The following is a 72,089-nucleotide window of genomic DNA, read 5'->3' on the forward strand; positions in this document are numbered from 1 at the left end:
TATCCGATCACCTGGATGAAAATGACTTACAAGTTCGAGGCGCCAACCATCTGTAATGCTGCAATCCAACATGGTGCTGCCCCCTCCCACCTTCTCCCATAGGCCTTGATGTCAGCTTCCACACTGGCAGGCATACGTTTACTCAGGTATTGGAAGCTTTCTTGGGGAATGGCACCCCATTCTACTCGGCGTGCAGCAGTGAGGAGAGGTATCGATGTCGGTCAGTGATACCTGGCGTTCCAATACATCCCAAAGGTGTTCTGTAGGTTTCAGTAGTTTGTGCAGGCCAGTCCATTACAGCGATGTTATTGTCTTGTAACCACTCCGCTATAGGTCGTGCATTATGAACAGGTACTCGATCGTGTTGAAAGATGCAATCGCCATCCCCTAATTGCTCTTCAACAGTGGGAGGCAAGAAGGTGCTTAAAACATCAATGTAGTCCTGGGCTGTGATAAAGCTGCGCAAAACAACGAGGGGGTGCAAGCGACCTCCATGAAAAACACGACCACACCATAACACCACCTCCGAATTTTACTGTTGGCACTACACACGCTTCCAGATGAGGTTTCCCGGGCATTCGCCATACCCACACCCTTCCACCCGATCGCCACATTGTGTACCGTGATTCGTCACTCCACATAACGTTTTTCCACGTTGAATCGTGCAATGTTTACGCGCCTCACACCGCGTGAGGCATCGTTTGGCATCTACCGGCGTGATGTGTGGCTTTGGAGCAGCTGCTCGACCATGAAATCCAAGTTTTCTCACCTCCCGCCTAACTGTCATACTATTTGAATGGATCCTCACGCAGTTTGAATTCCTGTGTGATGGTCTGGATAGATATCTGCCTATTACACATTAGGACCCTCTTCAACTGTCAGCGGTCTCTGGCAGTCAACAGACGAGGTCGACCTGTATGTTTTGTGCTGTACATGTCCCTTCACGTTTCCACTTCACTATCATATCGGAAACAGCGGACCTAGGGGTGTTTAGGAGTGTGGAAATGTCGCGTACAGACGTAAAACACAAGTGACATCCAAACACCTGATCACGTTCGAAGTCTGTGAGTTCTGCAGAGTGGCCCATACTGCTCTCTGACGATGTGTAATGGCTACTGTGGTTGTTGATATGGAGTACCTGGCAGTAGGTGGTAGCACAATGCATTTAATATGAAAAACGTATGTGTTTGGGGGTGTCGGGATACTTTTGATCACGTAGTGTATCTAATGCTGTCTGTAGTAATTTTACACACTCTAGACTGCAAATAACAAATTTAATGACAAGGCTTTTAAAATGTTTTTGAATCCAAAAACTGTACACATACATTGCTTACTTAATTAAACAATCGAAAATCCAGGATGGAATGTAATGGTACCAGAGAAGGAAAGTTGCTACTCACCATATAGCGCAGATGCTGAGTCACGATAGGCACAATAAAATGATTCATGCAATTAAAGCTTTCGGCCATTAAGGCCTTTGTCAGCAGTACACACACACACACACACACACACACACACACACACACACACACTCACACACAGACACACACACACACACACACACACACACACACACACACACACACACTCAGAGACACACACACACACACACACACACACACACACACACACACACAAACGCAACTTGCACACACATCTGCAGTCTCAGAGAGCTGAGACCACACTGCAAACAGCAGCACCAGTGCATGATGGGAATGGCGACTGGGTGAGGGTGAGGAGGAGGGAGGGAGGGGGAGGGATAGGATGGTGGGAGTGGCAGAGAGTGAAGTATTGAAGTATTGCAGTTTGCAGTTTAGAAGGAGGGCAGGAGGGGACGTGCAGAGGGGGGAGGGGGTAAGTAGTGGAAAGGAGAGAAATAAAGAAATTAAAAGACTGGGTGTGGCGCTGAAATGACGACTGTGTAGTGCTGGAATGGGAACAGGGAGGGGGCTGGATGGGTGAGGACAGTGACTAAATGAAGGTTGAGGCCAGGAGGGTTACGGGAATGTAGGATGTATTGTAGGGAAAGTTCCCTCCTGCGCAATTCAGAAAAGATGGTGTTGGTGGGAAGGACCCATATGGCGCAGATTGTGAAGCAGTCATTAAGATAAGGGATATCATGTTTGGCAGTGTGTCCAGCAACAGGGTGGTCCGCTTGTTTCTTGGCTACAGTTTGTCGGTGGCTTTTCATGCGGACAGACAGCTTGGTCGTCATGCCTACATAGAATGCAGCACAGAGGTTGCAGCTAAGCTTGTAAATCACATGAGTGGTTTCACAGGTAGCCCTGCCTTTGATGGGATAGGTGATGTTAGTGGCCAGACTGGAGTAGGTGGTGGTAGTAGGATGTATGGGACAGGTCTTGCATCTAGGTCTATTACAGGGGTATGAGCAATGAGGTAAAGGATTGGGGGTTACAAAATTGTTAAGACTTTCGTGGCCACTTGTTGACAAACTGCTTATTTGCTTCTGTCTCGGGTTCTTCGGCCGACGTTCGTGTGATGATTTTGCTGACGTTTCGCCAGCACGAGTGGCTGGCATTGTCAAAGCTTCACCCTCCATTGCCGGAGGTGAACTGGAGCCGGGCTCGCGGCCGCAGACTATATGTACCTTGCGCGCCAACGTCCGAGGGCTTCTCCGCGGTCATTTCCGCGGTCATTTCCGGTGCGTTTCTCCTCTTGCTACCTGCTACGGTCGTTCTCTGCAGTACGGGAAGCCAGGAGCCGTTTACCTTAAGGCTTTCTTCTTTCTTGTTGAAGCTGTTCCCGTGTTTGTGTATTTCTACAGCTTCTCTGTACAAGCGGGTGTGATAGTGCTTCTCTACAGCCAGAACTTCCGTGTCGGTGAATTTTATTACATGTACCTGGTCGGTCTCACTCAGTGCGTGTTCTGCCACGGCCCATTTTTCCACCTGTCCCAACCTGCAATGTCGCTTATGTTCTTTGATCCTGGTGTTGATTGATCTTCCAGTCATTCCGACATAAACTTTCCCGCATGTGCATGGTAAGCGGTATATTCCTGACATTGCAAGTGGGTCCCTTTTATCCTTTGCCGATCTAAGACATTCTTTGATCTTTCTTGTCGGTTTGAAAATTGTCTTTACGCCGTGCTTGTGTAATATACGGCCGATTCTGTCCGTCACTCTGGGAATGTATGGCAGAAAGGCCGTACCCGACATTTCTTTTTCTGGTTTCTTACTTCGCCGGTGGTTTGGCTCTGTTACACTTCTAATATCATTTGTGGAGTACCCATTGCTCCTCAGAACACTTTCCAGGTGTTGCATTTCGCGTTTAAGGTGCTGCGGCTCACATATTCGTGCTGCTCGCGTTACGAGCGTCTGAATCATGCCTCTTTTCTGGCTCGGGTGGTGGTTTGACAGTTTGTGCAGATATCGGTCCGTGTGCGTCGGTTTTCGGTACACGCTATGTCCCAGGTTTTGGCCATCCCTTGTGACCAGCACATCTAGAAATGGTAGCTTTTTGTCCTTTTCCACTTCCATGGTAAATTTTATGTTGGCGTGGAGGTTGTTCAAGTGTCTTAGGAAGTCACCGAGCTGTTCTTCACCATGGCTCCACACGACGAAAGTATCATCGACGTACCTGTACCACACCTTAGGTTTACAAGTCGCCGAGTCCAGTGCCTGTGCTTCGAAATGTTCCATGAAGAAGTTGGCCACCACTGGACTAAGAGGACTACCCATGGCAACGCCTTCCAGCTGTTCGTAGAAATTGCCATTCCACGTGAAATAGCTCGTGGTGAGACAGGCATGGAAGAGCTTCATGATGTCTTGCGGGAAAATGGAACCGATGTGCTCCAGAGCGTCACTGAGTGGCACTTTCGTAAACAAAGAAACAATATCAAAGCTGACCAGGATGTCGTTTGGTGCAAGTTTTAGTTTCTTCAGCTTCTCGATGAAATGTCCTGAGTCCTTTACGTACGTGTCGGTCTTCCCCACGTGCGGCTGGAGCAGAGAGGCCAAGTGTTTTGCCAGTTTATATGTCGGTGAGCCAGGAGCGCTAACAATCGGTCTTAATGGAACGTTGTTCTTATGGATCTTAGGTAATCCATACAGGCGAGGTGGTAGGGCTTCTGTGTTGCGCAGGTATCTCTGTATGTCCTCCGGAACAGAAGATGCCTTGATTAACCGATTCGTATTCCGTGTGATACGCTGCGTCGGATCTGCGCTTAGTTTTCGGTACGTCGTCGGATCTAATAGGTCTCGGATCTTTTGTTCATAATCTTCGGTCTTCATTACGACGGTCGCATTCCCCTTATCGGCAGGCAGTACCAATATACTCTTGTCAGCGTTAAGATTCTTAATAGCTTGTACTTCTTCTTTCTTCAGATTGCATGCTGGTGGTTTAGCTCGGCGCAGTATCCTGGCTGTTTCACTGCGTATTTCCTCTGCCCTTTCACAAGGAACACGCACTGAGTGAGACCGACCAGGTACATGTAATAAAATTCACCGACACGGAAGTTCTGGCTGTAGAGAAGCACTATCACACCCGCTTGTACAGAGAAGCTGTAGAAATACACAAACACGGGAACAGCTTCAACAAGAAAGAAGAAAGCCTTAAGGTAAACGGCTCCTGGCTTCCCGTACTGCAGAGAACGACCGTAGCAGGTAGCAAGAGGAGAAACGCACCGGAAATGACCGCGGAAATGACCGCGGAGAAGCCCTCGGACGTTGGCGCGCAAGGTACATATAGTCTGCGGCCGCGAGCCCGGCTCCAGTTCACCTCCGGCAATGGAGGGTGAAGCTTTGACAATGCCAGCCACTCGTGCTGGCGAAACGTCAGCAAAATCATCACACGAACGTCGGCCGAAGAACCCGAGACAGAAGCAAATAAGCAGTTTGTCAACAAGTGGCCACGAAAGTCTTAACAATTTTGTATTGCGCCTCTACGGGGAGGAAATTTGCAGATTGTACCGACGCCTTGACCAACAACGGAAGAAGAAAGCGCGATTGATGTCCTCTCTCGCCTTCCTTTCGCGGTGCAGAGATGAAGATGCTACACCGAAGTTCTTGAAATGTAAGCGCCTATTCACCACCGCCCAAGCTCATCGTATCTACAACAGAATGGAACGAGCTTTTCTTCGTGAGCGAATTCACACAATACGGAGAAACTTGGCAAAAACGGATCAGGAACTTTTGGACATGTTCTACCAACTAAGTAGCAGAATGCATCGAGACGACTGGGACAAGATCGACAGCATCACTTACAGGAGCATGCAGAATGAACTCGAGCGCTGCACAGAGCGACAGAAGAAAAAGTTTGAAGGATTCCGGAAGAAGACTGACAAGGCGATTCCCGACATGTCACGCACTGTGGTCAACCTCACTGAACGACAATTGACCGAAGAGGAAGTATCCGTTCTTCAAAAAGGAGGGAATTTCGCTGTCATCCCAAGAACTATACCTGTGGAGGACATCATTGCTAACACCGAAGCGGCCATTCGGACCCTTCCTTGTGAAAGGGCAGAGGAAATACGCACTGAAACAGCCAGGATACTGCGCCGAGCTAAACCACCAGCATGCAATCTGAAGAAAGAAGAAGTACAAGCTATTAAGAATCTTAACGCTGACAAGAGTATATTGGTACTGCCTGCCAATAAGGGGAATGCGACCGTCGTAATGAAGACCGAAGATTATGAACAAAAGATCCGAGACCTATTAGATCCGACGACGTACCGAAAACTAAGCGCAGATCCGACGCAGCGTATCACACGGAATACGAATCGGTTAATCAAGGCATCTTCTGTTCCGGAGGACATACAGAGATACCTGCGCAACACAGAAGCCCTACCACCTCGCCTGTATGGATTACCTAAGATCCATAAGAACAACGTTCCATTAAGACCGATTGTTAGCGCTCCTGGCTCACCGACATATAAACTGGCAAAACACTTGGCCTCTCTGCTCCAGCCGCACGTGGGGAAGACCGACACGTACGTAAAGGACTCAGGACATTTCATCGAGAAGCTGAAGAAACTAAAACTTGCACCAAACGACATCCTGGTCAGCTTTGATATTGTTTCTTTGTTTACGAAAGTGCCACTCAGTGACGCTCTGGAGCACATCGGTTCCATTTTCCCGCAAGACATCATGAAGCTCTTCCATGCCTGTCTCACCACGAGCTATTTCACGTGGAATGGCAATTTCTACGAACAGCTGGAAGGCGTTGCCATGGGTAGTCCTCTTAGTCCAGTGGTGGCCAACTTCTTCATGGAACATTTCGAAGCACAGGCACTGGACTCGGCGACTTGTAAACCTAAGGTGTGGTACAGGTACGTCGATGATACTTTCGTCGTGTGGAGCCATGGTGAAGAACAGCTCGGTGACTTCCTAAGACACTTGAACAACCTCCACGCCAACATAAAATTTACCATGGAAGTGGAAAAGGACAAAAAGCTACCATTTCTAGATGTGCTGGTCACAAGGGATGGCCAAAACCTGGGACATAGCGTGTACCGAAAACCGACGCACACGGACCGATATCTGCACAAACTGTCAAACCACCACCCGAGCCAGAAAAGAGGCATGATTCAGACGCTCGTAACGCGAGCAGCACGAATATGTGAGCCGCAGCACCTTAAACGCGAAATGCAACACCTGGAAAGTGTTCTGAGGAGCAATGGGTACTCCACAAATGATATTAGAAGTGTAACAGAGCCAAACCACCGGCGAAGTAAGAAACCAGAAAAAGAAATGTCGGGTACGGCCTTTCTGCCATACATTCCCAGAGTGACGGACAGAATCGGCCGTATATTACACAAGCACGGCGTAAAGACAATTTTCAAACCGACAAGAAAGATCAAAGAATGTCTTAGATCGGCAAAGGATAAAAGGGACCCACTTGCAATGTCAGGAATATACCGCTTACCATGCACATGCGGGAAAGTTTATGTCGGAATGACTGGAAGATCAATCAACACCAGGATCAAAGAACATAAGCGACATTGCAGGTTGGGACAGGTGGAAAAATCGGCCGTGGCAGAACACGCACTGAGTGAGACCGACCAGGTACATGTAATAAAATTCACCGACACGGAAGTTCTGGCTGTAGAGAAGCACTATCACACCCGCTTGTACAGAGAAGCTGTAGAAATACACAAACACGGGAACAGCTTCAACAAGAAAGAAGAAAGCCTTAAGGTAAACGGCTCCTGGCTTCCCGTACTGCAGAGAACGACCGTAGCAGGTAGCAAGAGGAGAAACGCACCGGAAATGACCGCGGAAATGACCGCGGAGAAGCCCTCGGACGTTGGCGCGCAAGGTACATATAGTCTGCGGCCGCGAGCCCGGCTCCAGTTCACCTCCGGCAATGGAGGGTGAAGCTTTGACAATGCCAGCCACTCGTGCTGGCGAAACGTCAGCAAAATCATCACACGAACGTCGGCCGAAGAACCCGAGACAGAAGCAAATAAGCAGTTTGTCAACAAGTGGCCACGAAAGTCTTAACAATTTTGTATTGCGCCTCTACGGGGAGGAAATTTGCAGATTGTACCGACGCCTTGACCAACAACGGAAGAAGAAAGCGCGATTGATGTCCTCTCTCGCCTTCCTTTCGCGGTGCAGAGATGAAGATGCTACACCGAAGTTCTTGAAATGTAAGCGCCTATTCACCACCGCCCAAGCTCATCGTATCTACAACAGAATGGAACGAGCTTTTCTTCGTGAGCGAATTCACACAATACGGAGAAACTTGGCAAAAACGGATCAGGAACTTTTGGACATGTTCTACCAACTAAGTAGCAGAATGCATCGAGACGACTGGGACAAGATCGACAGCATCACTTACAGGAGCATGCAGAATGAACTCGAGCGCTGCACAGAGCGACAGAAGAAAAAGTTTGAAGGATTCCGGAAGAAGACTGACAAGGCGATTCCCGACATGTCACGCACTGTGGTCAACCTCACTGAACGACAATTGACCGAAGAGGAAGTATCCGTTCTTCAAAAAGGAGGGAATTTCGCTGTCATCCCAAGAACTATACCTGTGGAGGACATCATTGCTAACACCGAAGCGGCCATTCGGACCCTTCCTTGTGAAAGGGCAGAGGAAATACGCACTGAAACAGCCAGGATACTGCGCCGAGCTAAACCACCAGCATGCAATCTGAAGAAAGAAGAAGTACAAGCTATTAAGAATCTTAACGCTGACAAGAGTATATTGGTACTGCCTGCCGATAAGGGGAATGCGACCGTCGTAATGAAGACCGAAGATTATGAACAAAAGATCCGAGACCTATTAGATCCGACGACGTACCGAAAACTAAGCGCAGATCCGACGCAGCGTATCACACGGAATACGAATCGGTTAATCAAGGCATCTTCTGTTCCGGAGGACATACAGAGATACCTGCGCAACACAGAAGCCCTACCACCTCGCCTGTATGGATTACCTAAGATCCATAAGAACAACGTTCCATTAAGACCGATTGTTAGCGCTCCTGGCTCACCGACATATAAACTGGCAAAACACTTGGCCTCTCTGCTCCAGCCGCACGTGGGGAAGACCGACACGTACGTAAAGGACTCAGGACATTTCATCGAGAAGCTGAAGAAACTAAAACTTGCACCAAACGACATCCTGGTCAGCTTTGATATTGTTTCTTTGTTTACGAAAGTGCCACTCAGTGACGCTCTGGAGCACATCGGTTCCATTTTCCCGCAAGACATCATGAAGCTCTTCCATGCCTGTCTCACCACGAGCTATTTCACGTGGAATGGCAATTTCTACGAACAGCTGGAAGGCGTTGCCATGGGTAGTCCTCTTAGTCCAGTGGTGGCCAACTTCTTCATGGAACATTTCGAAGCACAGGCACTGGACTCGGCGACTTGTAAACCTAAGGTGTGGTACAGGTACGTCGATGATACTTTCGTCGTGTGGAGCCATGGTGAAGAACAGCTCGGTGACTTCCTAAGACACTTGAACAACCTCCACGCCAACATAAAATTTACCATGGAAGTGGAAAAGGACAAAAAGCTACCATTTCTAGATGTGCTGGTCACAAGGGATGGCCAAAACCTGGGACATAGCGTGTACCGAAAACCGACGCACACGGACCGATATCTGCACAAACTGTCAAACCACCACCCGAGCCAGAAAAGAGGCATGATTCAGACGCTCGTAACGCGAGCAGCACGAATATGTGAGCCGCAGCACCTTAAACGCGAAATGCAACACCTGGAAAGTGTTCTGAGGAGCAATGGGTACTCCACAAATGATATTAGAAGTGTAACAGAGCCAAACCACCGGCGAAGTAAGAAACCAGAAAAAGAAATGTCGGGTACGGCCTTTCTGCCATACATTCCCAGAGTGACGGACAGAATCGGCCGTATATTACACAAGCACGGCGTAAAGACAATTTTCAAACCGACAAGAAAGATCAAAGAATGTCTTAGATCGGCAAAGGATAAAAGGGACCCACTTGCAATGTCAGGAATATACCGCTTACCATGCACATGCGGGAAAGTTTATGTCGGAATGACTGGAAGATCAATCAACACCAGGATCAAAGAACATAAGCGACATTGCAGGTTGGGACAGGTGGAAAAATCGGCCGTGGCAGAACACGCACTGAGTGAGACCGACCAGGTACATGTAATAAAATTCACCGACACGGAAGTTCTGGCTGTAGAGAAGCACTATCACACCCGCTTGTACAGAGAAGCTGTAGAAATACACAAACACGGGAACAGCTTCAACAAGAAAGAAGAAAGCCTTAAGGTAAACGGCTCCTGGCTTCCCGTACTGCAGAGAACGACCGTAGCAGGTAGCAAGAGGAGAAACGCACCGGAAATGACCGCGGAAATGACCGCGGAGAAGCCCTCGGACGTTGGCGCGCAAGGTACATATAGTCTGCGGCCGCGAGCCCGGCTCCAGTTCACCTCCGGCAATGGAGGGTGAAGCTTTGACAATGCCAGCCACTCGTGCTGGCGAAACGTCAGCAAAATCATCACACGAACGTCGGCCGAAGAACCCGAGACAGAAGCAAATAAGCAGTTTGTCAACAAGTGGCCACGAAAGTCTTAACAATTTTGTATTGCGCCTCTACGGGGAGGAAATTTGCAGATTGTACCGACGCCTTGACCAACAACGGAAGAAGAAAGCGCGATTGATGTCCTCTCTCGCCTTCCTTTCGCGGTGCAGAGATGAAGATGCTACACCGAAGTTCTTGAAATGTAAGCGCCTATTCACCACCGCCCAAGCTCATCGTATCTACAACAGAATGGAACGAGCTTTTCTTCGTGAGCGAATTCACACAATACGGAGAAACTTGGCAAAAACGGATCAGGAACTTTTGGACATGTTCTACCAACTAAGTAGCAGAATGCATCGAGACGACTGGGACAAGATCGACAGCATCACTTACAGGAGCATGCAGAATGAACTCGAGCGCTGCACAGAGCGACAGAAGAAAAAGTTTGAAGGATTCCGGAAGAAGACTGACAAGGCGATTCCCGACATGTCACGCACTGTGGTCAACCTCACTGAACGACAATTGACCGAAGAGGAAGTATCCGTTCTTCAAAAAGGAGGGAATTTCGCTGTCATCCCAAGAACTATACCTGTGGAGGACATCATTGCTAACACCGAAGCGGCCATTCGGACCCTTCCTTGTGAAAGGGCAGAGGAAATACGCACTGAAACAGCCAGGATACTGCGCCGAGCTAAACCACCAGCATGCAATCTGAAGAAAGAAGAAGTACAAGCTATTAAGAATCTTAACGCTGACAAGAGTATATTGGTACTGCCTGCCGATAAGGGGAATGCGACCGTCGTAATGAAGACCGAAGATTATGAACAAAAGATCCGAGACCTATTAGATCCGACGACGTACCGAAAACTAAGCGCAGATCCGACGCAGCGTATCACACGGAATACGAATCGGTTAATCAAGGCATCTTCTGTTCCGGAGGACATACAGAGATACCTGCGCAACACAGAAGCCCTACCACCTCGCCTGTATGGATTACCTAAGATCCATAAGAACAACGTTCCATTAAGACCGATTGTTAGCGCTCCTGGCTCACCGACATATAAACTGGCAAAACACTTGGCCTCTCTGCTCCAGCCGCACGTGGGGAAGACCGACACGTACGTAAAGGACTCAGGACATTTCATCGAGAAGCTGAAGAAACTAAAACTTGCACCAAACGACATCCTGGTCAGCTTTGATATTGTTTCTTTGTTTACGAAAGTGCCACTCAGTGACGCTCTGGAGCACATCGGTTCCATTTTCCCGCAAGACATCATGAAGCTCTTCCATGCCTGTCTCACCACGAGCTATTTCACGTGGAATGGCAATTTCTACGAACAGCTGGAAGGCGTTGCCATGGGTAGTCCTCTTAGTCCAGTGGTGGCCAACTTCTTCATGGAACATTTCGAAGCACAGGCACTGGACTCGGCGACTTGTAAACCTAAGGTGTGGTACAGGTACGTCGATGATACTTTCGTCGTGTGGAGCCATGGTGAAGAACAGCTCGGTGACTTCCTAAGACACTTGAACAACCTCCACGCCAACATAAAATTTACCATGGAAGTGGAAAAGGACAAAAAACTACCATTTCTAGATGTGCTGGTCACAAGGGATGGCCAAAACCTGGGACATAGCGTGTACCGAAAACCGACGCACACGGACCGATATCTGCACAAACTGTCAAACCACCACCCGAGCCAGAAAAGAGGCATGATTCAGACGCTCGTAACGCGAGCAGCACGAATATGTGAGTCGCAGCACCTTAAACGCGAAATGCAACACCTGGAAAGTGTTCTGAGGAGCAATGGGTACTTCACAAATGATATTAGAAGTGTAACAGAGCCAAACCACCGGCGAAGTAAGAAACCAGAAAAAGAAATGTCGGGTACGGCCTTTCTGCCATACATTCCCAGAGTGACGGACAGAATCGGCCGTATATTACACAAGCACGGCGTAAAGACAATTTTCAAACCGACAAGAAAGATCAAAGAATGTCTTAGATCGGCAAAGGATAAAAGGGACCCACTTGCAATGTCAGGAATATACCGCTTACCATGCACATGCGGGAAAGTTTATGTCGGAATGACTGGAAGATCAATCAACACCAGGATCAAAGAACATAAGCGACATTGCAGGTTGGGACAGGTGGAAAAATCGGCCGTGGCAGAACACGCACTGAGTGAGACCGACCAGGTACATGTAATAAAATTCACCGACACGGAAGTTCTGGCTGTAGAGAAGCACTATCACACCCGCTTGTACAGAGAAGCTGTAGAAATACACAAACACGGGAACAGCTTCAACAAGAAAGAAGAAAGCCTTAAGGTAAACGGCTCCTGGCTTCCCGTACTGCAGAGAACGACCGTAGCAGGTAGCAAGAGGAGAAACGCACCGGAAATGACCGCGGAAATGACCGCGGAGAAGCCCTCGGACGTTGGCGCGCAAGGTACATATAGTCTGCGGCCGCGAGCCCGGCTCCAGTTCACCTCCGGCAATGGAGGGTGAAGCTTTGACAATGCCAGCCACTCGTGCTGGCGAAACGTCAGCAAAATCATCACACGAACGTCGGCCGAAGAACCCGAGACAGAAGCAAATAAGCAGTTTGTCAACAAGTGGCCACGAAAGTCTTAACAATTTTGTATTGCGCCTCTACGGGGAGGAAATTTGCAGATTGTACCGACGCCTTGACCAACAACGGAAGAAGAAAGCGCGATTGATGTCCTCTCTCGCCTTCCTTTCGCGGTGCAGAGATGAAGATGCTACACCGAAGTTCTTGAAATGTAAGCGCCTATTCACCACCGCCCAAGCTCATCGTATCTACAACAGAATGGAACGAGCTTTTCTTCGTGAGCGAATTCACACAATACGGAGAAACTTGGCAAAAACGGATCAGGAACTTTTGGACATGTTCTACCAACTAAGTAGCAGAATGCATCGAGACGACTGGGACAAGATCGACAGCATCACTTACAGGAGCATGCAGAATGAACTCGAGCGCTGCACAGAGCGACAGAAGAAAAAGTTTGAAGGATTCCGGAAGAAGACTGACAAGGCGATTCCCGACATGTCACGCACTGTGGTCAACCTCACTGAACGACAATTGACCGAAGAGGAAGTATCCGTTCTTCAAAAAGGAGGGAATTTCGCTGTCATCCCAAGAACTATATCTGTGGAGGACATCATTGCTAACACCGAAGCGGCCATTCGGACCCTTCCTTGTGAAAGGGCAGAGGAAATACGCACTGAAACAGCCAGGATACTGCGCCGAGCTAAACCACCAGCATGCAATCTGAAGAAAGAAGAAGTACAAGCTATTAAGAATCTTAACGCTGACAAGAGTATATTGGTACTGCCTGCCGATAAGGGGAATGCGACCGTCGTAATGAAGACCGAAGATTATGAACAAAAGATCCGAGACCTATTAGATCCGACGACGTACCGAAAACTAAGCGCAGATCCGACGCAGCGTATCACACGGAATACGAATCGGTTAATCAAGGCATCTTCTGTTCCGGAGGACATACAGAGATACCTGCGCAACACAGAAGCCCTACCACCTCGCCTGTATGGATTACCTAAGATCCATAAGAACAACGTTCCATTAAGACCGATTGTTAGCGCTCCTGGCTCACCGACATATAAACTAGCAAAACACTTGGCCTCTCTGCTCCAGCCGCACGTGGGGAAGACCGACACGTACGTAAAGGACTCAGGACATTTCATCGAGAAGCTGAAGAAACTAAAACTTGCACCAAACGACATCCTGGTCAGCTTTGATATTGTTTCTTTGTTTACGAAAGTGCCACTCAGTGACGCTCTGGAGCACATCGGTTCCATTTTCCCGCAAGACATCATGAAGCTCTTCCATGCCTGTCTCACCACGAGCTATTTCACGTGGAATGGCAATTTCTACGAACAGCTGGAAGGCGTTGCCATGGGTAGTCCTCTTAGTCCAGTGGTGGCCAACTTCTTCATGGAACATTTCGAAGCACAGGCACTGGACTCGGCGACTTGTAAACCTAAGGTGTGGTACAGGTACGTCGATGATACTTTCGTCGTGTGGAGCCATGGTGAAGAACAGCTCGGTGACTTCCTAAGACACTTGAACAACCTCCACGCCAACATAAAATTTACCATGGAAGTGGAAAAGGACAAAAAACTACCATTTCTAGATGTGCTGGTCACAAGGGATGGCCAAAACCTGGGACATAGCGTGTACCGAAAACCGACGCACACGGACCGATATCTGCACAAACTGTCAAACCACCACCCGAGCCAGAAAAGAGGCATGATTCAGACGCTCGTAACGCGAGCAGCACGAATATGTGAGCCGCAGCACCTTAAACGCGAAATGCAACACCTGGAAAGTGTTCTGAGGAGCAATGGGTACTCCACAAATGATATTAGAAGTGTAACAGAGCCAAACCACCGGCGAAGTAAGAAACCAGAAAAAGAAATGTCGGGTACGGCCTTTCTGCCATACATTCCCAGAGTGACGGACAGAATCGGCCGTATATTACACAAGCACGGCGTAAAGACAATTTTCAAACCGACAAGAAAGATCAAAGAATGTCTTAGATCGGCAAAGGATAAAAGGGACCCACTTGCAATGTCAGGAATATACCGCTTACCATGCACATGCGGGAAAGTTTATGTCGGAATGACTGGAAGATCAATCAACACCAGGATCAAAGAACATAAGCGACATTGCAGGTTGGGACAGGTGGAAAAATCGGCCGTGGCAGAACACGCACTGAGTGAGACCGACCAGGTACATGTAATAAAATTCACCGACACGGAAGTTCTGGCTGTAGAGAAGCACTATCACACCCGCTTGTACAGAGAAGCTGTAGAAATACACAAACACGGGAACAGCTTCAACAAGAAAGAAGAAAGCCTTAAGGTAAACGGCTCCTGGCTTCCCGTACTGCAGAGAACGACCGTAGCAGGTAGCAAGAGGAGAAACGCACCGGAAATGACCGCGGAAATGACCGCGGAGAAGCCCTCGGACGTTGGCGCGCAAGGTACATATAGTCTGCGGCCGCGAGCCCGGCTCCAGTTCACCTCCGGCAATGGAGGGTGAAGCTTTGACAATGCCAGCCACTCGTGCTGGCGAAACGTCAGCAAAATCATCACACGAACGTCGGCCGAAGAACCCGAGACAGAAGCAAATAAGCAGTTTGTCAACAAGTGGCCACGAAAGTCTTAACAATTTTGTATTGCGCCTCTACGGGGAGGAAATTTGCAGATTGTACCGACGCCTTGACCAACAACGGAAGAAGAAAGCGCGATTGATGTCCTCTCTCGCCTTCCTTTCGCGGTGCAGAGATGAAGATGCTACACCGAAGTTCTTGAAATGTAAGCGCCTATTCACCACCGCCCAAGCTCATCGTATCTACAACAGAATGGAACGAGCTTTTCTTCGTGAGCGAATTCACACAATACGGAGAAACTTGGCAAAAACGGATCAGGAACTTTTGGACATGTTCTACCAACTAAGTAGCAGAATGCATCGAGACGACTGGGACAAGATCGACAGCATCACTTACAGGAGCATGCAGAATGAACTCGAGCGCTGCACAGAGCGACAGAAGAAAAAGTTTGAAGGATTCCGGAAGAAGACTGACAAGGCGATTCCCGACATGTCACGCACTGTGGTCAACCTCACTGAACGACAATTGACCGAAGAGGAAGTATCCGTTCTTCAAAAAGGAGGGAATTTCGCTGTCATCCCAAGAACTATACCTGTGGAGGACATCATTGCTAACACCGAAGCGGCCATTCGGACCCTTCCTTGTGAAAGGGCAGAGGAAATACGCACTGAAACAGCCAGGATACTGCGCCGAGCTAAACCACCAGCATGAAATCTGAAGAAAGAAGAAGTACAAGCTATTAAGAATCTTAACGCTGACAAGAGTATATTGGTACTGCCTGCCGATAAGGGGAATGCGACCGTCGTAATGAAGACCGAAGATTATGAACAAAAGATCCGAGACCTATTAGATCCGACGACGTACCGAAAACTAAGCGCAGATCCGACGCAGCGTATCACACGGAATACGAATCGGTTAATCAAGGCATCTTCTGTTCCGGAGGACATACAGAGATACCTGCGCAACACAGAAGCCCTACCACCTCGCCTGTATGGATTACCTAAGATCCATAAGAACAACGTTCCATTAAGACCGATTGTTAGCGCTCCTGGCTCACCGACATATAAACTGGCAAAACACTTGGCCTCTCTGCTCCAGCCGCACGTGGGGAAGACCGACACGTACGTAAAGGACTCAGGACATTTCATCGAGAAGCTGAAGAAACTAAAACTTGCACCAAACGACATCCTGGTCAGCTTTGATATTGTTTCTTTGTTTACGAAAGTGCCACTCAGTGACGCTCTGGAGCACATCGGTTCCATTTTCCCGCAAGACATCATGAAGCTCTTCCATGCCTGTCTCACCACGAGCTATTTCACGTGGAATGGCAATTTCTACGAACAGCTGGAAGGCGTTGCCATGGGTAGTCCTCTTAGTCCAGTGGTGGCCAACTTCTTCATGGAACATTTCGAAGCACAGGCACTGGACTCGGCGACTTGTAAACCTAAGGTGTGGTACAGGTACGTCGATGATACTTTCGTCGTGTGGAGCCATGGTGAAGAACAGCTCGGTGACTTCCTAAGACACTTGAACAACCTCCACGCCAACATAAAATTTACCATGGAAGTGGAAAAGGACAAAAAGCTACCATTTCTAGATGTGCTGGTCACAAGGGATGGCCAAAACCTGGGACATAGCGTGTACCGAAAACCGACGCACACGGACCGATATCTGCACAAACTGTCAAACCACCACCCGAGCCAGAAAAGAGGCATGATTCAGACGCTCGTAACGCGAGCAGCACGAATATGTGAGCCGCAGCACCTTAAACGCGAAATGCAACACCTGGAAAGTGTTCTGAGGAGCAATGGGTACTCCACAAATGATATTAGAAGTGTAACAGAGCCAAACCACCGGCGAAGTAAGAAACCAGAAAAAGAAATGTCGGGTACGGCCTTTCTGCCATACATTCCCAGAGTGACGGACAGAATCGGCCGTATATTACACAAGCACGGCGTAAAGACAATTTTCAAACCGACAAGAAAGATCAAAGAATGTCTTAGATCGGCAAAGGATAAAAGGGACCCACTTGCAATGTCAGGAATATACCGCTTACCATGCACATGCGGGAAAGTTTATGTCGGAATGACTGGAAGATCAATCAACACCAGGATCAAAGAACATAAGCGACATTGCAGGTTGGGACAGGTGGAAAAATCGGCCGTGGCAGAACACGCACTGAGTGAGACCGACCAGGTACATGTAATAAAATTCACCGACACGGAAGTTCTGGCTGTAGAGAAGCACTATCACACCCGCTTGTACAGAGAAGCTGTAGAAATACACAAACACGGGAACAGCTTCAACAAGAAAGAAGAAAGCCTTAAGGTAAACGGCTCCTGGCTTCCCGTACTGCAGAGAACGACCGTAGCAGGTAGCAAGAGGAGAAACGCACCGGAAATGACCGCGGAAATGACCGCGGAGAAGCCCTCGGACGTTGGCGCGCAAGGTACATATAGTCTGCGGCCGCGAGCCCGGCTCCAGTTCACCTCCGGCAATGGAGGGTGAAGCTTTGACAATGCCAGCCACTCGTGCTGGCGAAACGTCAGCAAAATCATCACACGAACGTCGGCCGAAGAACCCGAGACAGAAGCAAATAAGCAGTTTGTCAACAAGTGGCCACGAAAGTCTTAACAATTTTGTATTGCGCCTCTACGGGGAGGAAATTTGCAGATTGTACCGACGCCTTGACCAACAACGGAAGAAGAAAGCGCGATTGATGTCCTCTCTCGCCTTCCTTTCGCGGTGCAGAGATGAAGATGCTACACCGAAGTTCTTGAAATGTAAGCGCCTATTCACCACCGCCCAAGCTCATCGTATCTACAACAGAATGGAACGAGCTTTTCTTCCTGAGCGAATTCACACAATACGGAGAAACTTGGCAAAAACGGATCAGGAACTTTTGGACATGTTCTACCAACTAAGTAGCAGAATGCATCGAGACGACTGGGACAAGATCGACAGCATCACTTACAGGAGCATGCAGAATGAACTCGAGCGCTGCACAGAGCGACAGAAGAAAAAGTTTGAAGGATTCCGGAAGAAGACTGACAAGGCGATTCCCGACATGTCACGCACTGTGGTCAACCTCACTGAACGACAATTGACCGAAGAGGAAGTATCCGTTCTTCAAAAAGGAGGGAATTTCGCTGTCATCCCAAGAACTATACCTGTGGAGGACATCATTGCTAACACCGAAGCGGCCATTCGGACCCTTCCTTGTGAAAGGGCAGAGGAAATACGCACTGAAACAGCCAGGATACTGCGCCGAGCTAAACCACCAGCATGCAATCTGAAGAAAGAAGAAGTACAAGCTATTAAGAATCTTAACGCTGACAAGAGTATATTGGTACTGCCTGCCGATAAGGGGAATGCGACCGTCGTAATGAAGACCGAAGATTATGAACAAAAGATCCGAGACCTATTAGATCCGACGACGTACCGAAAACTAAGCGCAGATCCGACGCAGCGTATCACACGGAATACGAATCGGTTAATCAAGGCATCTTCTGTTCCGGAGGACATACAGAGATACCTGCGCAACACAGAAGCCCTACCACCTCGCCTGTATGGATTACCTAAGATCCATAAGAACAACGTTCCATTAAGACCGATTGTTAGCGCTCCTGGCTCACCGACATATAAACTGGCAAAACACTTGGCCTCTCTGCTCCAGCCGCACGTGGGGAAGACCGACACGTACGTAAAGGACTCAGGACATTTCATCGAGAAGCTGAAGAAACTAAAACTTGCACCAAACGACATCCTGGTCAGCTTTGATATTGTTTCTTTGTTTACGAAAGTGCCACTCAGTGACGCTCTGGAGCACATCGGTTCCATTTTCCCGCAAGACATCATGAAGCTCTTCCATGCCTGTCTCACCACGAGCTATTTCACGTGGAATGGCAATTTCTACGAACAGCTGGAAGGCGTTGCCATGGGTAGTCCTCTTAGTCCAGTGGTGGCCAACTTCTTCATGGAACATTTCGAAGCACAGGCACTGGACTCGGCGACTTGTAAACCTAAGGTGTGGTACAGGTACGTCGATGATACTTTCGTCGTGTGGAGCCATGGTGAAGAACAGCTCGGTGACTTCCTAAGACACTTGAACAACCTCCACGCCAACATAAAATTTACCATGGAAGTGGAAAAGGACAAAAAACTACCATTTCTAGATGTGCTGGTCACAAGGGATGGCCAAAACCTGGGACATAGCGTGTACCGAAAACCGACGCACACGGACCGATATCTGCACAAACTGTCAAACCACCACCCGAGCCAGAAAAGAGGCATGATTCAGACGCTCGTAACGCGAGCAGCACGAATATGTGAGTCGCAGCACCTTAAACGCGAAATGCAACACCTGGAAAGTGTTCTGAGGAGCAATGGGTACTTCACAAATGATATTAGAAGTGTAACAGAGCCAAACCACCGGCGAAGTAAGAAACCAGAAAAAGAAATGTCGGGTACGGCCTTTCTGCCATACATTCCCAGAGTGACGGACAGAATCGGCCGTATATTACACAAGCACGGCGTAAAGACAATTTTCAAACCGACAAGAAAGATCAAAGAATGTCTTAGATCGGCAAAGGATAAAAGGGACCCACTTGCAATGTCAGGAATATACCGCTTACCATGCACATGCGGGAAAGTTTATGTCGGAATGACTGGAAGATCAATCAACACCAGGATCAAAGAACATAAGCGACATTGCAGGTTGGGACAGGTGGAAAAATCGGCCGTGGCAGAACACGCACTGAGTGAGACCGACCAGGTACATGTAATAAAATTCACCGACACGGAAGTTCTGGCTGTAGAGAAGCACTATCACACCCGCTTGTACAGAGAAGCTGTAGAAATACACAAACACGGGAACAGCTTCAACAAGAAAGAAGAAAGCCTTAAGGTAAACGGCTCCTGGCTTCCCGTACTGCAGAGAACGACCGTAGCAGGTAGCAAGAGGAGAAACGCACCGGAAATGACCGCGGAAATGACCGCGGAGAAGCCCTCGGACGTTGGCGCGCAAGGTACATATAGTCTGCGGCCGCGAGCCCGGCTCCAGTTCACCTCCGGCAATGGAGGGTGAAGCTTTGACAATGCCAGCCACTCGTGCTGGCGAAACGTCAGCAAAATCATCACACGAACGTCGGCCGAAGAACCCGAGACAGATTGGGGGTTGTGTAAGGATCGACGAGTATATTGTGTAGGTTCGGTGGATGACGGAATACCACAGTACGAGAGGTGGGAAGGATAGTGGGCAGGACATTTCTCATTTTAGGGCACGGCGAGAAGTAACTGAAACCCTGGCGGAGAATGTAATTCAGTTGCTCCAGTTCCAGATGGTACTAAGTTACGAGGGGAATGTTCCTTTGTGCCCGGACTGTGGGACTTTGGGAGGTGGTGGGAGACTGGAAGGATAAGGCATGCAAGATTTGTTATTGTACAATGTTGGGAGGATAATTATGGTCAGTGAAGGCATCAGTGAGACATTTCGACAGGGACAGCTCATCACTGCAGATGCGACGACCATGTGGGGCTAGGCTGTACGGAAGGGACTTCTTGGTATCGAATGGGTGGCAGCTGTCGAAGTGGAGGTATTGCTGGTGGTTAGTAGGTTTGATGTGGACGGAAGTACTGATGTAACCATCTTTGAGGTGGAGGTAAAGATCTAGGAACGTAGCTTGTTGAGTTGAGTAGGACCAGATGAAGCAAATGGTCGAGGAGTAGTTGAGGTTCTGGAAGAATGTGGATAGGGTGTCCTCATCTTCGATCCAAATAGCAAAGTTGTGATCAATGAATCTGAATCAGGGAGAGGTTTAGGATTCTCAATTTTTAGGAAGGGTTCCTTTATACGGCCCATGAATAGGTTGGCATTAGATAGTGCTATAAGGGTGCCTATAGCCATAGTCCAGATTTGTTTGTAGGTAATGCCTTCAAAGGAGAAGTAATTGTGGGTAAGGATAAAGTTGGTCATGGCGACTAGGAAAAAGGTTGTTTGTTTGTAATCTGTCGATTTTTGGGAAAGGCAGTGTTCAGTAGCAGTAAGGCCATGATGGGCTTTAGGAACGTTAGTGCACAGGGAGGTAGCATCAATAGTGATGAGAAGGGCACTTTGTGGTAAAGGGTTCAGGAACTGTGGAGTGTTGGTGGAGGAAATGGTTGGTATCTTTTATATAGGAAGGTAGGTAAGGGTAATAGATTGAAGGTCTATAAGAGCAGCGATTCTCTCACTAACCGGCCACAATGGGGGGAGGGTGAGTGATTAGGTTTATGGACTTAAGGAATCATGTAGAAGGTAGGAGTTAATGGAGTGGGAGAGGTGAGCAAAGGGATGGACTCCAGGGTAAGGTACTGAGGTGGGCCTAAGGATTTTAGTAGTGAGTGGAGAGCTTGCTGGATTACTGGAATGGGGTCACTGTGGCAAGGTTTGTAGGTAGAAGTATCTGACAGCTGGTAGAGTCCTACTGTCAGGTTATCCTTGCGGTTAAAACAACTGTGGTGGAGCCTTCATCCACAGGTAGGATTATAAGGTCAGGATCAGTCCTTAGGTGGTGGACTGCAGCTCTTTCTGGAGATGTAAGGTTAGGATGCATGTTGATGGATTTGGGGAATGATGGTGAGACAACTCTTTATGCCATGCTCTGGCAGTTTCCGGTGATTAAGGATGTCAGAGTGTTACTGGTGTGCAAGACACACTACCTCTTGGCTATCGAACCTACTTGGAGTTGCTTCGACGATCTTCTTTCCAGGATAGCCGGCTGTGATGTCCTGCACAACTTCTTCTCCGAAGATAAGATGCTACTTCGGAGGAATTTTTTTATACTTTTAAAATAACTCCGCACACTCGATAATATTTTTAACTCAATCTCGCTGTATTTTTATCACACATAACAGTTTTCACACAACTAAAATATTTTTTGTAAGGTCGAAACCTTCCGGTCCGTCACGAACCAACACATTCATTTTTCCATGAATACAGTCTGCAAATCTCTCAAAGCTTAACAAGATAACCGTCTAGACCTTACGAAAGTAAGAGAAAAAATGAATAAGTAATTGTCCCTTCTCTTCTTTCAACAACATTCAAATGTTCAAACAGTGATGTCTGACGTCGCACGGAGTACGGCGCGTTTATTACTTGAACTGGACGTGTAACTCCTTAGGCGGGATCGGGGACTACCTGCCCGCGCAGATCATCCGTCCCATACACGTCCGTCCTGCACACACATAACTGTGGTGCAGTAGACACAGTTCTGCTTTACCACACTCATCTCTAAAATAACGCGTGTTCAAGACGGTGGAAATACGTAGGTCTCTAGAATTTACCCCGAAATTCTCGAGGCACTACAATGCCTTCCAGAATGCTGGAAGTTAGCAAAGTATAATTATTAAATTGTCATTACTTCAACACCCCCATCAATTTAATAATTTCCTTAAGTACCCGTTGTGGTGTCACCGCCAGACACTACACTTGCTAGGTGGTAGCCTTTAAATCGGCCGCGGTGCGTTAGTATACGTCGGACCCGCGTGTCGCCACTATCAGTGATTGCAGACCGAGCACCGCCACACGGAAGGTCTAGAGAGACTCCCTAGCACTCCCCCCCCCCCCCCCCCCCCCCCCAGTTGTACAGCCGACTTTGCTAGCGATGGTTCTACAGACGCTCTCAATTGCAGAGATGACAGTTTAGCATAGCCTTCAGCTACGTCATTTGCTACGACCTATCAAGGCGCCATATTCAGTTACTATAAGAATGTATTCTGAACCGATAATATTGTGAACCATGTACCGTCAAGAGCGACGTTCATCATTAATGGATTAAAGTTAAGTATCAAACTAATTACGTCCGCTTTCTGAATTCAAATTCCTTGTCATGTTCCAGACCTGATGTCAGTATAGTTCTTCCCTCCTCACCCCAGCCTGCGTGAGCTAAAACGCGTGCATATCGGCCTCCACTAGTAACTCGGTGTTGGCTCTTCTGCCAACACAACACCCGTAAAATTCACTATTCCCAGCTTTTGACATAGTCTATTGAAATGTGCACTCCTAGCTGCTTTTGGTAAAATATCTGCCATTTGTTCCTCGGAACTAATGTATTGAACATTCAGATGACCTCACCCTGTATGAAGAACAACAGCCGTCCTATCACACTTCGTGGTCTCTGATGAACACTCACCGTCGAGGACAACATACTGGGTTCTATTATTCAAGAAGTTGTGGAGCCATTCACATATCTGTGAACTTATTCGATATGCTCGTAGTTTCTTTAACAGTCTACACTGGGGCACGTTGTCAAATTATTTCCGGAAATCTAGAAATATGGAACCTGCCTGTTGCCCTTCATACATAGTCCTCAGTATGTCACGTGAGGAATGGGAAAGCTGAGTTTCGCACTAACGATGCTTCCTAAAGCCATGTTGATTCGTCGATATAAGCTGCTTAGCCTCAAGTAAGTCTATTATAATCGAACTGAGAATATGTTCAGGAGTCTGCAGCAAACAGAAGTTTGGGGAATACTGGTCTGTAATTTTGCGGGTCCTTTCTTTACCTTTCTATATACTGGAGTCGTCTGCGCCTTTTTCCAGTCGCTTGGAACTTTGAGCTGGGCGAGGGATTAACGACAAATGCAGGTAAGGGGCCAATGACGTAGAACACTCTTTGTAAAATCCAAAACCTATAACAATATTAATACACAGAAGAAACACGCTGCGATCTTATGCACCATCCTAATACTTTGCGATCTCAGAATTTGGGGCATGAGGCACCGTCACACGACGCGAGGGCCAGGGAAGACCACCTTCCCTTCGGAAAAGCACTCGCATTATCGTGCCTGTAGACTAGACTTGCAGTCATTACGACACTCGCTTTCTACGCGGCGCTCACATTCCGCCAGTAGCAGGGTTATCGCCTGCTAGTTAGACAGCCAGCTACTCACGGCAGCTCCTATCTAGCTCCGCGCCACCTGTCTGTCAAAGCAGTGCGCATACAGCCGCACCCGCCTCTCATCGTCTCCGCGAGAAAACTCACCATTTCTTCTTTTGAAATATGTAAAATTAAATCAATACGTTTTTTAGTTTACTGCGAATATTACTTTTTGAAGCACTGTAAACATTTTCTTTGTTTAGTTACAAAGAGTGGGAATAATATGGAACATGTTCTTAAACATAATTTTGAACGTCGAATGCGGAGTATATATACGAGATTTGGAAGGCTTCCTAATACCAAACGCTGATTGGAAGTATCTTGCATGATGAGGGGCCCTGTAGTCTGCAGGTTGACAGAAACTGTTCCGTCAGTGAAGGCGCGCCTATTTGGTAAAACATCCACACCCCGTCTCCGTACGACTTATCGCCAGCCACGGGTGGGTCTTGAACCTGTCCTGGAGAGTGGTGGCGTGTTTCAGCCCGAATTAATGGAGCGCTCTGTTAGTTCACAGACAGGTCTCCGTGCCGGCGCTGACGTACGGCGTGGTAGGAGGTCCACAAAACCTCAGGCGGGGTGGGGATGTTTTGGACTGTGCGACGACAATAAGGAATCAACTTTTACACTAGTGTGGCCAGTGTAGCCGGCTGTGTGTGGCCTTCTTATCTTGAAAAGCTGCACCTCTATTGGAATTGTCGTAAGAATCCTTTGATACTTCTGCAGAACTGATATTTTCGTGTTCATTAGTGAATGACTGCGCTGCTGTTATTACGCATCATCAACGAAAAAATAAACATACATTATATGAGCTAAATCACTGTTTAATTAATCACTAATAAAGTACCCCGTATCATTCTGGAAATTTCCCCCAGGCTGTGGCTAAGCCATGTCTCTACAATATCCTTTCTTCGAGGAGTGCCAGTTCTGTAAGGCTCGCAGAAGAGCTTCGGTGAAGTTTGGAAGGTAGGAGACGAGGTACTGACACAATTGAAGCTGTGAGGACGGGTAGTGAGTCGTGCTTGGGTAGCTGAGATAGTAGAGCACGCCGTGAGGCGAAGATCCCGAGTTCGAGTCTCGGTCCGGCACACAGTTTTAATCTGCCAGGAAGTGCCAGTAATAAAGTAAACTTTCATTACATCAGATTGTTGTTGCATACAAGTGTTACTCCATAACAATCGCCCATTCGAAGAAATAAACACCGCAGCTGCAACAGATCTCAGACACCAGCTTATTCGATTGCTAATTATATAATGAAAACTGCCTCATTGTGGGATTGTGCTTCTGTCTCGGAACCTGGGTCATTTTCTTGCACGTATCGCAAATTTTTCTCATCCAGTTCGTTGCCCGGGTCAGAATGTATGGCATGGGACCAGCCATGATTAGCGTTCTAGGTATGAGATACACACAGACATATATCTCATTAAGGATATTATGGCCGCTTCAATCTAGAACCGCACGACCGCTGCGGTCGCAGGTTCGAATCCTGCTTCGGACATGGATGTGTGTGATGTCCTTAGGTTAGTTAGGTTTAAGTAGTTCTACGTTCTAGGGGACTGATGAACTCAGATGTTAAGTCCCATAGTGCTCAGAGACATTTGAAACAAGGATATTATGAGTGCAGTTATCTTGTTAGTTTGACCGCGGTACCTGGTAGTGGCTGAGTGAAACAGGCAAAATCCGCGAAATGTGGACTAATAAATACTCTTAGGTAATACTAAATAATATGCACCGAATCGCCAAAGAGACTGCGTATTCAAATACAGGCAGAATACGGCACTGCGGTCGGCAACGACTATATAAGAAAACAGGTGTCACGCTTAGTTGTTAGATCGGCGACTGCTGCTACAATGACAGGTTATCAAGATTTAAGTGAGTTTGAACGTGGTGTTATAGTAAGCGCACGAGCTATGGGACATAGCAACTCCGAAGTAGCGACGAAGCAAGGATGTATCTGTACGACCATTTCACGAGTGTACCGTGAATATCAGGAATCCGGTAAAATATCAGTTCTACGACATCGCTGCGTCCGAACCATTTAACGAAACAGCATCGAAATGGGCTTTCGGAGCTGAAAGCCCTCTCGTGTATCGTTGATGACTGCACGATACAAAGCTTTACGCCTCGCCTGGGCCCATCAACACCGATATTGGACTATTGGTGACTGGAAACATGTTGTCTGGTCGGACGAGTCTCGTCCGAAAGAACAGACACCATTGCTGACCTGAGGCCGTCTAGAACGAAATTACGATTGTATTAATTCCTTGAGCTGTTGACGGGCGTTTATGTATGGCAACTGGGACTGATGAAAATGTGTGCCCCGACCGGGATAGAGAGTCCTCCATGCAAGCAGGAGATCCCGGGTTCGAGTCCCGGTCGGCGCACACATTTTCACCTGTATCCGTTGATATATATCAACGCCCGTCAGTAGCTGAAGGTATTAATATAATTCTAATTTCGTTCTAGATGGCTGCACGTCATCAATGGTGTCTGCTCTTTCGGACAACATCAACGCCCGTCAGCAGCTGAATTTATTGATATAATTCTAACTTCAGACATTAGTCGAGCCATGTCACGTCAAGTTGCGGTACTTCCGCTTACTCGTGGGAGCTTTACACGACGTTAGGGAGGTGTACCAGTTTCTTTGGCTCTTCAGTGTATATGACTTACAAACATTACCATATATATAAAAATGTTTGAATTGTATCACTTATGATACAATTTAGTGGTGATAGTCTTCAACGTGTTTCATCAGTACTGTGGTAGATCGAGGTGAGTGATTGTGGTTGGCAGATACCTCAGTGTGCTTCGGGATGTAGAACACTTAGTTCTCTTGGAAAAGGCTATATTCTCTATGACCTTTGAACTTTACCGTATTACTTAATATACTCGCTTATACAATTCTCTCCCTGTTCCACCCATACTAGCATTAACGTTGCGTTTCGCGACATATTTAACCGCATTAATACTCTTAACGTAATGCTATTTAAATTAAGATCGACATTCGCGGAAGTTGCTTTATTTCACTAGGCAAGTACTTTTCACTTCATATACGTAATATATTATTTTCACAATACTTGCTTACAGACCATATTTGCAGTTACTGACGAAAACGCGCTAAATCGTGAAAAGGATTATACGTACGAAGAATAAGCGAAATGCTTATGCGAAATCACTGTAGAGAACCATTCGGTTACTCATTTGTTAGTTACGAGTGGTTTTTCCTTGTAGTCTATCTGGATTTTTTTCCCTTTGTGACTCTGTTGATTGTCGGCAAAGTGTGACTAACGAAACGCACTGGGACATATGGTTCAAATGACTCTGAGAACTATGGGACTTAACATCTGAGGTCATCAGTCCCCTAGAACTCAGAACTACTTAAACCTATCTAACCACTGGACGGTGTGGCCAAGCGGTTCTAGGCGCTGCAGTTTGCGAACAATGGAGGCACTGGCGTCAGCTGCGACAGGGCGGCAGCGTCAGGGGCAGTAGCTGAGGCACATCGACTCTGCCTCTCAGTAAGGAGGTACGTAGGAGTGAGTATATATCTGAGTAGGACACAGGGATGCGAAATAACAGCAACAAGGGTTTTTATGTTGCATTCACTCCAACTCCAATAGGTAAGGAAACATACATAGGAGTTCCTTCAGTAAACTCAGGCTCTAGAAATGTGATATGATACAAACTTATACAATCGGTACAGGGGGAATATAGGCATTGTTACACTGTTCTAATTGGCACACAGTTTTACTATTTTTGCTCAAATAGTCAACAGATTCACGGTATGCTGCTCTAACACATTCACAACACTCTAATGTTTGAAATACATATGTTTGTCCCACTAATTTAATTCTAGGATTGCCTAGCAGCTTGCTGTACATATCAGCTGTGACGTTTTATGGCTCTGCCTATGACCGACTATAGGAGTAGGGCATACATCATACTCAGCTCTCATCTTATTCTTTATATACCACATTGTACTGCACAGATATTCCCACACATACCATAAACATTAAACTTTGGTACCAACGTTTTGCACATTTTCGATTTCAGTCACCACCCCAAACTAATAGTCCACTGATAGCCGCACTTTCATGCGTTTAGATCCACTTTAAGTCTCGTTATAAGTGCTGGTGAACAGCAAATGGTGTTGTGGGATGTGCCTGCAACTCAGTGAACTGCGGTAGTGGTGATAGCTGTTGCTGCTGCTGTGCTACACTCGAAGGACACTAGGCCCATTCGGGAAGACCACCTGTGGGCTGCTTCTGTTGTTGCTTTAGTAGTGTGGGAAACAGTTTATGAGCATCCTTGTCCTGTTGTTCTCCTACATCTGCATCAGGAACATGCTGTGCTCCTGGAAAGATAACAAAACGTTAAGTACAACGTAAAATAATTATTACATGAATGCGGATGTGTGTTCTTTCAGGCATGTCCAAAAGAACAGAGACCATGCATTCACATAATTGATGCGCCTCGATGGGTAATGGATCCACCACATTCAGTGCAGATGCACTATTACATCCAGCCTCCCTCAACATGGAAGCTAACCTTACATTTGCAGAAAGAAACCCAATCCACCATCTAAAAACTGATCCTGACCTGCAGACAAAGACTCCACCGCTGTGATTTTGAACCACAGGGATTCCCTGTCAGAATAACTCCACCAGATGTTAGATTCATCCACCTAAAAACCCTGCAAGTAACTTGATTCCAGAAATAAAACAGGATCTCCAGCCTCTCGTCAAATCTATAGGCCCATCCTAGAACATTTTCCCTGAATCTATCTCTCTCCTTACCCCTACTCACCCCCATACATCTACCTCCTACATGTTTCCTAAAGTCCATAAACTCAGCCACAGGTCAGTTACACTGCTCCCACTGAGACAATCTCTGCTCTTATGGACCACCACCTTCATCCTGTTACCGACAACCTGCCCTCCTATACTAAGACAGAAACCATTTCCTCTGTTGACTCTCCACAGTTCCTTTTTCTTTACCACACAGCACTCTGATGGTCACTATTGATGCTGCCTCCATCTGTACTAATGTACCTAACACCAATGGCCTTGTCACTATTGAACACTACCTCTCCCAACACCTGACTGGTTAGACACCTGCACCCTCCTTCCTGGTCACCATGACCAACTATGTTCTCATCCACAATTGCTTCACATTTGAAGGTATCACCTGCAAGCAAATCCATGATACAGTAATGGTCACCTGATTTGGACCATTATATGTCACCCTATTCAAGGACCATATAGAGCTATCTTTCCTAGTCACCCAGAACCCTGAATCCCTATGTGGTAAAGATTTATTAATGATATCTGCATGATGTGGACTGAGGGTTAGGACACCCTGTACACATTGTTCTAGAACCTCAACCTTCTCCTTCATTCACTCCACCTGGACCTCTTCAATACAACAATCCACCTTCCTTGATGTTGCACCTCATCTTAAATATGGCAGAGTTTCGAATACCCTGAAATGAGGAATGTACTACCTGCTATTATTTCCATCCCTCCCAGAGCGGCACTTCTTCTCCTCCATACCTACACAGTGTTCTTGTCCATCCTACTCCAACCCTGGTCCCAACCCTCGCCTCATGGTTCATATCCCTGTAATACACCTTCATTAATGACCTGTCCCATATATCCTCCCACCACCACCTACTCAAGTGCAGTCGCAAGCATCACCTATTCGACAAAGGAGGGTCTGCCTGTGAAAGCAATAATGTGATCTACAAACTAAGATGCAACGGCTGTGCTGCGTTCGATGTGGGCATGAAAACCAACAAACTGTCTTTCTCCATGAATGGCCACTGACAAACTGCGTCCAATAGACAGCTGGATCACCCAGTTGCTGAAAATGCTGCCCAACACAATGTGCTTCATGTTAATGACTTCTTCATAGCCTGCATCATTTAAAAAGTTCCTAGCAACGTGAGTGTTTCTGAATTGTGCAAGTGGGAACTCTCCATGTAATATATCCTATGTTCTGGTAGCCCCCTGGCCTCAAACATCACTACTACATGTCCTTCATCTATATATCTGCTTCTCTGCTCTTCTCTCTCTCTCTCTCTCTCTCTTTCTCTCTCTGTCTTCTACTTCTTTTTCCCCTCTCGCTCTCTTCTTTTCCACTGCCTTACCCTCTTCCTACCCCAAACCTCCCAAATGCATCTTGCAGCCCTACCCTGTTCTTAACACTAACATATTCCTGAATGCTCCCACAAGCAGCATTGCATCCTCCCCAACCGCACCCTGCTATCCCTCCCCTTCCCTGCCCCAGTTTCCTCCCTTAACCCCCCACCCCCCACCCCATTCGGACTGCTTCTCCCATCAGGCGCAGTTGCTCGCAGTCTGGCCTAAGTGGGCGTAGACAATGGGGATGTGTATGTCAGTTTTGTTCGTGGGAATTTGTGTAATTTTTCCACTTTGGAAGAAAGTCCTTTAGCAGAAAGTTGAAGGGTTTATCAGTCTTTTTGTTTTGCCTGTCCGCAGCTCAACATCTCTATATGGTGATTAACAATCTATCCTTTTCGTAATGTTGTCTTTTCGGTTTATTGCTAGCCTGTATTTTCTATACTGTCTACATCACCCACCGTCAGGTATTTTATTGGCCAAGGAACAAAACTCAATCATTTTTGTTAGTGTTTAATTTCCTAATCTTATGGCCTGAAAGTAGTCGTATTTAACCCAACTAGATCCCTTCAGCTTGTTATTCGTTCCATACAGCTGCCCTTCCAAGTCCTTACTGTATCAGACCAAATTACAATGTCGTCCATAGCAGTTCCTACCCCTTCCTCGCTGATTAATTACTTAAATGAGAGAAGTTCCTTCCATGACACATCCGTCATACAGACAAACCGAGTAATTTGTTCCTTCCAAATCGTTATATGTGGAGAGCTACATTGGCCAACTCTTAAAGCAAAAGACTAGCACACCTGTAAGTTCCTAATTGACCATTAAGAAGTTAGATTGCCTCGTAAAGCATTCGCGATATTCCAATTGGTTTTCTTCTAATTAAAACTCATGGCGCCACCGAAGCATATGAATGTGAATGATGGAATTGTTAAGAGGGAAAATCGCTACGCTACTTTAATTGAAGTCTCGAAATATTTTTACAGCACCTTGTGTTTTTAATCGGAGAATCAACACAAATGCAGTTTGACCGTAATATTTCATTCTAAGTTCATGGTTTATAGTCATCGCACATCGTTCACCATCAGAAGAAATTCCTTAAATTATCTCCACGTGAAATTAATAACAGTTGGAAGTCGCTTACTCGTGAATTCTTATATAAACGTTCTACAAGCCACTTTTAATCAGTAAATCACTTTTGAATGCGTAATACCAGAAAGTGTAGAGCAGATATACTTTGTCTATGAAAGCTGGTTACGAATGGCCCAGTAAACGTTGATTGAGACCGATTAATACTTTAAGTAGAACAATACAAAATATTCATTCGCAGTGAGTACATTTTACTGCTCGAAGACTCCGTCGATGTTTCGCACCTCCCTGCCCAGGGTGTGATTCTGGCTGCTTCGTTTAATCAGCGAATGATTGACGTTACTAAATTAAATTCTAATTAAAACGTGAACTTGATTTTGGAGTTAGTTAAGAAAGTGCCAGTGTGAGTAATGTAGACCGTCCATTTAGAGTCGTATATAAACACTTCAGCCGTTAATATCAGTGAATAAGACGAGCCTTGTGGTGTGAACGGCCGAGTCCTGTGGCGAAGCTTCCTGCACCGACTGTCGCTGTGTGTGATGGACACTGCTGGCGTGCAGCCGCGTCACTCTTACCACACTGTATGATGAGATCTGGTGAATTGTGGCTCGCCATGGGCCATAAACGTCGCACGTCGACAAACGTTTGTTTTTTATGCTGCTACCTGAATTAGAATCTCTTTTCAAATATCTTATTGATTTCCTCGACAGTTTGTTCATTGAATAGGCTGGATAAGGTTGGGAAAAGTCCTCAATTCCATCTCAACTACTGCTCCCCTTTGACGTCCTTCGGCTGTTATAACTGTAATCTGGTTTTTACACAAGTTGTGAACAAGCTTTCTCTTCCTGAATATTATCACTGTCACCTTAAGAATTGCCAAGTATGTGTTCCAGTCAAAATTGTCAAAAGCTTTCTGTAAGTGTGCAGATGTTATAAATATCAGTTTGTTCTTCTTTAACCTATCTCATAAGATAAATCGTAAGGTCATAACTGCCTCGCGTGTTTCTGCATTTCTCTAAAACCGGCTGTATCGGAAATTTTCTTCGCTCGGAGACTGGGGGTTGTGTTTTCCTAATCATTATCATTTCATCATCATCGACGCGCAAGTCGCCGAAGTGGCGTCAAGTCGAAAGACTTGCACCCGACGAATTGTCTACCTGACGGGAGGCCCTAGAAACACGACATTAATTTATTATAAAGGGGCAATGAGCTGGAACCCAAATGAAAATTATGAGAACAGGAAAAATCTTATAGGAGCAAGAAAACATGGATCGAAAGGTCTAAGCAGAACTAGGAACATTTATAAAACACGCAAAAATAGTTTAAAACAGGGCACACCACCAAGTCTACAGATTATAGAACCAAAACCACAAAAGGCTGCATATAATAACATTGATAAATGTACAATCCTTGTTGACTACTTCAGGTAGCTACACAATTGTGATGCAGCAAATGAAGAACTTAATTTTGATAATGTAATCCAAATATAACCAGACTTAAACCCACCAACAAAAGATGAAATTAGGGAAATCATACAACAACTTAAAAATAACAAAGCATCAGGAGAAGAAAATATAGCTGCTGAATTGCGGAAACACTGTAGTGGCAACATTATTCTATGTCTAACAGAAATTATTAATGAAATTTTGGCAACAAACAGCTTACCATCAGAATCGAAGTCAACATTAAAACAACCATTACATAAAAAAGAAAAGAAAACTGAGCCTAACAATTATAGAGGGGTCTCCGTCATACCGGTAACATATAAGATCTTGTCCATGACCATTTTACGAAGAGATGAAGGAATATCGACCTACAGTTAGAAGAGTATCGAACAGGTTTTAGGAAGGGAAGATCTTGTGTAGAGCAAATGCTAAATCTAAAGAACCTAACAGGAATGAGGAAAATGAGAAACTTGAAATACATGAAAACGTTTGCAGGTTTTAAAAAGGCATATGACTCAACGTAGAAATTCACTAATCAGCCATATAAAGGAATTTGGATTTAACAATGAAACAACAGGAATGACTAAAGGAACTTTAACAAACACAACATTAAAAGTAAATTTTAGTGGGGAACTGTCCAAACCTTTTGAAATAAAATCAGGATACTTTCTAACGGAGCGTTACAGAAGGTAGCGGGAGAATGGAAAAATTCACTAATATCAAGGGTATTCATCCAGGAAGAAACCCAAATGAATTCACCATATATTGTCTAGCTTTTGCAGATGACATGGCAGTATATACTGACTTGTTTGATGGTGTAAAAGGACAAAGCACAGAATTATAGAAACAAGCAGACAAAAGAGGACTAAAATATCATTTGAAAAAACATTTCACGACGTAACAACAGTGTATGAAACAAACTGTTTTAAATACCTATGAGTACGGGTAACAAGAAACAGAAAAAAAGATAGCCGCAGAAAATAGAGCACATAAAATGGAAAGGACATTCCAAATGACAAAAAATCTTTGTCCTGGAACACAAAACTAACACACTATCAAACAGTGGTAAGGCCTGAAACACTGGCTGCAGAAGAAAAACTTTAACTAACAAGATTATGTGACCTTCAAAAACTGCAAAAAACTGAAAGGAGAATTCTAAGGAATATCCTGGGACCTAAAAGTAATAGCAGTGTTGAATACAAATTAAGATCAAACACAGAACATGGAAAAAGTGAAATGTTGTAAAGACGAAAAGAAGATTATAATTTTATGGACACATAAACTTACTAAACAGCTACAAATCCAAACCCACATGGTGCACCGAAACTGAGAAAGATATGATGAACATTGGAATTAGAGTGGATATAATAGATAACAGAATACTTTTTAGAGAAGCAACACAAATGGTAGGGAAGAAAAAGTTCTGCAAACTGAAGGAAATATACCCAGGTAGAAAAAGAACGACACTGTCAAAGAATAATGGAAGTTTGGAAGTGACGAAATTAGACACTAAGGAGCCGAACCAAAGCTGATTTATCGTACACACCATTTGCGTTATTCGAATACGTAAATAAATTAAATCTTAAAAAGTAGATGTTCAATTAACAGGAAATGTTCCACTCATTTCATCGCTGCAGTCATAATTCAGTTATCTATAACTTATTGGGAAGTGTATGTTACATTCACAGGAAATGTTTTGCTGATTTCACTGCTGCAATCATAATTCTGGTATCTCTAACAATATTTAACTTATGAGGAAACAACGCAAAATACTGAATCAGTTGAAATTGGCAGTTAAACATAAAGTTCTTATAATCTATGTATTGGAAGTGAAACATGTATATGCTTGTCGACATATACTGCTATGATGATCGTGTTTTGGTTTATTAATCAAGGTGTCTTAAATTAACTGTCTAGTTAAACTGCCTCTCACTGGTTAATTATGTATGAAATCGTCAAATATGCATAAGTTCAGTCGATACATATCGATGAGCGCAAATAACTGATGGGTTGATCTCTTTCTGGATATAAAATTATAATTCTTTGTTAATTATTTACTGAAAATTCATTAAACAAACATACTCGGCTCTGTATCTAATCATACACATCACAATCATAGTATATTGACATCAATACTGCATAATACGTTAAATGTTCTTAATGTTATTTAGTAACTGTAACTCGTTCAATCTGAGTATGCCTGGTTAGGTGTAAGAGAGGACCTGAAGGCCCTAATCTTGCCAGGTAAAATAAATGCATAAATAAATAAATAAATATATCTGTCCACTGTAGTGATAGTTGGCAATTGTGCTACTGCATGTGTAAACCAAATGAGACGACAAAAATCTGTCACCTCTCCTCTCTTTACAGTATGTTGTGTCCGCGGTGGTACGACCTTAACAGTGCGGGAGAACCTCTTAAGCTAGCTAGCAGTGCACACCTCAGGTGACACATCAGCTCTTCATTACATTAAAGTTTCACCACAAAAAGATCGTATGTCGCATACTCCATAAGATTTTTTTCAGGTACTTGTGGGCTTTAGCAAGCTTGATGTGTGCATAAATCTGTAATGTATCAGTTAAATTTGATTCTTCCTCCAAACCAATGCAGAAATCAGTTGCAACCGGGTTAGTTGAGTTTTCACATTGCTGTATCGACCGAGCGATATCGGTTTACTGTTGTGTTCTTTACGATCAATCGGTTCTGATAGTTGCAATGTCTTTGTTTTCCTGTTAGACATTATCTCTTCAAAGTCGATAGTTCTTCACAAATAGGACAGGTAATAGGTCTCTAGCCTTCCTTGTGCAATTCCACGCGTTTACACCTTTTATTCATATTTGACGTAATTCGTTTTCGCCAGACATCACCCGTATTTCTGCGAAGCTGAAGGGTATAGACTCTGGTACGGAATAACGTTCTTTCAAATAAAATGCAAATCTAATTAAACTCCAGCAATAACTTCTCTGGACTGGGTCTTTCAATATTAATGAACATTTCAAAGCTTTTTTTACTATCACAGAATATATTAACGTAGCCTGTTTGCTAAATGCGCAATTTTTTTGAATCAATCTTTTGTCTCTTCGTTGGCGTCAGTGTGAACTTCCGCTTTAATTATGAAGTTTTACAAACGTGAAGATATTTTTTGTGTACATATTGTTCACAAAATTATGTTCCGCATACTTTCACAGAAAGTCTGAATCTTCCAATTAATTTCGACAACTTCGCTCCAGTTTTTATTTGCGCCCAGAGTCGTGAAGGGCTGAAACAAGGTCAGAATAAAAGTCGCGTTTTTCAAGATAATAAAATCGACTGACAAATTTTACAACACAAATTATATCTTTCCTTCTATTATATTCTTGCAACAAATAGGCGCAGCAAGAACTTGGACCTCTCGGTATCTTGGGTGTACCAATGACCGCATATTTGATGACAAAAAATTTTCCAGTGCATTAATACTTTCTCGGATGTTAATAATTGCTGTAGAATCCAACTTCTTGCTAGGCGCCCAGGAACCAAAATAAAAAGCAAATATTGTGGTTAATGTGAATAATCCAAAATATATAAAATAAGAATTAAGTCTTTCTGTCACAAAAACGTAAATATGACTTCCTATACATCGTCACCGCTGGAAAGACCTCTAATGGTACTTGTATTGCTGCACGTGTCACACTGTGAGGTGTCACCAAGATTTGAAGAGTTATTCCTCGGCATTTTTTGTACTGAAGTACGTTGAGAGTCTCGTCACGCGCCATGTAAAAAGGAGATTTAAGCGACAGGAGTGACAATTGTCTCGAGAAAGAATGCTGTTTACAATGCGGGCCAGTTGTGCAGTCCTTCCGCTCTTCCCTCTAGCCTTACGTAGGCGCGCAGAAAGTGTGCTGCACTACGCTCGTAATATTTTCCCCTATTTTAGACTCACATTATTATTAGAAATACAAGCACCAACATGGTAATAGAAGTCTGTACTTTAGATTTAAAACCGCACTTGAGCAGCTGCCGCCTTCCCAGAGCAGTAATATCCTGTGTATTTAACTGATACACATTTGCACAAATCTGAAGCCGAGTAACACTAAACAATTGAGAAGTTTGCGTTTTAGTTGAAAGATTCTTAATTTAATGACTCCCTTATGTTACGGTAAATGCTATACGTACCGCTTCGTGTCTTTCGTTCATCCCGAAATTCTATGCGGAATTAGTGTTAGTCATGAACTACGTACTCCACAATGGAGAGGGCGGCCATCTCCGAAGGTTAACTAGCTTGAGTAGCAGGCCGCGGTCGTCTCGCGGTTCTAGGCGCGCAGTCCGGAACCGTGTGACTGCTACGGTCGCAGGTTCGAATCCTGCCTCGGGCACGGATGTGTGTGATGTCCTTAGGTTAGTTACGTTTAAGTAGTTCTAAGTTCTAGGGGACTGATGACCACAGCAGTTGAGTCCCATAGTGCTCACAACCATTTTAACTAGCTTGAGTATTCTAGTACTGGATGAAACACAGAACTTTTTAATAACATAATTAGTCAAGAATCACAACTGCTGAGTAGTGGACGGAAAAAATTTGAGTTAACAATACTTTGAAGATCTTTCGTTGAAATGCGCGGTGAACACAATTCTGTCTTGGATATCAATTTACTCACGATTGGCTTCACAGTGGAAAAATGATGCCTTTGTAAATGATACTTTTCCACTGTGAAAATGATCTTGTGACTGAAACCTGTCGTGTATAAAATGATATAGAAGACAGCATAGTGTTCATCATGCATTTCAACAAATATTTGGATGTTGTTCACAGTTGCCCGAAGAAAATCTTTTAAGCACTGTCAGTACTTCGATATGCAATGACAGGTTCACTGCTTCAAAGTATTATATTTGTAAGTAAAACCGAATGTACCATTCCATAATATATTTTGACCGTATGAACGTATAAAATAAGTTCCACCTATGTTGTTTCATTTTTTTGTCCTCTACCTGTCACAGTACACTATAATGAGGCAGCTGATTAACGGTACATTCTTATCCGACGAACGCCAAGAATATATGTCTCTGAGGGGCGGAAGATGCTACCCTAGTGCATTTTCTTCAATTGTAACACGCGAAGTGAAGTATGATCACAATAGAGCGCAAATATTGGTGTACTTGTATATTAGAACCTCTGGATGAACCTTATTCCGTTTCTAAATTTCTCCGTGGTCTTCTTAGTGCTTGTTAAATGTGTAGATCAAATAGCATTGAGAAGATGCTAAAACAGTTCCTCAAACCCACCTCAACTACTGATTCTGTTTCATGGCCTCCGTGTCTTATAACTGCAGTATGGTTCCTGCAGAAGTTGTAGATAGACTATCGCTCCCTGCATTTTATTCCTGCTGCTATCAGAACTTCCAAGAGAGTATTTCAGTTAACATAATCAAAAACTTTCTCTATACGTACAAACACTATAATCGTAGGTTTGTCTACCTATAAGCTATGTTCTAAGATCAGTCGCAGAGTCAGTACTGCCTAATTTCTCCGGAACGCGAAATCGACTTCTGCCATTCTGATACCCGAAACACGGGTAGTCAATCTGAACCGTCCTCGGTCCCATATAAAGGTTACTGATGGCCTTGATGAGTCCGCAAAATCTGCCTCGAAACTACAAAGTCTGACCCCGTCCCTGTGCTCCGGGATGAACAGTGCCTCAGGATCGGAGAGTGACTTTAGGGTAAATACTTGATAAAAATTTCGAAACAGAGAAATCAGTTTATCGGCAAAAGTGGTCTACGTCGAGTAGAAACTCGCGCACCAGAATTAAGATCGGCTGTACCTAGTAATCAGTCAGATCTCACAGCAGAGCTATGAGTTTAGTGAGGTTAGTAGCCAGCCAAAGGTGTCTGGAGAACAGAGGCCATCTTCAATGTGTGGCTATTGAGCTAATACGGGTTCAGGTCGAGAGTTGCCAGAGAGCTGTCAGCTCGGTTGGCTTCGCAGCCAAAGTGGCCTTGACTGTCAGTCGCTCGACCAGTCCTGAAAATGGTGTATGGCTTCTTTCGCCTAAAGCAGAAAAAAATTCTTCAAAGAGACAGATTATAACACGAAATTCACAAAATAACGGTATGTTACGGTGAGACTGGTTGGTGAGTTCGGACACCTGACAGGTCTCCGCTGAAACGCGAGTTCTCCTTGTTTCTGAGATCCATTTCCACCTCATGCATCCCCAGGTGAACATACGTAGAAATAACTTGGACAAAGGCTGAACTGGCGGTTTCCACTACCCTCATTAATACAACACTGATGTTGTGCTAGAAACCACTGCATCAGATATATCACCATGTAACTGCGTCAGTATCTATACTCCGAGAGCTGACGTATGGTGCGTGATGAAGGACGCCCTCGCCAACACTTATTTCCGTCTTCCCCTGTTCCTGTTTCGAAACGTGACTAGGAAGAGCGACTGTCGATACAATCTCCAATTTCTCCGAAATTCTTGTTGGCGTAAATTGTCGAGACGTAGACCTATCTTGCTAGAACTAATATGTTTAGTGACCCTTCCTGGAACGTACGCTTTTGGAGTAGCAAGAGCAATCCTCACCGTTATCTACAACGTCTCCTTAGTAACGTCTGGCACACGAGTTCGTTGACCGTATCCATAATGCCCTCGCGATTACTAAACAGAATGTGTCACTCTTGGTCGGTTCTTGTCTATCTCTTCTATTAATCCAACCTGGTAGGGATTCCAGGCTCGCTCGAAGGAGTGTTTTCTAAGCCACTTCCTTCGAGGCTAAAATTCCTGAACATTCTTCTCTCTTAGCCTGCAATTCGTACAGCTACTTTTCTGTGGTAACTGTACTTCATAGCGTTCGTAACGGTTACTCATAGACATGCTTTCAGTGATTTACCTCCGATAGTATAACTGAACAGCAGTGGAACTCTTCGACAAATTGCCTGGTGACTTCCATATCTGGTTCTTCCGCTGACGTTTGTTTGATGATTTTTCTGACTTTTCGCCACAACGAGCGGCTCACTGTCAAAGCTTCACCCTCCATTGCCGGTGGTGAGCAGGAGTCGCGTTGGTGGCCACGTGTTGTGTGTGCCTGGCGCGCCAACGTCCAAGCGTTTGACCGTGGTCCTTGCTGCTGTGGCTCTACCCTTGCTACCTCCGATGGTCGTTCGCTGCAGCATGGAACGTCAGGATACACTCTCCTTCCTTGTCGAAGCTACTGTCATGGTTTTTTACACAATACATGACATTCATTTACGAGCAGGGTCAACAGACAGTCTTTGCATCAATAGCAGATCCTCAGCACGTCTTCCTGTGTAATACAGGGTGCTTCTAAAAGGACTTAAGAACTTTGACAATTCATATAAATCAATTCATAATGCCTAGAGCCCTCCCCCCCCCTCCCCCATCAACCATAGACCTTGCCGTTGTTGGGGAGGCTTACGTGTCTCAGCGATACAGAGAGCCGTACCGTAGGTGCAACCACAACGGAGGGGTATCAGTTGAGAGGCCAGACAAACGTGTGGTTCCTGAAGAGGGGCAGCAGCCTTTTCAGTAGTTGCAGGGGCAACAGTCTGGATGATTGACTGATCTGGCCTTGTAACAATAACCAAAACGGCCTTGCTGTGCTTGTACTGCGAACGGCTGAAAGCAAGCGGAAACTAAAGCCGTAATTTTTACCGAGGGCTTTAATATATGGTTAAATGTCGATGGCGTCCTCTTGGGTAAAAAATTCCGGAGGTAAAATAGTCCCCCATTCGGATCTCCGGACAGGGATTACTCAAGAGGACGTTGTTATCAGGAGAAAGAAAACTGCCGTTCTACGGATCGGAGCGTGGAATGCCAGATCCCTTAATCGGGCAGTTAGGTTAGTAAATTTAAAAAGGGAAATGGATAGGTTAAAGTTAGATATAGTGGGAATTAGCGACGTTCGGTGGCAGGGTGAACAAGACTTTTTGTCAAGTGAATACAGGGTTATGAATACAAAATCAAATAGGGGTAATGCAGGAGTAAGTTTAATAATGAATAAAAAATAGGAGAGCAGGTAAGCTACTACAAACAGCATAGTGAACGCATTATTGTGGCCAAGATAGACACGAAGTCCACGCCTACTACAGTAGTAGAAGTTTGTGCCAGCTAGCTCTGCAAATGACGAAAAAATTGAAGAAATGTATGACGAGATAAAAGAAATTATTCAGATAGTGAAGGGAGACAAAAATTTAAGTCATAGATGACTGGAATTCGATAGTAGAATAGCGAGAGAAGGAAACATAGTAGGTGAATATGGATTGGTGGTAAGAAATGAAAGAGGAAGCCGTCTGGTAGAATTTTGCACAGGGCATAACTTAATCATAGCTAACACTTCGTTCAAGAATCAAAAAAGAAGGTTGTATACATCGAAGAATCCTGGAGATTCTAGAAGGTCTCATATTATATAATGGTAAGACAGAGATTTAGGAACCAGGTTTTAAATTGTAAGACATTTCCAGAGCTAGGTGTGCACTCTGCCACAATCTATAGGTTATGAAATGTAGATTAAAACTGAAGAAACTGCAAAAAGGTGGGAAATTGAGAAGATGGGATCTGGATGAACTGAAAGAACCAGTGGTTGTAGAGAGCTTCAGGGAGACCATTAGTGAACGAATGACAAGAATGGGGGAAAGAAATACAGTAGAAGAAGAATGGGTAGCTTTGAGAGATGAAATAATGAACTTAGCAGAGGATCAAGTAGGTAAAAAGTTGAGGGCTAATAGAAATTCTTGGGTAACAGAAGAGATACTGAATTTATTTGATGAAAGGATAAAATACAAAAATGCAGTACATGAAGCAGCAAAAAAGGAATATAAATGTCTCAAAAATAAGATCGACAGGAAGTGCAAAATGGCTACGCAGGGATGGCTAGAGGACAAATGTAAGTATGTAGAGGCACATATCACTAAGGGTAAGGTAGATAATCCCTACACGAAAATTAAAGAGACCTTTGGAGAAAAGAGAACGACTTGCATGAATATCAACAGCACACATGGAAACCCAGTACTAAGCAAAGAAGGGAAAGTAGAAAGCAGAAAGGTGGAAGGAGTATATAGAGGGTCTATACAAGGGCGATGTTCTTGAGGACAATATTATGGAAATAGAAGAGGATGTAGATGATGATGAAATGGGAGACACGATACCGCGTGTAGAGTTTGACAGAGCACTGAAAGACCTGAGTCGAAACAAGGCCACAGGAGTAGACAACATTCCATTAGAACTACTGATAGCCCTGGGAGAGGAAGTCCTGAAAAAACTCTACCATCAGGGGAGCAAGATGTATGAGACAGGCGAAATACCCTCCGACTTCAAGAAGAATATAATAATTCCAATCCCAAAGAAAACAGGCGTTGACAGATGTGAAAATACCGAACTATCAGTTTAATAAGTCACAGCTGCAAAATACCAACAATTCTTTACAGACGAATGGAAAAACGTAGAAGCTAACCTCGTGGAAGATCAGTTTGGATTCCGTAGCAATATTGGAACACGTGAGGCAATACTGACTTATCTTGGAAGCTAGATTAAGGAAAGGCAAACCTACGTTTCTAGCATTTGTAGACGTAGAGAAAGCTTTTGACAATGTTGACTGGAATACTCTCTTTCAGTTTCTGAAAGTGGCAGAGGTGAAATACAGGGAGAGAAAAGCTATTTACAATTCGTACAGAAACCAGATGGCAATTATAAAAGTCGAGGGACATGAAAGGGAAGTAGTGGTTGGGAAGTGAGTGAGACAGGGTTGTAGCCTCTCCCCAATGTTATTCAATCTGTATATTGAGCAAGCAGTAAAGGAAAAAAAAGAGAAAAATTCGGAGTAGGAATTAAAATCCATGGATAAGAAATAAAAACTTTTAGGTTCACCGACGACAATGTAATTCTCTCAGGAAAAGCAAAGGACTTGGAAGAGCAGCTGAACGGAATGGACAGTGTCTTGAAAGAAGGATAAATGATGAACATTAATAAAAACAAAAGTAGGATAATGGAATGTAGTCGAATTAAGTCGGGTGATGTAGAGGGAATTAGATTAGGAAATGAGACACTTAAAGCAGTAAATGAATTTTGCTATTTGGGGAGCAAAATAACTGATGATGGTCGAAGTAGAGAGTATATAAAATGTAGACTGGCAATGGCAAGGAAAGCGTTTCTGAAGAAGAGAAATTTGTTAACATCGAGTGTAGATTTGAGTGTGAGGAAGTCTTTTCTGAAGTATATGTATGGAGTGTAGCCATGTATGGAAGTGAAACATGGACGATAAATAGTTTGGACAAGAAGAGAATAGAAGCTTTCGAAATGTGGTGCTGCAGAAGAATGCTGAAGATTAGATGGGTAGATTACATAACTAATGAGGAGATATTGAACAGAACTGGGGAGAAGAGGAGTTCGTAGCACAACTTGACTAGAAGAAGGGATCGGTTGGTATGACATGTTCTGAGGCATCAAGGGATCACAAATTTAGCATTGGAGGGCAGAGTGGAGGGTCAAAATCGTAGAGGGAGACGAAGAGATGAATACACTAAGCAGATTCAGAAGGATGTAGGTTGCAGAAGATACTGAGAGATGTAGCAGCTTGCACAGGATAGAGTAGCGTGGAGGGCTGCATCAAACCAGTCTCAGGACTGAACACCACAACAACAACAATACCCACAGAGGTGATTTTAGTGTCAATTTGTAGAGAATTACATGAAGTTTTGTTTTGCGTAGTTCGCTAGTGTTTAATCGCATCGTAAGGAGCGCTAGCGGCAGTTGCGTTGAGTATTTCTGTCTTCACTGGACGCGAGAGTGCTAGCTGTGTGTTTTGGTTAGAAGAATCGAAGCCGGCGAAAAGATCAGCGTAATTTCCGTACCAAGTACGCTAAAGAACCTTCTAGTGGGCCTACAATTTATGAGTGGCATAAATGTTTTGTAGAAACAGGGTTCTAGGTAACACATGGGAAATCATCAGGTCGTTCGAGCACATCTGACGACGCCATTGAGGGACTGAGACAACATTTTGACAACAGCCCTATGAAATAGACCCGGCGTGCATCTCGCGAACTGCAAATCCCACGTACGACTGTTTGGCCTGTGTTGAGAAACCGTTTGCATTTGAAATCGTGCAGATTGACGATCGTACAAGCAATAAAAGACACTGATAAAATTGCTCGGAATAACTTCTGTGCAGATTAGCTAAATCGATTACGTGAGGATGAACATTTCTTGGACAAAATACTCTTCCCTAACGAGTCGAGTCTTCACTTAAGTGGCAAGGTTAACACACATACTGTAGGATTTGGGGCAGAGAAAAACCACATCTAACATTGCAACATGTTCGTCGTAGCTCTAACTTTATTTTTTTTTTTTTTTTCATCGAGCAAGAACAAGGTGTACGGCCCCTATTTTTCCGTGAGAGCACCATCAACGGAATACTGTACCTGGACGTGTTACAATTTTTGATACCACAGGTCGATGAGGATGACCGAGAACGAAACGTTTACTTCATGGAAGATGGTGCAACACCCTTCTACCTTTCTGACGTCCGGGATTTTCTCACTGACCGCTTTCCAGGTCAATGGATTGGCCGTGTTGCGCCAACTGCATAGACCCAACGTTCCCCACACCTTACGCCACGCAAATGTTTATGGGGATTCATCAAGGATATCGTGTTTGTACCTCCTGTGCCGGCCTCTCTGTCTGAACTTAGAGCAAGAATTTACGCCGGCAGTGAGCAAGTTACACCTGTAATGCTGCACCAAGTTTGGGACGAAACTGACTTCCGATGAGACTTGTGCATGATAACCAAAAGCAGCCACATATAACATCTCCAGTTTGAGTTAAAATTCTTAATATGTTTCCCTACAAAATAAGATTAAACCCAGCTCTGTATCTTCTTTCAATAAATTTATAACATTTTTTAAAGGTATAAAGTCCTCCTCGTAAGATTATGTAGGAATAGTTGCTGAAATCCAGGTTAAAAATGTCAGAGAGAAACCATCAGCGATCGTAAGTCGAAGATCGGTGAATAAAAGACGACTAAAAGGCCGCGAAACTCTCGTCGTTTCACTTCGGTCAATAAATTATTTCAGAGGTGAACGGTACACAAAGTTGATTTCAAAGGCTTGCCTGAAGCCATTTTCACAGACAGCAGTGGCGTGTTCCGCGCAGCGCGCGTGTAGCCGCCCCGATGAAAACTGCATCGGAGCGGCTGCAGGACACCGGCGGTGGGAAGATGACGGCGGATTAGCAAACTGCGCTCGCTGTAGGAGGTGACGGCCAATGACGGCGGCGACAGCGCCGGGCCGTGCCTCGCCGGACAGCCGCCGCCCACGCGGCTGGCGACTGCGGCGCCGCCGCAGCCCACACGGTGGCGCCTGCATTGTTCACGCAGGTGGCGGGCCGCGACAGTCTGTTTTAACACGGTCGATGCACAGCGGCGGGCGAAACCGCGGCATCAGAAGGCCGCACCGCAGCGATAGTCGCCAGACCCTGTGGACGTAGGCAGGAAGAGGCAGGCAGCGTCTGCTTATTTCGTTTACGAAAACGTTAAGAATGGTTTAGGACTCAATCCGCTCCTCCGTTCGCGGCTGCTGAAAGGAGCGTCCGTGACACTGTTCGTAGGTTCGTGGGAAAGATCGTAGATTACCGTATTTTACAGACTATAAGACGGCAGGACATACGGTGTAATTTTTCCTCCTATCTATGAAATTACGTAGTTCTCAATTCGTTCGAGCATATTAGGAAACAAAGTCATAAATCAGTCACTCAAAATGATTCACAAATTTTACTTGTTAGAATGAAATCAGGCGATGATTCTTCTTCTCTGCAGGCTCGTGCTTTGCGGCAGTCTGCTAATCTGTACAAATAAAATGCCTCGTATTTTTAAGAGCGTTGTATAATCAGTCGGCAAACCTCAGATCACGCGGATATTTGGCTTTGATGAAGTTTAACCTTCCGAAGAAGTAATGGAGCTCTTGGAGCAGGTTCGTATCCAGTCTTTTGGAAGTTCCCTTCTGATTAACAAATACGCAATATATCGATGAATATGGTTGAAATGGCTCTGAGCACTATGGGACTTAACATCTATGGTCCTCAGCCCCCTAGAACATAGAACTACTTAAACCTAACTAACCTAAGGACATCACACGACACCCAGTCATCACGAGGCAGAAAAAATCCCTGAACCAGCCGGGAATCGAACTCGCTACCGCACGACCACGAGCTGCGGACTATGGATGAATATCATTAATTCTCAAATGTCAAATAATGTAAATATTTATTTCCCTTTTAATCGTACAATTTCGTATCCGTTATCTTTTGTCATAAATCTCAATATTCAGATTACAATTCTTCAAACAATGCTCAGGCTAATCGGCACGAAGAGAATCTCGGAAGCTTTTTTTCTAACAACCACCAGAGAGAGTACTACAAAGAATAATCATGCGCTTATGGCATAGCTATTGTATGAAACTACATTGCGCATGGATTCTGCGAGTATGAAGATAGAAAATTAGTAAACGTCATTCAACGGTAGAATTGTACCAGAATAATTCATCGAATGTAAAGAGATATTACAACGGCATGGAAATCAACATCGAAAAACCGAAAGTGATGCGGCTATCGAAGAGGGAGAAGCCTTTGAGGATAACCATTGAAAATCGAGAACTGGAGGATGTGAAACAGTTAAAGTACTTGGGAAATTTAGGGACAAAGGATGCCCAATGCAGCAGTGAAATTAGGGCTAGAATCGCTATGGCCGAAACTCCATGCAGTAGAAAGAGGAATCTGCTGACCAGCAAATTAGGTTTGGAATTAAGGAAGAAATTGGTGAAGTGCTACATCTGGAGCATTTTACGGAGCAGAGACGTGGATCATGAGAAAAAAGAAAACAAAAAAAACCTTGAAAGTTTTGAAATGTGGCGCTGGAGGAGAACGGAGAAGATCAAGTGGACCTAACCCGTGAGGAAAATGAATATAAACGTCTCAAAAATGAGATCGACAGGAAGTGCAAAATGGCTAAGCAGGGATGGGTACAGGACAATTGTGAGGATGTAGAGGCTTATCTCACTAGGGGAAACATAGATATTGCCTACAGGAAAATTAAAGACACCTTTGGAGAAAAGATAACCACTTGTATGAATATCAAGAGCTCAGATGGGAATCCAGTTCTAAGCAAAGAAGGGAAAGTAGAAAGGTGGAAGGAGTATATAGAGAGTCTATACAATGGTGATGTACTTGAGGACAACATTATGGAAATGGAAGAGGATGTAGATGTAGATGAAATGGGAGACACGATACCGCGTCAAGACTTTGACAGAGCTCTGAACGATCTGAGTCGAAACAAGGCCCCAGGAGTAGACAACATTCCATTACAACTATTGACGGCCTAGGGAGAGCCAGTCCTGACAAAAATCTGGTGAGCAAGATGTATGAGACAGGGGAAATACCCTCAGACTTCTAGAAGAATATAATAATTCCAATCCCAAAGAAAGTAGGTGTTGACAGATGTGAAAATTACCGAACTATCACTTTAATAAGTCACAGCTGCAGAATACTAGCACGAATTCTTTACAGCGAATGGAAAAACTTGTAGAATCCGACCTCGGAGAAGATCAGTTTGGATTCCGTAGAAATGTTGGAACACGTGAGGCAATACTGACTTATCTTAGAAACTAGATTAAGGAAGGGCAAACCTACGTTTCTAGCATTTGTAGACTTAGAGAAAGCTTTTGACAATGTTGATTGGAATACTCTCCTTCAAATTCTAAAGGTTGCAGAAGTAAAATACAGGGAGCGAAAGGCTATTTACAATTTGTACAGAAACCACATGGCAGTTATAAGAGTCGAGGGGCATGAAAGGGAAGCATTGGTCGGGAAGGGATTGAGACAGGGTTGTAGCCTCCCACCAATGTTATCCAATCTGTATATTGAGCAAGCAGTAAAGGAAAGAAACGAAAAGTTCGGAGTAGGTATTAAAATCCATGGAGAAGAAATAAAAAGCTTGAGGTTCGTCGATGACATTGCAATTCTGTCAGAGAGAGCAAACGATTTGGAAGATCAGTTGAACGACATGTACAGTGTCTTGAAAGGAGGATATAAGATGAACATTAACAAAAGCAAAACGAGTATAATGGAATGTAGTCGAATTAAGTCGGGTGATGCTGAGGGAATTAGATTAGGAAATGAGACACTTAAAGCAGTAAATGAGTTTTGCTATTTGGGGAGCATAATAACTGATGATGGTCGAAGTAGAGAGGATATAAAATGTAGACTGGCAATGGCAAGGAAAGCGTTTTTGAAGAAGAGAAATTTGTTAACATCGAGTATAGATTTAAGTATCACGAAGTCGTTTCAGAAAGTATTTGTATGGAGTGTAGCCATGTATGGAAGTGAAACATGGACGATAAATACACTCCTGGAAATGGAAAAAAGAACACATTGACACCGGTGTGTCAGACCCACCATACTTGCTCCGGACACTGCGAGAGGGCTGTACAAGTAATGATCACACGCACGGCACAGCGGACACACCAGGAACCGCGGTGTTGGCCGTCGAATGGCGCTAGCTGCGCAGCATTTGTGCACCGCCGCCGTCAGTGTCAGCCAGTTTGCCGTGGCATACGGAGCTCCATCGCAGTCTTTAACACTGGTAGCATGCCGCGACAGCGTGGACGTGAACCGTATGTGCAGTTGACGGACTTTGAGCGAGGGCGTATAGTGGGCAAGCGGGAGGCCGGGTGGACGTACCGCCGAATTGCTCAACACGTGGAGCGTGAGGTCTCCACAGTACATCGATGTTGTCGCCAGTGGTTGGCGGAAGGTGCACGTGCCCGTCGACCAGGGACCGGACCGCAGCGACGCACGGATGCACGCCAAGACCGTAGGATCCTACGCAGTGCCGTAGGGGACCGCACCGCCACTTCCCAGCAAATTAGGGACACTGTTGCTCCTGGGGTATCGGCGAGGACCATTCGCAAACGTCTCCATGAAGCTGGGCTACGGTCCCGCACACCGTTGGGCCGTCTTCCGCTCACGCCCCAACATCGTGCAGCCCGCCTCCAGTGGTGTCGCGACAGGCGTGAATGGAGGGACGAATGGAGACGTGTCGTCTTCAGCGATGAGAGTCGCTTCTGCCTTGGTGCCAATGATGGTCGTATGCGTGTTTGGCGCCGTGCAGGTGAGCGCCACAATCAGGACTGCATACGACCGAGGCACACAGGGCCAACACCCGGCATCATGGTGTGGGGAGCGACCTCCTACACTGGCCGTACACCTCTGGTGATCGTCGAGGGGACACTGAATAGTGCACGGTACATCCAAACCGTCATCGAACCCATCGTTCTACCATTCCTAGACCGGCAAGGGAACTTGCTGTTTCAACAGGACAATGCACGTCCGCATGTATCCCGTGCCACCCAACGTGCTCTAGAAGGTGTAAGTCAACTACCCTGGCCAGCAAGATCTCCGGATCTGTCCCCTATTGAGCATGTTTGGGACTGGATGAAGCGTCGTCTCACGCGGTCTGCACGTCCAGCACGAACGCTGGTCCAACTGAGGCGCCAGGTGGAAATGGCATGGCAAGCCGTTCCACAGGACTACATCCAGCATCTCTACGATCGTCTCCATGGGAGAATAGCAGCCTGCATTGCTGCGAAAGGTGGATATACACTGTACTAGTGCCGACACTGTGCATGCTCTGTTGCCTGTGTCTATGTGCCTGTGGTTCTGTCAGTGTGATCATGTGATGTATCTGACCCCAGGAATGTGTCAATAAAGTTCCCCCTTCCTGGGACAATGAATTCACGGTGTTCTTATTTCAATTTCCAGGAGTGTAGTTTGGACAAGAAGAGAATAGAAGCTTTCGAAATGTGGTGCTACAGAAGAATGCTGAAGCTCAGATGGATAGATCACATAACTAATGATGAAGAATTGAATAGAATTGGGGAGAAGAGGAGTTTGTGGCACAACTTGACAAAAAGAAGGGACCGGTTATTAGGACATGTTCTGAGGCATCAAGAGATCACAAATTTAGCATTGGAGGGCAGCGTGGAGGGCAAAAATCATAGAGGGAGACCAAGAGATGAATACACTAAGCAGCTTCAGAAGGATGTAGGTTGCAGTAAGTACTGGCAGATGAAGAAGCTTGCAGAGGATAGGGAAGCATTGAGAACTGCATCAAGCCAGTCTCAGGACTGAAGACCACAACAACAACAACAACAACAACAACATCGGGTGAGGAATAAAAATGTAGTGACAAGAGTAGGAGGAAAGAGAGACACTCTGAATACAATTCTTCAGAGGAGGGCCAACTGGATCGGACGCACACTGAGACACGGGGGGCCGTTACAGGAGCGCTGGGACGAGGAGGAAGAAGAAGAATTCAACTTTTGGATGACATGACACACGAAAAGAGATACAGCAGACTGAAGGAAGAATCTGAAGACAGGAAACATTGGCATCAGAAATTCTCCACACGAAGACACAGAACTGCCACTAGGTAGAATACTACACTTTTTCTTCGAAAAATTGCCTCCAAAATTCAGGATCGTCTTATACTCGAAATTAATATAAAAATGACCATTGTTTGATTTAAAATTCCCGCCAGTCTGAAAAACGGCCATATATTCGATGCCGCGGGAAACCTACCTCTACCTGGCGATATTGGATTCATCTGGTAGCAACAGTGCAGCGATGCGACAAACGTGAGTTGCGCGGAGTCACGAGCTTGGTAACGCCGTCTCCCTCCCACTGTGTGGAAAATGATGCGCCATTTCAGTCTACGGCGCCAGTGAACTTGAGCTGAAAGCGATTTGTGCTATCGATAACACTACAATAATTTTGTTAGTACCCAACATCGTAGTGATAACTGGTGAACTGCTACATCTGGAGCATTGTAAGGAGCCATAAATTGAGATATTGCAGAATAGCATGGAAACAGACCAACTGAGCGGCATTTCGGCACTCCACCAACAGAAAAAAAAAAACATTCGCGATAGGCTCGCTAGTAAACAAGATGAAGAACACAAAATGTGCAAATAGCGGAGTGAATGCAAAGTGGCCAAAACTAGATGATGACGTATTGAAATGGATTCAAGGAGACCGTCAAAATGGTATTGGAATTAACGCAAAAATGATTCAAATACACGTTTATAAGGTAGTGCTACATTGGAACTTAACACGCTTTAAGGGTGGAGTAGGTTGGTGTTACAGGTTTATAAAGAATCATGGGCTTAGCATGTGAACCAAAACCTAAATATCTCACGAAAAGCCAAAAGAGAATGAAGAGAAAATATTATCTTTCCATCGCTTTACTACTGAACATCGAAAGAAAACCAGGGTGATGGAACTAACCCAGATAGCCAACATGGACCAAACTCCTCTGACATTTGATGTGTCACGTAATAGAACTGTTGCCACGAAAGGTGCTAACACTGTAACTGTGAAAACAGTGTGAAAAATCCCCTTACAATAATTTCATGAATCATTGTGCTGATAAATATCTTACGTTATTTGATTTTCAAACAGCTGAGCAGAACTGAACGTACTCACATATTTCGTTCTTTACCTATTGCTATTAACACTAAACTGACATACAATATTTTTAGCTCAACGCAATCTGACTTTCAATAATCCCTACAAAAGAATGGCCCTGACTAACATTAACCTGTAGCTTTCACAAATCACTTACCTCACAAAAATCTTCGTTACTCGAACTACTGCAATACAGCGAGCTCCACTACTGCCAGCTAAATAAAAGATTCAAACTACTAAAGGCACTAACTACTGATAGGCATAGTTAGCAAATGAAAGATTTTGATAGAGAACAAACAATGTATTTACCTTAATAGTGTTCAAAAGTCATAATATATATAGCAGCACATGGCATCCAGTCTCAAAAATTTACTGCCTCTGATGGACACACGTCCAGATCATTCGCTCTCAAAACTCCGCCATTTCTCTCCCCACATCCACCACTGCTGGCGGCTCACCTCCAAGTGCGCAACGCTGCGTGCTGTTAACAGCCAACTGCCCAGCACTACAATAGCAAATTCCAACAATGCAAACCAGCCACAGACTGCACACAGCACAGCCAGTAATTTTCATACAGAGCGCTACGTGCTGTTACCAATAAAAATGACCTAAACAGCCTACTTACAAGTGGATGTGAAAAAATGCACTACACCGTTGTCCTTTTATGTTGCGCTCAACATTTTTAAGCGCAAAACAATCCCAAAACCTTCCAAAATACCATCACGTCTTTCTGTTCACGTACGTGACAAGGATTGCATGGACGAGGTTGGTATGAAGTTATGGATTAACAGAGTGTGTGAGTGAAGGAAAGGAGCTTCACTGAACAAGAGTTCTCTTCTTGTGCGATATCAGTTTAGTAGACATTCTGTGAAAGAGAAAGTGAGACATGGAAATACAGAGGTTCCTGTTATTCCGGGAGGACTTACTTCACAGTTGCAATGGTTTACAAACAAACCATTTAAAGTGTATATGAGAGAGGAATGGAACAAATAGATCATGGATAAAACGCGAACTGAAATCACGACCTAGTCTTGCTCTAGGGTGAGAGAAGACGTTACTGTTAAATGTTTCGATAAGTGCGGCATAAGAAGTGCCGCTCCTGATGGCAGTGAAGACAGTCTTACATATGAAGAGGACAACAGGAAGAACGAGAAGAAAAAGAAGAAACTTCAGATAACGATTTTTAAGGAATTCTGAAAGTCAATTCAGATGCAAAAACTAAGAATTTTTTTCACCCTAACGTTGCAATCTAATAATAAAAATGGTAAAAATAGTATTTTTAAATAAATTACTTAAAAATTAAGGTGCGTCTTACAGTCCGTAAAATACTGTATCTATCTACACTTCTGGAAATGGAAAAAAGAACACATTGACACCGGTGTGTCAGACCCACCATACTTGCTCCGGACACTGCGAGAGGGCTGTACAAGTAATGATCACACGCACGGCACGGCAGACACACCAGGAACCGCGGTGTTGGCCGTCGAATGGCGCTAGCTGCGCAGCATTTGTGCACCGCCGCCGTCAGCGTCAGCCAGTTTGCCGTGGCATACGGAGCTCCATCGCAGTCTTTAACACTGGTAGCATGCCGCGACAGCGTGGACGTGAACCGTATGTGCAGTTGACGGACTTTGAGCGAGGGCGTATAGTGGGCAAGCGGGAGGCCGGGTGGACGTACCGCCGAATTGCTCAACACGTGGGGCGTGAGGTCTCCTCAGTACATCGATGTTGTCGCCAGTGGTCGGCGGAAGGTGCACGTGCTCGTCGACCTGGGACCGGACCGCAGCGACGCACGGATATACGCCAAGACCGTAGGATCCTACGCAGTGCCGTAGGGGACCGCACCGCCACTTCCCAGCAAATTAGGGACACTGTTGCTCCTGGGGTATCGGCGAGGACCATTCGCAAACGTCTCCATGAAGCAGGGCTACGGTCCCGCACACCGTTAGGCCGTCTTCCGCTCACGCCCCAACATCGTTCAGCCCGCCTCCAGTGGTGTCGCGACAGGCGTGAATGGAGGGACGAATGGAGACGTGTCGTCTACAGCGATGAGAGTCGCTTCTGCCTTGGTGCCAATGATGGTCGTATGCGTGTTTGGCGACGTGCAGGTGAGCGCCACAATCAGGACTGCATACGACCGAGGCACACAGGGCCAACACCCGGCATCATGGTGTGGGGAGCGACCTCCTACACTGGCCGTACACCTCTGGTGATCGTCGAGGGGACACTGAATAGTGCACGGTACATCCAAACCGTCATCGAACCCATCGTTCTACCATTCCTAGACCGGCAAGGGAACTTGCTGTTCCAACAGGACAATGCACGTCCGCATGTATCCCGTGCCACCCAACGTGCTCTAGAAGGTGTAAGTCAACTACCCTGGCCAGCAAGATCTCCGGATCTGTCCCCCATTGAGCATGTTTGGGACTGGATGAAGCGTCGTCTCACGCGGTCTGCACGTCCAGCACGAACGCTGGTCCAACTGAGGCGCCAGGTGGAAATGGCATGGCAAGCCGTTCCACAGGACTACATCCAGCATCTCTACGATCGTCTCCATGGGAGAATAGCAGCCTGCATTGCTGCGAAAGGTGGATATACACTGTACTAGTGCCGACATTGTGCATGCTCTGTTGCCTGTGTCTATGTGCCTGTGGTTCTGTCAGTGTGATCATGTGATGTATCTGACCCCAGGAATGTGTCAATAAAGTTTCCCCTTCCTGGGACAATGAATTCACGGTATTCTTATTTCAATTTCCAGGAGTGTATTTTCGAATGAGTGTAGACCCGTTTCATGAATTAACAGGAAAACCGCAATCATCCGTCAAAAGCAAAGACTTTATGATGGTTTCAGTACCACCTCAACAAATGTAGGCTGCGACCTTGTATGAGAAGAGTATTTCAGTAATCACATCACTTTGGATATTTTAAACAAAAGCTAAGATTTAGTTAACTGGAACGAAATTGTAAATGATATAGTTCTCTTAACGATGTTCTGTTATCATAGGATATTACCAGACTCTGTCTGTAGCTCATAATGTAGTAGTTGACGGAGCACGTGGTCACAGATTCGATTCCCAGCCAGGTAGGAGGTTCAAAAATGGCTCTGAGCACTATGGGACTCAACTGCTGTGGTCATTAGTCCCCTAGAACTTAGAACTACTTAAACCTAACTAACCTAAGGACATCACACACATCCATGCCCGAGGCAGGATTCGAACCTGCGACCGTAGCAGTCGCACGGCTCCGGACTGCACGCCTAGAACCGCGAGACCACCGCGTCCGGCCCAGGTAGGAGGTTTCAGCCGCTCGGGGACTGGGTTTTGTGTTGTACTGATAATAATACAATCATCGAAACGCAAGTCGCATCAAACACAAAGACAGCACCAGGCGGCCGAACGACCGCGGAACTGTTCTACCGACCTGTGCCTATCATCACTCCATTTCACTGAAGTTCGCGATTCTACTGATTAGTATACGGTAGCGTATATTGCTATATGGCAACACAGCCAACCTCCATACATACGAGCAGGCATAATATTTTTCATAGATAATCTTAAGTTGATTAAATAATTTATTATCGATGTTGTAGGGAAAGTTAAATACAATGCAAGGATGTGTAAAGCGGTGGAACAACGGAAAAGCATCTCAGAATAAAATATTTATTTGAAACGTGAGTAAAAAAAGTTTTGTTTTTATACTGTCGACTGGAAACCACTTGTAAAACTTACAAGTGGTCCTTTTCTGTACGTAATGAATACTGCTATAAAAATATGCACAGAATCTCCATTATCTGTAACTACTCGCACACAGTTGTTGCTGTAGGACGAAGGCCTAGCCATCCTGTAACGAATGATGTTGCTGTGATATGGCAAGCGTATTAGACTGGGGACCTGAATCGCTAAACAATACATTGGTTTGAAACATCCTGTGTGCCGGACCGAGACTCTAACTCGGGACTTTTGTCTTTCGCGGGCACGTGCTCTGCCAACTGAACTACCCAAGCACGACTCACGCCCCGTCCTCACAGCTTTACTTCTGCCAGTGCCTCATCTCCTACCTTCCAAACTTTACAGAAGCTTTCGTGAAAACCTTGCAGAACTAGCACTCCTGAAAGAAAGGATATTGCGGAAATATTCAGTACACTGGTTTGTTTGTTGCCACCTGGAAAACGATCAACAGGTTGACTCTGTTGACGTCAATGTGAAACGTTGAGTCCTGGTGAACGTTTACAATAACTTCACCACCCCGCGTCAGGACTTCACTTAGCATTTCCACGGCTGCGTTAGAACAGCAGGAAGCAGGGATTCAATAAGTAATATATTGATATCTGGTACTTCGTGAGTAGCTGCCGGTCGGGACTAGCCATGAATTTTCACAAGGTATCTTCAGTTATCTTGCGCCGCCTGGAATCAGGTGCGTTTTCGAAATTATTTCAAGGCTCCCTCTGTCAAGTCAATATTTATGTTTCTACTGTAGTGCCCAAAACACCTAGAGATAGACTACCAGCGCCGTCTTCATCATCGACACTGGTTTGCGTCGGTCCTGGATCCATTGTTTTAGAAAAGAAAGACAGTTGACAGGCAAAGACGTATCTTCTAAATTTTGAACTCATAATAAAACTCAAACTATAGACTACCTCTGTACTACTAATGACACAACTCACTGTTATTATTAATTTAATATTCTTATTCAGATATCTGGGTAGTGGCAACACTGTAATTGATCTGCAGTTTCAATACAGAACGGGCCTCACAACACAGTGTGAGATATCTTCAACTTTTGAAGTCTTGCCATCTTCAGTTGCGTGTAATATTAAGGCATCTTGATAATTTTTACTTTTTGACCTTCTAATTACAACAGAATGAAACACAATTTTCGTTTCATAAGTGTTTCGCCTTTATTCTTTACAAGACAGCTTCAGAAGCCTGGAATATGTACATATTTTTGTTTATACTGCACTACTGGCCATTAAAATTGCTACACGAAGAAGAAATGCAGATGATAAACAGGTATTCATTGGACAAATATATTATACTAGAACTGACATGTGATTACATTTTCACGCAATTTGGAAGCATAGATCCTGAGAAATCAGTACTCAGAACAACCACCTCTGGCTGTAATAACGGCGTATATAGGCCTGGGCATTGCGTCGAACATAGCTTGGATGGAGTGTACAGGTACAGCTGCCCATGCAGCTTCAGCACGACACCACAGTTCATAAAGAGTAGTGACTGGCGTGTTGTGATTAGCCAGTTGCTCGGCCACCATTGATCAGACGTTTTCAATTGGTGAGAGATCTGGAGAATGTGCTGGACAGGGCAGCAGTCGAACATTTTCTCTATCCAGAAAGGACCGCACAGGATCTGCAACATGCGGTCGTGCATTATCCTGCTGAAAAGTAGGGTTTCGCAGGGATCGAAAGAAGGGTAGAGCCACGGGTCGTAACACATCTGAAATGTAACGTCCACTGTACAAAGTGCCGTCAATGCGATCAAGAGGTGACCGAGACGTGTAACCAATGGCACCCCATACCATCACGCCGGGCGATACGCCAGTAAGGCGAATACACACTTACAATGTGCATTTACCGCCATGTCGCCAAACACGGATGCTACCATCATGATGCTGTAAACAGAACCTGGATTCATCCGAAAAAATGGCGTTTCGCCATTCGTGCACAAAGGTTCGTCGTTGAGTACACCATCGCAGGCGCTCCTGTCTGTGATGCAGCGCCAAGGGTAACCGCAGCCACGGTATGCGAGCTGATAGTCCATGCTGCTGCAGACGTCGTCGAACTGTTCGTGCAGATAGTTGTTGTCTTGGAAACGTCCCCATCTGTTTACTCAGGGATCGAGACGTGGCTGCACGATCCGTTACAGCCATGCGGAGAAGATGCTTGCCATCTCGACTGCTAGTGATACGAGGCCGTTGGGATCCAGCACGGCGTTCCGTATTACCCTCCTGAACCCACCGATACCATATTCCGCTAACAGTCATTCGATCTCGACCAACGCGAGCAGCAATGTCGCGATACGATAAACCGCAATCGCGATAGGCTACAATCTTACCTTTATCAAAGTCGGAAACGTGATGGTACGCATTTCTCCTCCTTACACGAGGCATCACAACAAAGTTTCACCAGGCAACGCCGGTCAACTGCTCTTTGTATGTGAGAAAACTTTCCTCATGTCAGCACGTTGTAGGTGTCGTCACCGGCGTCATTCTTGTGTGAATGCTCTGAAAAGCTAATCATTTGCATATCACAGCATCTTCTTCCTGTCGGTTAAATTTCGCGTCTGTAGCACGTCATCTTCGTGGTGTAGCAATTTCAATGGCCAGTAGGGTATTTAGTTTACTTTCTGGGACCATGTATATGTAGGTGATAAACAGTTCTGGTAGTTGCCTTTTCTATGATGTGGTAACAATTTAAAATTCTACTTACAGGTTCCACGGATGTTGTTCTACATGTTGTGTTTTTGTTCCATTTTGGCGCTTTTCTTCTTCTTATAACTGTGATTTCAAATTTTGTTTCTCGGACTTCACAGCACTAGGAACTGAATACTTGTTTTTATCAACGTTATTGCCGAAGAGCGAATGTTATTGCCAACTACAGAGTGTAATTTTGTAATATCTATTTATCTGTGTGTGTGTGTGTGTGTGTGTGTGTGTGTGTGTGTGTGTGTGTGTGTGTGTGTGTGTGTGTGTGTGTGGAATGGCACTTGTCTTGGTATGATTTTTTTTATATATATAATTTTGTTTGTGTCTGTGTGTGTGATCAGGAGAGGAGAGAGAGAGAGAGAGAGAGAGAGAGAGAGAGAGAGAGAGAGAGAGAGACAGAGAGAGAGGATATGAATTTCCTTCTGTGTGGCTGTATGTGTGAAGAGAAATGATTTTTATCTTCTAATTTTTTATTAAGTGTAGTAGAGATTCTGTATTGATTTGTGTTTGCTCATTCATCACATGTTTGTTTTCAGCAATAGCTTTCTGCATGTGGAAATTTCCTTGCATTTGTATAAGGTATTTCTCATGACTGTTTATTCAGATTATTTTCATATCTTGTTGCATGTTTGTATAACGGTGGCTGTGGTGTTTTCAATGCTCTGGAATGGTCTGTTTCATGCTTCTGACACCTGATGTGTTCTTTCTTCCATGCTTTAAAATACCTCCATGTCATACCCATGTATACTGCATCACATTCACGTTTGTATATTCCTGACTCCAGAAATTTGTCCCTCTTGGTTGTTGGTTTTCATAAGTTCGACTGGAGGGTTTGCAGAGTCTTATATGCTCTTTGGAAGCCTTATTTCTTTAGTTTGTTTACAATTTTGTGTGTTAATCTCTGTGTATAAGTCATAGTGTTCCATCTGCTTCTTTCCTGTGTGATGTTGTCATTGTGTATGAGTGTTGAGTGTCTTTCTTAGTTTGCAGCTAGTGAGTTTTCTTCCATACTGGAAATGCTGGGTATGTTGTGTTTGTTTTTCATGTGTGTTTTTATTTTTTGATTGTGTCTATGTACAACATTTGTGTCATGCCCATCGTTTCTAGCTACTTGTATGTCTGTACTCATTTCTTTTTCACAGTTTCTGAGTGGAATCCTGTTTAATCTATATAACATGTGTCTTTGTGTGGATGATTAGATGTGGAATGTATTATAGTGTGTGTGAGCTTTGGTTTTCTGAAAATAATAAATGAATGTTTGCCATTTTCTTTTATTATTGTTACCTCCAGAAAATTTATTTGATCTTCTTTTTTCTTTTTCAAGTGTGTATTTTATGTTCTGATGTGCTTTGTTGAATTCAGATTGGGCTTCATCTCTTTCTTCATTTATCTCATCTGCCAGACAAATAATGTCATCCACTGTGATTATCTTTTCAAATATCTGATTTTTAAATGATCGCTAAAAATGGTGGCTAATGTTCCTGATGTTGGGGATCCCATGGTCAATCCATTGTTTTGCAGATAATATTCATTCCCACCTCCCCCCCATGAACCATGGACCTTGCCGTTGGTGGGGAGGCTTGCGTGTCTCAGCGATACAGATAGCCGTACCGTAGGTTCAACCACAACAGAGGGGTATCTGTTGAGAGGCCAACAAACGTGTGGTTTCTGAAGAGGGGAAGCAGCCTTTTCAGTAGTTGCAGGGGCAACAGTCTGGATTATTGACTGATCTGGCCTTGGAACAATAACCAAAACGGCCTTGCTGTGCTGGTACTGCGAACGGCTGAAAGCAAGGGGAAACTTCGGCCGTAATTTTTCCCGAGGGCATGCAGCTTTTCTGTATGATTAAATGATGATGGCGTCCTCTTGGGTAAAATATTCCGGAGGTAAAATAGTCCCCCATTCGGATCTCTGGGCGGGGACTACTCAAGAGGATGTCGTTATCAGGAGAAAGAAAACTGGCGTTCTACGGATCGGAGCGTGGAATGTCAGATCCCTTAATCGGGCAGGTAGGGTAGAAAATTTAAAAAGGGAAATGGATGGGTTAAAGTTAGATATAGTGGGAATTAGTGAAGTTCGGTGGCAGGAGGAACAAGACTTCTGGTCAGGTGACTACAGGGTTATAAACACAAAATCAAATAGGGGTAATGCAGGAGTAGGTTTAATAATGAATAGGAAAATAGGAATGCGGGTAAGGTCCTACAAACAGCTTAGTGAACGCATTATTGTGGCGAAGATAGATACGACGCCCACACCTACTACAGTAGTACAAGTTTATATGCCTAGTAGCTCTGCAGATGACGAAGAAATTGAAGAAATGTATGATCAAATAAAAGAAATTATTCAGATAGTGAAGGCAGATGAAAATTTAATGGTCATGGGTGAGTGGAATTCGGTAGTAGGAAAAGGGAGGGAAGGAAACATAGTAGGTGAATATGGACTGGGGCAAAGAAATGAGAGGAAGCCGCCTGGTATAATTTTGCACACAGCACAACTTAATCATATCTTACACTTGGTTCAAGAAGCATAAAAGAAGGCAGTATACATGGAAGAAGCCTGGAGATACTGACAGGTTTCAGATAGATTATATATTGGTAAGACAGAGATTTAGGAACTAGGTTGTAAATTGTAAGACATTTCTAGGGGCAGATGTGGTCTCTGACCACAATCTATAGGTTATGACCTGTAGATTAAAACTGAAGAAACTGCAAAAAGGTGGGAATTTAAGGAGATGGGACATGGATAAACTAAAGCAACCAGAGGTTATACAGAGTTTCAGGGAAAGCATATGGGAGCAATTGACAGGAATGGGGAAAGAAATACAGCGGAAGAAGAATGGGTAGCTTTGAGGGATGAAGTAGTGAAGGCAGCAGAGGATCAAGTAGGTAAAAACGCGAGGGCTAGTACAAATCCTTGGGTAACAGAAGAAATATTGAATTTAATTGATGAACGGAGTAAATATAAAAATGCAGTAAATAAAGCACGCAAAAAGGAATACAGACGTCTCAAAAATGAGATCAACAGGAAGAGCAAAATGGCTAAGCAGAGATGGCTAGAGGACAAATGTAAGGATGTAGAGGCTTATATCACTAGGGGTAAGATAGATACTGCCTACAGGAAAATTAAAGAGACCTTACGAGAAAAGAGAACCACTTGTATGAATATCAAGAGCTCAGATAGAACACAGTTCTAACCAAAGAAGGGAAAGCAGAAAGATGGAATGAGTATATAGAGGGTCTATACAAGGGCGATGTACTTGAGGACAATATTATAGAAATGGAAGAGTATGTAGATGAAGATGAAATGGGAGATACGCTACTGGGTGAAGAGTTTGGCACAGCACTGAAAGACCTGAGCCGAAACAAGGCCCCTGGAGTAGACAACATTCCATTGGAACTACTGACGGCCTTGGGAGAGCCAGTCCTGACAAAACTCTACCATCTGGTGAGCAAGATGTACGAGACAGGCGAAATACCCTCACACTCCAAGAAGAATTTAATAATTCCAATCCCAAAGACAGCACTCGTTGACAGATGTGAAAATACCGAACTATCAGTTTAATAAGTCACCGCTGCAAAATATTAACGCGAATTCTTTACAGACGAATGGAAAAACTAGTAGAACCCGACCTCGGGGAAGATCAGTTTGGATTCCGTAGAAATGTTGGAACACGTGAGGCAATACTGACTTATCTTAGAAACTAGATTAAGGAAGGGCAAACCTACGTTTCTAGCATTTGTAGACTTAGAGAAAGCGTTTGACAATGTTGATTGGAACACTCTTTCAAATTCTGAAGGTGGCAGGGGTAGAATACAGGGAGCGAAGGGCTATTTACAATTTGTACAGAAAACAGATGGCAGGTATAAAAGTCGAGGGACATGAAAGGGAAGTAGTGGTTGGGAAGGAAGTGAGACAGGGTTGTAGCCTCTCCCCGATATTATTCAATCTGTATATTGAGCAAGCAGTGAAGGAATCAAAAGAAAAGTTCGGAGTAGGTATTAAAATCCACGGAGAAGAAATAAAAACTTTGAGGTTCGCCGATGACATTGTAATTCTATCAGAGACAGCAATGGACTTGGAAGAGCAGTTGAACGGAATGGATAGTGTCTTGAAAGGAGGATATAAGATGAACATCAACAAAAGCAAAACGAGGATAGTGGAATGTAGTCGAATTAACTTGGGTGATGTTGAGGGTATTAGATTAGGAAATGAGACACTTAAAGTAGTAAAGGAGTTTTGCTATTTGGGGAGCACAATAACTGATGATGGTCGAAGTAGAGACGATATAAAATGTAGACTGGCAATGGCAAGGAAAGCGTTTCTGAAGAAGAGAAATTTGTTAACATCAAGTATAGATTTAAATGTCAGGAAGTCATTTCTGGAAGTATTTGTATGGAGTGTAGCCATGTATGGAAGTGAAACATGGAAGATAAATAGTTTGTACAAGAAGAGAATAGAAGCTTTCGAAATGTGATGCTACAGAAGAATGCTGAAGATTAGATGGATAGATCACATAACTAATGACGAAGTATTGAATAGGATTGGGGAGAAGAAAAGTTTGTGGCACAACTTGACCAGAAGAAGGGATCGGTTGGTAGGACTTTTTCTGAGGCATCAAGGGATCACCAATTTAATATTTGAGGGCAGCGTGGAGGGTAAAAATCGTAGAGGGAGACCAAGAGATGACTACACTACGTAGATTCAGAAGGATGTAGGTTGCAGTGGGTACTGGGAGATGAAGAGGCTTGCACAGGATAGAGTAGCATGGAGAGCTGCATCAAACCAGTCTCAGGACTGAAGACCACAACAACGACAACATTAATTCCCAAACTGGAAGTAGTTTTGTTCGGTCATCAATCGGAGGACGTTTATTATTTCTGTTACTGCGTCTGTTTTGAGGTTTCTGTGGGATTTGGGATTTTCTTTTACGATTTCTATTATTTTTGTGATAAGGATGGAGGTATACATCATTTCAATATCAAATGAAATCAGTGGTGCAGTGTGTGGTACCTGTAGGCTCTAGTAGTCTTCTGTTAGCTCTCCTGTGTTTATTACTGTCCTGTTGTTTTCTGTTTTGTAGTATTTTGTAATTAACTTTTCGAAATGATTGTTATGTGGTATGTTCGAGCATTGTTTAAGTTAATAATGCCTCTCATTGGTAGATCGTCTTTATCAATCTTTAGGTGTGGAGTGTTGGTGCTTTTGGATTCTTCCATGTCATGTCATATTTCTGTGTATCGATGAGTGTATGTTCATTGTTTTTTAGTGTTCATTTCAGGTTTGCCTGAAATTGGATCTGATTTCAATTTTTGTATGGTGTCAGAATTCATGTATTCCTTGGTTTTGGTGATGTACTGTTTTTTGTCCATCACAACTGTTACATTTCATTCATCTGCTCTCGCTATTACAATGTTATTGTTTATTAACTTTTGTTTCAACGTTTTCTTGGTGGCTGTTACTGTATGATTGTTCTTATTACGTGTCTTCTTATCGATCCTTTCTTTATTTCCAAGTTATTGTATTGTCCTTCAAGTGTTAGGATCTTTCTGTTCCTACTAGAAGATTTTCCATGTATTGGTTGTTCAAGTTGCTGTTGGTGCACTGTTTCAAGCCTTTTTCAAAAAACATTTTTTTTTCTTTTTTATGTAGTGCTGTCTTTGTCAGGTTAGCTAAATGTGGGTGTAATGTGTGTCGTGTTCCTGTGGTTTCACATTCCAAACGTGAATGGCTTTTTCTATCTTTTGTATTGTCAGTTTCATTATTTTCTGTTTATACCTGTTGTGTAAATGTTTCACTGCGGTGTGCTTGACACAGCTGTAGTAACATCTTCAAAGTATGTAGTCCTGTCGTCCTCAGTTGCGTGTAATATTATAGTATTTTGATAACTTTTACTTTAGGATTGCGTAACTACAATTTAATGAAACAAAATTTTCTTGCCGTACGCGTTTTGCCTTTATTCTTTACAAGGCGTCCTCAGCGGCCTGGAATATGTACATATATTTTATTATACTATTTTATATATATATACTATTTACAGGCTCACACAAACAGGTCATACATTTCATAAGATTACTCTCAAAAGTTGACAATAACATTCGATCTTTGGCAAGAACATTTGGCAGTTCGCAACGCCTATCAAAACGTAGCATCAAAACAAGTGTTCAGTTCCTGGTGCTGTCAAGTCTGAAAAACGAAATTTGAAATAGTAATTATAAGAAGAAAGACAACGGCAATTATGGAGCTAAAACACAAGATTTAGTGCAAGATCCACGGAACCTGTAAGTAGAATTTTAAATTATTAAAGCGTCATAGAAAATCCGACCACCAGAACTGTTTATATCCTATATATACATCGTCCCAAAATGTAAACTGAACAGTATACACAAAAATGTGTACAAATCCCAGGCCACTGAAGCTGCCTTGCAAAGAATAAAGGCGAAACTCGTATAGCACGAAAATTTCGTTTCATTGTTGTAATTAGATGGTCCGAAAGTAAAAATTGTCAACATATAGTGTGAAATAGTGAGGAAGGTTTGTGACGCTGTGTGGTAGGTCTTGCACAAGGTGTGTACGTCGAAACTGACAGAAGAAAGGCGGCTGAAAAACGCCAGGGCATTTGAAAAATACACAAACTTCCCCAACTACTAAAGTGTCTTAGATGCCAAGCACTTTATTGTGGTTAAACTAGATTCCAGTGTTTCTCGGTTCTTAGACTACAACGAAGTTCATTCTGTTTTCGTTTTCATAGTTGCATATTGAACCAATTTGTTCAGCTAAGTGGAAGTTGCTTCTGGCGTCAGAGAGTATGATAGCACTATTTTCGGAAACTCTGCGCTGTTTTACTGTGAGAAGCCAGCCAAGTGAGCCTAACAAAGGACATCATCTACCATGAAATGCAGAACCTTCTGTATCCTTTACTCTATTTGGATCGTCATGAGACTGTACAACGAAACTTTCCTTTTCTACGAGAAACGTATCTCTAACTAGCGTTTAAGCCGTGTCCGCATATACCTCGGGTGCACATTTTAAATTCTAAAGTATAAACGGAGAATATTTCGCAGCCATATGTGAGGGGTTGCTGTGCCCCTCTCTACTTCAGGGTAGCCAGAGGGTGGTAGTACGTTTTCATTTGGTTATCATCAGATTTAGAATATATTCAGAACAATATGATTTACACATACACTATGTGATCAAAAGTATCAGGACACCTCCAAAAACATACGTTTTTCATATTAGATGCATTGTGCTACCAGGTACTCCATACAGCGACCTCAGTAGTCATTAGACATCGTGAGAGAGCAGAATGGATCTCTCCGCGGAACTCACGGACTTCGAACGTGGTCAGGTGATTGGGTGTCACTTGTGCCATACGTCTGTACGCGACATTTCCACACTCCTAAACATCTCTAGGTCCACTGTTTCCGATGTGATAGTGAAGTGAAAACTTCAAGGGACACATACAGCACGATATTGTAGAGGCCGACCTCGTCTGTTGACTGACATAGACCGCCGACAGTTGGAGAAGGTCGTAATGTATAATAGGCAGACATCTATCCAGACCATCACACAGGAATTCTAAACTACATGAAGATCCACTGCAAGTACTATGACAGTTAGGCGGAGGTGGAAAAGCTTCGACTGCATGGTCGAGTGGCTGCTCATAAGCCACACATCACGCCTGTATATGCCAAACGACGCCTCGCTTGGTGTAAGAAGCGTAAGCACTGGACGACTGAACAGTGGAAAAACGTTGTGTGGAGTGACGAACCACGGTACATAATGTGGTGATCCGATGGAAAGGTGCGAGTATGGCGAATGCCCGGTGAACGTAATCTGCCAGAGTGTGTAGTGCCAACAATAAAATTCGGGTGCGGTGGTAATATGGTGTGGTATTGTTTTTCATGGAGGGGGCTTGCACCCCTTGTTGTTTTGCGTGGCACTGTCACAGCACAGGCCTACATTGATGTTTTAAACACCTTCTTGCTTCCCACTGCTTCGAGCACCGGTTCATAATGCACGGCCTGTGGCTGAGTGGTTACATGACAATAACATCCCTGTAACGGACTGGCTTTCACAGCGTCCTGACCTGAATCCTATAGAACACGTTTGGAATGTTTTGAAACGCCGACTTCATGCCAGGCCTCACCGACCGACATGGATACCTCTCCTCCTTGCGTGAAGGGGCTGCCATTCCCCAAGAACCCTTCCAGCACATGATTGAACGTATGCCTGCGAGAGTGGAAGCTGTCATCAAGGTTAAGGGTGGGCCGACATCATATTTAATTACAGTATATGGGGGGGGGGGGGGTGCCACGTACTTGTAAGTCATTTTCAGTCAGGTGTACGGATACTTTTGATCACATAGTGTAGCTATTCCACTAACTTTGCCATTTCTGGAAAGCCAAACATAAGTTTATTCCTTGAGACAGCGGCAGCCAAGATTTCAGCTCAAGAACCATGTCTTGACTCACACACCACAACCTCTAGCAAGGCAGCAAGGCTACTCCCCCCCACCACAGCCTTCCCCCTGCCATGCCACTGCCACGCTGTTAAGAATTAAGCCGGCCGGTGTGGCCGTGCGGTTCCAGGCGCTTCAGTCTGGAACCGCGTGACCGCTACGGTCGCAGGTTCGAATGCTGCCTCGGGCATGGATGTGTGTGATGTCCTTAGGTTGGTTAGTTTTAAGTAGTTCTAAGTTCTAGATGTTAAGTCCCATAGTGCTCAGAGCCATTTGAACCGTTTCGTTAGGAATTAAGAAGACGGAGCAGGAGGGAACTGCGAACGCACTGTATTGAGACGGCAAATCAGCTGCATCAGCTGGTTCAAATGGCTCTGAGCACTATGGTACTGAACAGCTGAGGTCATCAGTCGCCTAGAACTTAGAACTACTTAAACCTAACTAACCTAAGGACATCACACACATCCATGCCCGAGGCAGGATTCGAACCTGTGACCGTAGTGGTCACGTGGTTTCAGACTGTAGCGCCTAGAACCGCACGGCCACCCCCGCTGGCTGAATATTTTGGTACTTTTGGAACCTCATTATGGGGATGCGGAAACTATACGAGGAAATCAATGCGTACGTCCTGGACGAATTTGATGTTGTTGTTGTTTCTGGGGTGCACGTGCGCTCAACAACGAGATTATTGGCGCACTTACAAATTTTAAGAGAACCGAATATGGGTAAAAGGACTAAAAGCATTGGTTCAGCCAGTCACTCACTCGCCATCTTCCACTCCTACTCACTCGCGTTGATCCACACAGTCACTCCGCCGTAAAACAAAGGAGAAACAGTGAAGGGCGCTGCACCTGGTTGAAAACAGAAGGAAAATAACAGAAGAGCTAACAAAACGTCACAGGGATATGTGATCGGCTGACTACACCCAAAAGACACGGTTGAACCAGTCACCCTATAAACACATTGAGAACATCTCCCAAAAATTTTTCGAAACAAGTTCGACAAATCACAGAACCTCAATAGGCACACCACATTCGTCTGAACGTCTATGAAAATAGTGGGGAGAGCTCCTGGCAAATCTGCCGCTGCCCTCTGATCCAATCATAAAACGCAGTCTAGTAAAATGTGGCGCACCACGATCCCTGCGCCACAAGCACCGCGAATCGAAGGGTCGTCGTGCTCGAACAGGAAGCCACGCGTCGGAGAGGTCTGCGGCCAGTGCGAAGATGAGTGAGGAGCATCTCGTCCCGTCTCTGTGCCTGAAAGGAGGTACGCCATGGCTCTATTAGACACAGGTTATTACCTGCCACTTCCAGTCACTCAGCACCTCGTCGATGCATGACTCTGTAAATCAATAGCGATGTAATAGCGTGGAGGAGGATGGCACACTGAAATAACTTGAGGATTACCACACGCATCCTCGGCTGCTTCATCTGTCCCATGCAATACCCATGTTCCCTGGTACCCAGCAAAAAAGACACTTCCTTCCCCGTCTGTTGTAGCTGGAGGGATGTGTCCTGCGTATTTGTAACTACTTCTGAGTACAAGATTTGTAAAGAGTGAAGAGCACTTAGAGACACGAAACAGACAAGGGATTTAGCACCTGAAGCACATCTCAACTGGTCCAGAGCCCGCAAGATTGCCTATAATTCTGCGTCGAAGTCTGTGAAGTCGCAAGTCAGTCGGGTCTTGAGGACAATACCAGAGAAAACAACTGAGCACCCAAAGGAGTCCCCCTGTTTCGACCTACTCCTGTAGAGATGCGGTGCTTACTTAAAATGTCCTTATATAATGTATTAAAACATGCAGGAGTGCAGTCTCTCCTGTACTGCACCAAATCTAAAATTACTCTGGACCTCTGCAGTAACAGTTAGAACCCTGGATTTTGGGCTGTATGTCCCCCACACCAAGTGGCACCAGCACACGCTGCACGCAGAGTGCAAATGGTGTTGTTGCTCGTGCATGAGTGGAGAAAAGGAGGATGAGCAACACTATGGTATGCAAGTGATGTCGGAGCTGTGAGGAACTAAAATCCCTAATGCCCCATGAGGAGCTGCCCCCATATGGTGAGTGCTGCTTCCAGAGTCTCAGCACAGAGACTGGGTATGGTGCTGGTCCTGTAAGTACCTGTGGTCAGCTTAATCTCCTTAGGGTAGATAACATCTAGTAAGAAGGCCTCCCTGACGCATACACCGTGCATCCATAGTTTAGCTGTGAATGCACAAAAGCCCTATAAAACTTCAGCAGTGTCTTCTGGCTTTCAGGTCTCTCAGGTGTGGTAACTACGACAGTTTGGGGTCAAGTGTGAGGTCCAGATAGCTCACTGAGTCTTTGAAATGTAGAATGTTGTCCTTCATATGCCAGTCAGGAAACTTAATAATACGATAAGAAGGATTAAAATGAACACACACGTAGTTATCTGCAGAAAGTTGAAAACCCGCTTTTCCAGTCCACTCCTGTAACCTCCGCTCCGTAAGTTGCAACAGACAGATCGCTATTGCGGAGGAACAGGCACAGAACATTGTCCACAAATAAGGAACACTGTTCAGGACTCCTTAGCATAGACGTGATACTATTTATGGTTATGGCATAGAGGATAAAACTTAAAACGCTGCCCCGAGGAACACCATTCTCCTGCTCAAAATGGTCCCACAGCGCGGCACCAACTGCGGACCTAAGAAAGCGCTCAGGCACGAAAGAACATACGAAGATGGGGAAGTGGCCACAGTAGCCCCATTGAAGCAATTGCACAAGAATACTGTGTGTCCGAGTAGTGTCATACGCCTTAATAATATTAGTGAATAAACCATGACAGTGACACTTACATAGGAACGCCTTCTGAGTAACCGTCTCTAGTAGGGTCAGGTGTCACCAGTGGAACTAAATCTTCGAAATCCACACAGAGCGGCTAAGGAGTTGCCTGGTTTCTAACAACCAGGCAAGACGACGCTTAACCACACAATTCACGGTCTTTCCTACACGGCTCGTTCAGGCAACACTCCGGCAACTACTGGACTATGTGCAGTTCTTTCTTGCTCTAAGGAGAGATATCACAGATGTTTCGGCAGGTGCTGAAGTATGCAGTACTGGGTTTAGTCGTGACTCGGTGCAATATCACAAGTCTCAGACAGTGCCAAGTCTAACTTTCACGTGGAGAAAGTGCAGTTGTAAGACTCAGAATTGTGGTATCTGAAGTCCAACTTGCACCTCTCCATAATCGCTTGGTAGCGGGGAAAAGCCAGATCCTGGTGCTGAGTATACGCTACCATCATCTGAGCGATACCTCAGGCGTTATTTGGAGGCAACCCTGTTTCAATGTTTGCCGGAAATCCTACTTATACTTTCTCACACTTTTTTAGGGCAGCTGGATGATGGAGTCCAGAAAGGATTGCCATAATCTTTTCTTGCTCTCCTCAATGACGCATCGAGTCTTGGCCCTCCCGACCCGAAAGGCTGTGAGACTGTCAGCTGTTAGGTGGTGCTTAAACTATCGAAGAACAGTACTACTGTCCCGGTTTCCTGAGCGACACTCAGGAAACCATTAAGGTACAGGTTGTTACCTAACATAACCTAAGAACTTTGGGATGTACAAGACAGCGTCATCATGGATCACTCTTGTAGTGTGGTCCACACATTCCTGGACGCAATTTTGGTATTCAAACATAGACAGCTGGATGAACGGGGTCCAGTTAGCCCCGCTGACCATCCATTTAGGTTGCTTCATCCAATAGGTGAATTCAGAGTGGGAAGTTATCACTTGAGTGAAGATCGTTAATGATTTCCCACTGAACAGAGTCCAAGAGGGCTCGAGAAGGTCGATGACTGAGAATGATCAAATAGCAGCACAGAAGTGAGTGGGAGTATCAGTGTTGAAGATGCACAGCTCGTGAGATGTCATGAGGTTCTCCAAAACCAGACCCTGAGAACAAGTAGTGGTCGAATCCCAAATGACATGATGTGCATTGGAGTCTCCTACTAGCAGAAATGGTCAGGAAAGTTGATCTGTACGATCTGTAAGAGCATCACATGTCTGTTGCATCTTGCTCGGTTAAATAGCGAGCAAAATGTGTTCCTATGACACACATGAATTTGAACCGCAGCTGCTTGCAGACCAATAGCCAGGGGAAGAGCAGAGGAGTGGTGCATGTTACTGACAAACATAGTGCTGCCTTGCCCTTTTCCCATTAAGGTCATCCTTGCCATAGAGCAGGTAGCTCTGTACTACAGGGACACCGGCGGGTGGGCGTTCCTGTGCTAGGAGTTTCAGTTTCTCCATATGCATCCTGAACCAATTAATATTCCGCTGTAGGATGGGAGCCATCTATCATGGGTGTAGCATGTTGATCCTCACTTTCCGCCAAGGAGGGGAGCCCACAATGGATGGAGGCTCGTTTTTGGGCCAAGATGTTGGCCTCAGTCTGACATCAAGGCCCATCGCCTCTGAATAAGTTCCGAAAGAGGCGTCAGAGAAGATGACGTCGACATCTTCGGACTGTACTTCCTGTCTCAGTCAGTGGGCGATTCTTCGCCTTCGAATTTGATTTTTTGGTCTGAGGAGGTTTTGGAACTACAAGCGTGGAAGTGGTAGTGGTAGCGTTGGATGGTGTACAAGACTTGATGTTTGGACGGGCAGGGAGTTCCATAACATCAGCAACCACAGCCTTTTCTGAAGTTCTGAAGTAGGCTTCCAAGTAAGTGCAGCAGCACAAGTAGATTGATAAATTCAAGTACTATCACTGACACTAACAACCTCCATTTGTGTTGTAGCGTTGTTTTCTTGGACTGGCTGAGAATGGAAGCAAAGGGGAAAGCAAACATGAGCAGCTGCATGGGCATTTATACATTTTTGGTTGCATCCTATGAGTTTTTTGAAGTTTTTATCTGCTGGATCATCGGTTCTTCAAGGGAGACACTGCAGTCCCTACGCCAGACAGGGTGATACAAAACCACCACCGCGCTGTACAGTGGTCGCTGAAGCATGTCCAGAGCTTATGGTGACAGGGAACTGGCGGTTCTTACCAGTCCGCAGCTCTGGAACCCGGAATCTCCCTCTCGGTACCCAGGAAACGAATGCTGAGCTCCTGAGGGCAAAGTATTTGTCTCTAAAATGGGAGCTACATTGGACACCAGTCAATTACATATTCGCATACAAAGGGACGCTTTCAACTGAAACGGAAACAGTGTCGAAAACAAATCGAAAAACAGATGCAAGATTAGCAGTTCCTTTAAACTTTAAAAAACTAGTAATTACTTCAAGGCAAGATGAATTCTTCAGACCTCGCGTTTTCCTTAACGCCAGTGAGTTTAGAAACCCGGACTGTGTTTACTGTCAGAATTTGTCCCGTCTTCAAAGCGATTTTATTTTTAAAGGCATCCTTATCAAATCAGAAGTAAATAGTATCTCGCCTTTCAATAGCTTACAGTTGCTAGTGAATAGGTAAAGCCACTTAAAATGTGAGGTCTGCAGTCGTTTATGGATATTGCAATGTTCGTTTCTGCACACCCTTTTCCTTTAGCAGTTCGGCAATACCGGGTTTTAAATTGGAAAATCGCTCCAGGCCTGCCCCTTGACTTAACCAGCGTACTTTTCAGTAACACATACAGTCTCCACACTCTTTTTCAGTTTCTTTGAAATATGTTGCAACTGACAATGGAATAATGCTTGTAACTACAGAAATTTTACTATTCGTACCAAAAAATCCTTCTCGTCCTCTGAGCCTGAAAATTTAGCACAAAATCCTTTTTTGATGTACAGAACAATGAAACTTGTCTGCTAACCATTGTAATTTTTCGCTTTTTTAGTGTCAACTAAATCTTTAAATTCCTTCTGCATGCTGTTGTAAAGTCATTTCACAGAAATTTCGCAATATCCGTCGATTATGGGACAGCGTAAGAGATCCTGTGTGTATTCGCAACCCTCTTTCTGTCATTCCCATTCATTTTTAAAGCTTGTGACAGTTGA

The sequence above is a fragment of the Schistocerca gregaria genome, chromosome 3 (genome assembly GCF_023897955.1).
Source record: "Schistocerca gregaria isolate iqSchGreg1 chromosome 3, iqSchGreg1.2, whole genome shotgun sequence".
NCBI classification, from domain to species: domain Eukaryota; kingdom Metazoa; phylum Arthropoda; class Insecta; order Orthoptera; family Acrididae; genus Schistocerca; species Schistocerca gregaria.